Source organism: Oryza glaberrima, chromosome 1, assembly GCF_000147395.1.
Source record: "Oryza glaberrima chromosome 1, OglaRS2, whole genome shotgun sequence".
NCBI classification, from domain to species: Eukaryota; Viridiplantae; Streptophyta; class Magnoliopsida; order Poales; family Poaceae; genus Oryza; species Oryza glaberrima.
Window position 1 is genome coordinate 10,130,016 of NC_068326.1, and position 71,701 is coordinate 10,201,716.

At 41.7% G+C, this 71,701-nt stretch overlaps 4 protein-coding genes and 1 pseudogene across 4 annotated transcripts in view; 1 reads left to right on the plus strand and 4 right to left on the minus strand.

Moving 5' to 3' along the window:
- The window catches only part of LOC127770634 (uncharacterized), a 13,477-nt gene extending 2,744 nt beyond the window's left edge, over positions 1-10,733 (minus strand). The window contains exons 1-22 of the mRNA XM_052296428.1: positions 10,546-10,733; positions 10,374-10,439; positions 9,283-9,369; positions 9,051-9,107; positions 8,898-8,962; positions 8,637-8,803; positions 7,249-7,310; positions 7,079-7,162; positions 6,784-6,940; positions 5,842-5,957; positions 5,284-5,412; positions 3,292-3,363; positions 3,097-3,192; positions 2,938-3,015; positions 2,453-2,581; positions 2,145-2,321; positions 1,850-2,050; positions 1,650-1,763; positions 1,317-1,564; positions 1,155-1,197; positions 834-1,082; positions 1-61 (exon numbers count right to left, since the gene is read on the minus strand). The exon at positions 1-61 is cut by the window's left edge and continues 167 nt beyond it. Of these exons, the coding sequence (XP_052152388.1) occupies positions 1-61; positions 834-1,082; positions 1,155-1,197; positions 1,317-1,564; positions 1,650-1,763; positions 1,850-2,050; positions 2,145-2,321; positions 2,453-2,581; positions 2,938-3,015; positions 3,097-3,192; positions 3,292-3,363; positions 5,284-5,412; positions 5,842-5,957; positions 6,784-6,940; positions 7,079-7,162; positions 7,249-7,310; positions 8,637-8,803; positions 8,898-8,962; positions 9,051-9,107; positions 9,283-9,369; positions 10,374-10,439; positions 10,546-10,644 (2,557 nt within the window). The 5' untranslated portion in view covers positions 10,645-10,733. The remainder of the gene's footprint in view (positions 62-833; positions 1,083-1,154; positions 1,198-1,316; positions 1,565-1,649; positions 1,764-1,849; positions 2,051-2,144; positions 2,322-2,452; positions 2,582-2,937; positions 3,016-3,096; positions 3,193-3,291; positions 3,364-5,283; positions 5,413-5,841; positions 5,958-6,783; positions 6,941-7,078; positions 7,163-7,248; positions 7,311-8,636; positions 8,804-8,897; positions 8,963-9,050; positions 9,108-9,282; positions 9,370-10,373; positions 10,440-10,545) is intronic.
- A 20,035-nt stretch (positions 10,734-30,768) lies between these two features.
- On the plus strand, positions 30,769-35,738 carry LOC127757376 (acyl-CoA-binding domain-containing protein 4-like). Its single transcript, XM_052282879.1, has 9 exons — positions 30,769-31,470; positions 32,790-33,323; positions 33,829-33,894; positions 33,994-34,160; positions 34,238-34,385; positions 34,466-34,556; positions 34,643-34,992; positions 35,077-35,181; positions 35,283-35,738. The coding sequence occupies exons 1-9, from the start codon at positions 31,357-31,359 to the stop codon at positions 35,580-35,582; spliced, it is 1,875 nt and encodes a 624-aa protein (XP_052138839.1). The 5' UTR covers positions 30,769-31,356; the 3' UTR covers positions 35,583-35,738.
- A 1,204-nt stretch (positions 35,739-36,942) lies between these two features.
- LOC127781042 (pentatricopeptide repeat-containing protein At4g01990, mitochondrial-like) lies at positions 36,943-40,653 on the minus strand. The gene is made up of 2 exons (XM_052307959.1): positions 40,229-40,653; positions 36,943-38,526 (listed from the first exon to the last, which is right to left on the minus strand). Exons 1-2 carry the CDS (start codon positions 40,553-40,555, stop codon positions 37,285-37,287), a joined length of 1,569 nt encoding a protein of 522 aa, XP_052163919.1. The 5' UTR covers positions 40,556-40,653; the 3' UTR covers positions 36,943-37,284.
- Positions 40,654-48,270: 7,617 nt separating this feature from the next.
- Positions 48,271-52,915, minus strand: LOC127768660 (pentatricopeptide repeat-containing protein At1g02370, mitochondrial-like; annotated as a pseudogene).
- A 5,677-nt stretch (positions 52,916-58,592) lies between these two features.
- On the minus strand, positions 58,593-63,495 carry LOC127781058 (pentatricopeptide repeat-containing protein At4g01990, mitochondrial-like). The gene is made up of 3 exons (XM_052307961.1): positions 63,152-63,495; positions 59,238-60,515; positions 58,593-59,056 (listed from the first exon to the last, which is right to left on the minus strand). Exons 1-2 carry the CDS (start codon positions 63,428-63,430, stop codon positions 59,280-59,282), a joined length of 1,515 nt encoding a protein of 504 aa, XP_052163921.1. The 5' UTR covers positions 63,431-63,495; the 3' UTR covers positions 58,593-59,056; positions 59,238-59,279.
- Positions 63,496-71,701: the final 8,206 nt, after the last annotated feature.

Sequence of the window (71,701 nt, forward strand, 5' to 3'; positions counted from 1 at the left end):
TCTGACCAAGCTTCTGACAAGAAAAGGTGTACGGGCCAGTTTGCTTTAGATGATAGCCAGCCTGCAGGAAAGTTGAGAATGATATGAGTATATCGAAGAAAAATATGTTTGGTGACTGCTTCCCATATTCCAGTTATGAACAAACATGTACCTCCTATATAATATTGTCACAGGGCAGAGACAAATGAACACTATTTCAGTATTTCACATTTGTCAGAAGTTTCTCAATTCTCAGATAATCAAATGAAAATAATATAACCGAGCACAATTGTCTATTGGAAACTGAACTAAGATAAGGGCAGTTGGCAGATAACCCTTTCTTGAAAAGCAGTTTAACCAGAATATGCAATTGCTAATTATTGGAAAGGTGATAAAAACAAACAGACACACATATATACCACTTGTTTATTTGTGTCTTGTTTGAAGAATGGGTATGCAAAAATCAGTCAAAACCACAAACAAAAAACAGAAGGTGGAAACTGGAAACTGATTATATCAAAAGAAAGACGGAACTGAGAAAATGACATTATGTCAGTAACTCAGGATGTGGTCAGGGTGACAAATTCGTGCATATAAAAATGGAATAGCAGCAAAAAACCAAGGTTTCCAAATTCCTAGTTTCTATACCACCATAGCCCACCACCACCACCACCATGAGTTTCAAGCTGCAAGATAGACAGAGTTTTTGTTCTTTACAGCAAGCGGTGCTCACGCAACGATTTAGCACCATACCTAACAGCAGTATATGGCCAGCAACTCCAGATTCTTATCATCTTGTGCTTGTATAATAAAGGGATTGATTAATGTAGATGTGCTTGAAAAATAATACAGACCTTTGAAGCTTCCACCGTATATCCAATATCATCATACAGGGGACCTGCAAAGAATGATCCCTCAGAATTTGTCTTTGTCTCCATTGCTATGTCCCTTTCCTTCAGAGATGCATACTTGCTCTTCCCTGCTGCTAGGATCTTGATGTCAACATCAGAAATTGCAGGCGACACTGATCCTTCAAGGTATAGACCTGTTTTAGCAGTTATTGAAGGAACAGTGTCTTGGCATCCATTCACAGCCACCGAAAACTGCAGGTCATATCAAAAATGTATTAGAACCTGGGTATCACTTGAAGTGTTTATCAATTAAGAGTCGCTCACCTGCTGACTTGATGGATAAAAGAGGATATTTTTCCTTCCAGTGCTGTGAAGACATGGAATAAATTATTAAAGGCTAATAGATAAAAAGCTACTCAAGTGTTCGCTGAGCAAAGAAATCACAATCTGGAAGGGAACCAAAAGTACTATGCACAAACAATATACCTATCATCACGGGGAACAAAAATGAAGTCCTCCCCAAATTCAGCCCAAATGGAGTACTCAAAGGCACTAATGTCATTTTGGTAACTCTTTCCAAGAACAGGTGTAGCAGAGATTTTTTCGATGAAACTCCCATCACTCTTGAAGACATCAACACCAATATTTTTGGATAAATCAATTTCTTGAAGGGAGCCCATCTCCACATGGAGTTCACCTCTTACAAGATATTTCTTTGCACTGATATGAACAGGCTAAAAGAGAGAACATTTTAGCATTAGTGTGTGAAACTCAACGCAGCATTGAAAAACGTAAGCACAAGGTATGCAAGCAGCTCACCATTGGATTCTTTGTATCAAATACCACTGGCGAGCTCCCAAAGGAAATGCAGGAATTAATTAAATGAAGCTCATGTTGCCCAGGAGTTTCTATGCAGATCCTTTGTGATCCTTTCTGCACAATATTAAAAGTAAATTATGTTAATTAAAAAGTAATACTACTTCAAACACGTTGTGGATTCATCAGTCCCGAGGATGAACCTTTATCAGCAAATCAAGTTTAGAAGAATCTGGATGTTGAATGTATGCTTTGGTCTCATGAGTTGAGACTAGCTCTACCCAATAGCCCTTCTGTACAAACACAATGTCCGTCACATCATCAGAACCAACATTTATATCCATTGCATTTTGGTCCCAGCACCAATCATCCTGTGCAGCGGCCTCAGATGATGAATGCTTCACCTGGAATAAAACCAAATTAAGAATAGTTAAGAGATGGGAGAATGAAACAGTACAGCAAACAATTCAATTTCAGAGACCGTTAAACAAGATTTACCTCTAGACGATACTTCCCAGGAAATATTTTTTTGAATGCAAAATTAACATTATCTTGCTCCAAAGTAACTGTCTTCTTTTCCTGCTCGATTCCCCCAGCTAATCTAACAAGTGACAGCAGAATATTTTGGTTGCATTGCTCTTTGCACAGGACCTTACCATGAAGGTTGACTTGTGACTGTTCACAAAGAGAATACTCAGATACTATATCAATCTATAACCTCAATCATGCACGATGCTAGTTATATAATCTTTCTAAAACAAATAAAAAACAGAGCATACATAGGTAAAAGTAGCATTCTTGGTTACCTGAGAGAACTCTATATCAAGCAATGGACTGTTGACATTGACATCAATAAATCCTGGTGAAAACATAAGACTGGAAGAACCTTCGGTATCTACAGGTAGGGCAGATAAGCGGTATTCACCGGCAAGAACCTGCAAGCGCAAGCATATCAGCAACCTTCCTAACAAGAGGGCTACACACACAAGCAATCGCTCTTCCTAACTGGTAGAAAAAATGTTAAGTGCTACTTTGGCTTTTTTTTCATACATATACTCCCTCCATCCCAAAATATAGCTACTTTTAGCTATGAATCTGGACGAGCTATATTTTGGGACGGAAGGAGTAAATTATAGACCATATCAGAAAATTCTGAAGCATATGCATGCTTTGATTTGCAATAAATCATACAGGAATGCAATATCCATAAAGTAGTCAAATATAAATGAATCGATAGTTGTTAGCTGGAAGTATAAGATAATTTCCACGGTAAATAAAAGTAGAAACATACCTCAAAGCAAAATCTTCCATTTTCGCTCACCAGTTTCCTCTGTGGCTTTACATTTTCAGGCCCATGTGTTAAAGTCACCTACCATCCCCATCAAAATTGTAAGGTAAAGTTTTTATGGTGGTTTATCATTTGAAACATGATACCAGGTTAGTATATTACCATTGCTTTGGAATTTGGGGTTACTGTTCGAACAATACCGCATACATCATACCGAACTGATGTGATATCATCAATGCTAGCCATGTTTGGCAAAATCTAATGGAAAAAACAGAGTTTAGTAAAAAAAAAGAGAAACTAGAGCCATTTAACTGGCATTTAGCAATTTAGGATGTCCCCTCAAGAAAACACCATTACCATGAAATTCTCCAAACGGTTGAATTTGTAATGATCCTTCTCAGCCACAATAGTATACTTCTTGGAGGTAACCTATGAAAGGCAACAAAATGACTATGTGGTCGAATGGAAATAATAAATTAGATTAAAATATCATTAGACTGTGCACAAGCTATAGACTTGTTTCTTTATTATCATTAGACTGTATACAAGCTATAGACTTGTTTCAAGAACTCGTGCAATGAAGTGCTTACAAAAATGAAATTATGAAACTGCCCATATTCCAAATAATCTAAATGTTTTAGTTCCAAGTCATTTTATGACCTGAACTGAACAGGGAAACGGTGCAGTTTAAAGCTTCCGTTTTATGTGCATAACATATTCCACTAGTATACACTGCAGCGTGCAAATTAGTCTTATGCATCATTCTGCATAATTTTAAACTATAATAATCTTATGCATTCACAAACCAAGAAGAACTTTATATTACAATTTTATGAGCGACAATGGTAAAAGGTTGGATATTCAGCAAAATACTGCACCTTTGGGTGATTATATCAGCAAGCACTAACAAAATGTTATGACATGTCTAGAGAAGCAGAATAAATTGACAGGAAGTCAAGATATGTAGAGTGAATGCTGAGGGGGTGATTTGACAGTAATGGACCATGAATTACCCATGTGGAAACCCATGAGAACCTAGTTGAGGAAATTTCGAAAATACCATCGTAGAGATAAGTGAGTTGCAAAATACCATCATATTTGAGAATGACACTCATGGCCTGGACCCACATGTCACTGCCACATGCGATGGCATTTTCCAACACCATGATTTTTGGTGGTACCAAGTAAATTGGCCCATAAATACAAAAGTAAACTTTATTTGTCTCACTACATAAGTTTAGCACTGTCCATTGATTATATTCTATAAAGTACAGGGAAGTTGATCAGATTCAATACTCGCTTTAGATTATGTGAACAAAGTTCCCTAAAATATCCTTGCAAAAGAAAAAGATCCCTTAGGGATTAATTCTGCTAGATCAGATCTCTGTTGAGTAGCCCAAATAGGAAACAGAAAGGAAGAATTAAACAGTGTTGGAAAGGGCAATTGCTTTCCACTGTTTCCATAAATGCAGAGTTTATGTCAACTTTGGTGCTTTGAATTGGTGATACGCTTGCTCATTTTGTTCCAATATTTTTGTATGGGTGTAGAATTCATGCCTTCCATCAAGAGATTCAATTCTTTTACTGTGGACTTATATATATCACTAGTACAAAAAAAAAAAAAAAAAAAAAACAGGCCAACAGTTTAAGATATGCATGAGTTCAATTTTCAAAAACTTTGACCACAAATATATAAGGAAGTGAATATCATAACGGCAAGAAAATACTTACTGTGAATAATGCATTCAACAGATCACTTTTTGTAATCTTTTACTTATATATAATTATCAAAATTGGCACCCAATGGCACAGGCGCGCAGCTTCAAAACACTACCATTTCATGTTCCACAAGGCTACATTTTAATTGTAGGGTGTTCACATCATGATGATATGCAAAACTTTTGAAATGTGATAACTTTACCCAAGCTGATTATGGCTAATAACTACAAGCATGCAGTTAAGAGTGCAAAATCCAGGATTCTACACAAGATATTATAATCCTCTAACTGCAGTTCCTAAACAAAAATTGGATCAGCTAGCGATGGAAAGCATATTTACCTTCGTCTCCAAATTGGTCAACGAATTCATACTTCCCAATTTTCGATTCTTTTAGTATATTTGTTAAGAAAAATTTAAAATTTTAATAGTGCTCTAAATAAATGTTGCATTCTGCATGCTTATACCACACCGAACTTGGGTAAATAAGAAACAAATTACCCAACAAGTATTTACTTTAAGAAAAAACAAAACTGTTCTGCACATTGATATAGAATTATTCACAGCATTATGATGAAAATAGGTTGTACGAACAACATATGTGATGGCGAACAATTTGATAGGTGATAGTACCTGATCAAGTCTGTAATACCCAAGATTGTCTGTTACAGCTCTCAACTGACCATCCACGATAACATTAGCACCTTCCACACCAGCACCATACCCATCAACAACATGCCCTCCAACAGAAAACCCAGTAACCTAGTAAGACATGAATGAGGAATCACTAGTCAGCTAGTGGAGAGAAGGTCCACTGTAAGGAGTGAAAAAGACAAAATTGAATGTGTGACACTGATGAACAGATAAAAAAAAAAAGGAACATATCAAAACTAAGATGCTTAAGCAGCTGAAAGTTTGGAAATGTCAAGTCTACATCGAGCTGTCATGTAATCCACCATCTGCACCCAGTTAACCTTGAAATATATTTTTTTTCATTAAATGGGCCATACATCTCCATTTCACATATCTGTTATTCAGCAGTTATGCACTAAAGCAGGTAGTTGACTTCAAATTATGTTTTTATCGGTGACACCACATGATAGATAGCCCTCTCTTTATTGTTGCCAACTACAGATTTGATCATAACTTCATAGTCCAAAGCATGGGACATAAAGCAACTTAAAGCATTACCTGGAACTTTTGGGGGATAGTCATATGACTGTGCTCAACAGAAACAAGCAGTGAAGGGGGAGAGACATCAAAAACAGTATTTTCCCCTTTGTAGTACGGCAACAGCTCATAGCTACCTGCAAATTTTGTAGTAAACAATGAACAGTTGCATTTAAAAATCACCTCACACTCACAAGCATGCAGTACATACAAAATCATCACTTAGCAAACAAATTCCTGTACTAATCAAACATCGAACACGTTTAGTGACATACATTTTACACTCATGGCAATGGAAGAGCAAATATTAAGAACTTTTACAATTTTTTACTAATCCGATGATACCTGTTGCATTCAACATTTTGAAATAAAAACACAAGGGGGGGGGCAGATTCATCATATATGCCATTGAAAATTTACCTATTTCCTTATTTGTCACCCATTGTCCCACTGACATGAGAGCCTAGAGAGACATTAGTGGCTAATAAGGGGTCGCACGAGTTTTCAGTGGCAAATGAGGAATAAAAATTGTATACAGACACAATGGTGTGCAGTTCTCATATAGTAAGTGGCTAATAAAGATTTTACCATTAGCATTGCATGAGGACAAGTTGTGCATGATCATGATCAAAATAGCGTCAATGTGCCAAAAATCACGGGGTTGGAAAATATCATCGTATGTGTCATTGACAGGTGGATCCAAGCACCACATGTCATTCTAACGTACGATGGTATTTTGCAACTCATGTATCTTTGTGATGGTATTTTCCAAATTCTCTTCTTCTTCAGGGATGATTATTGCTACTTAAATGAGAAGCTGAGTGTAAAACTATTGCTTCCCCAAAAAGGGCATCGTAAGATGTGTCAAAAGGATGAATCAAAAACATATTAAATGAAGAGATTCTATTAACCAGTTATGATGCACTATGAATTTTAGGCAGGTTGAATACATAACCAACTTACCACAAGGTAACGAACTAAACGTGAACTTTCCATCAGCACCAGATACTGCATGGCAAAGAGCACCTTCTCTGGGTGCATCACTAATACTTTGTGGACAAGGCACCTCTGTTACGTCATTTGAATATAAATAAAGGTGAACTCCCAAGATTGGATTTCCCTAGCATGGAACATGCATGGAATAAGTCAATTTGCAAATTCCATGAACAAAGAGATAAAATAATTCAAAATGATTCTGTTCAATATTATGCATTAGTTATGATGGGCTGATGGCACAATCACTTAGTTCCTTCAATACCTGTGCAACTACAGAGCCATAAATATTATATCCAGATAGAAAGAAGACATCATCTGCAACAGCATTTCCAAATCGCAAGTCCACCTACATGTAAAAACATGTACAGTTGTAACACAATACAAATGTTGTGACAAAATCTAACAGCATATAAGCAAATATGAAATACTAACCTCTGATGAACCCCTTGTCTCAATTTCATAGTTAGGATGAGAAGCACGCAATTTATAGCGCCCTGGACAAGAGTGAGGGTAAACATAAAAAAGGTGTTAAGTATGAAAAATCTAACAACAGGACAAATTAAAAAGGTCTGAACAAGATACATGGGGATATCTTGTGTATGTGGAGGTGTACACAGAACCCAATCAATATATTTTGTCAAACAGAAAGTAAATTAGGCTGAGCTGGTGTCCCATGCTGCTAATAAGGCCAATACAGAGAGCTGAGTTGGAAAGGTGGTAATTGGATAAAGGTAACATATCCTACCACATGGTCCACATGCTTACATAAGGTTGAAGACCTAAGGGCATGTACAAAGGTATTAAATGAACCAGCCCATAGCACGTCCACATCCCTTCTTTATATAAAGCTAATGCCCACTAAACACCTAAAGCTCAATATGCAAGCATAGTATTTATTAGCACTCCTAATTCCTAAAACCTGCATGCAAGCATGCCACATCAACACATTAAGCACACAAAGCTCAACATGCAAGTATATAGTGATTATATCTACAATTTATTTCATTCTAAAATTAAACATACACATGCTAAATCATCATTCTCAAATTATTTTCAAAATATTTCAATCCAAATCATTTCATCATTTCTCCAATAACTAACATATATCCCGCACCAAAGCACGGGGCATCATCTAATAACTACTTAACTGAGATGGAGTTGAAACTTGAAAGAAGGGGGAAAGAAAGTAGCTGTCTGTTCATGAAGAGACGGTTCAGACAGTTTTCCATGAAATCTGTGTAGCTCGTATAATTGTGTTGGCTCGTAAAAGAGATCACTATTGTATTTGTTGTTTTTAGATTATTTGGAGTTTATTGGGCTTATCACTTGACTCAATTATTCTGCATGCCGTAATAGGCTAATCGCATAAACTTTACAAGAAAATATAATTGGTAGAAGAGTGTAAATCAGTAAATTACTTGTTCTAACATTTACAATGGAGTTTGAACAAAATGGAAAGATCACATCAATGGTACCAGAAACGAAATCCACGTCATTAAATACATTATAGGGTACTTCCACTAGTCATGGATACATATTATTTTGCAGTCAAAACATTGTTTTTAAATATTTAGATTTGATACATGAAAATCATATGTATTTGTCTTAAAAGTTACTCGATTATTCCCGTAGTATATTATGACTTTATAATGTTATATACATATATCATGATAGAGAATACTAGCAGTTAAAGTTGTGTTTTAGGGATGATGTCAAGATGGGGACATAGGAATTAAGCAGCATTCCTCACTAACTATGTATGCACGTATATGATAAAGTTTTCAATACATGAAGGATATTAAATAAAAAGCAAGTCAAACCTGGAATTATATTTGCAAATGAATATTCTCCTGTAGATGATGTTAAAGCAGAAGCAACTAACTCATCAGAGTTTGTCGATAGCTCAACTTTGACACCAGAAGGTCCTCCATGTTTAGAGCAGCTCTTCCCACCAACAGCTCCCACTACTTTACCAGATATCATAAACCTGCATGGTGTATTCACAGATGAAAACTTAAATGTGATAATTGTTCACAGGAAAACAATAAAGAAAACAAAACCAAATGGTCAAAGAAACAGACCCAGTGAACTGAAAATTTATATCTGCATTGCCATTACATCCATTTTGATCGATGACAACAGGAACCTAAAATGTAAAGCGAACATTTAATAGGACAATAATGGTGATGAAAGCAAAGGAATATATGGCATATTTAGTTCAGACACAAACTTACAGTTTCAGGCTTCCAAGACCACCCCTTGGGCCCCTTAACTCTGACCATGAATGAACCCTGTGGCGTGAAAACAACAAAAAGAACAGAATATTATCTTCCATATGATAATGCTGAGAATCTTGTCAGAGTAATAAGGTCATCTAGTTATGTTTTCTTTCTTAATTTTACGGAAGTTTCCAGAGCATTTATCAAGGCCAAAACCCAAAATAAATGCTAAGCACAAGATCAATACCTTGTCATAGACTGGGATAAAATAGTATCCATTAGGGGCACACTGAGTGCTTTCCTTAACCAAACCATCAATAGTACACAGCTCAACCTGATTCAGAGAGTTAAGAGGGTCAGTCTGAGCACGGCAGAAACCATATACAAAGCATAAAGAATAGTGTGGTCATGAATTAGCACTGCATCAAGACTCGATCAATATTTCTGATGTAAAGGTGACACAAATACAATAGAGGAGATGTGAGTTTCTCTGTGATGCAGGGCTATATATCTAGAGAAGCAACGGAAATTACACTTAGCCAGGTTGACATACCAACTACAGATCAAGTAGGCCTGCATCAATAAAATTCTATGTATGACACGATGAAGAAAGCTCAATAGAACACACATTGGGAAGCAAAAATATTATTACCATCACTCTTAGCACTAAAAATACCAATAATGCCTACAGGCTACAGCAACTGTTATCAGCATTTCAGAGAAGTCCAAACTTTATTGCCCACATAAAAACCTTCAAACGCTTTAAACTAATAAATCAGTCATATTTAATTTGTCCAAGGCATAATCAGATCAGATCACTCCATGTCGCACCCATCACGAGCAAAATATTGAGATGCATCATCAAAGGCAAAGCTATCAGAAAAAAGGAATTGAGATGCATACACGGTCTAGGGTCTCAGCACGAAAACATTTTCTCTTATATGAGCGTAATGCTCCAAGATACCGATTTTCCAAACGAAAAGAGAGTAAGCCTTCCACAAGTTCAACATCACGAATCATATTACTAGAATCCCATTGATAGCAGATATCAGCAAGTGCTAAAACTGCCCGAAACAGCGAGCAATTCCGAAATGCAAGACAGTTCGCTTAACTAACAGCAGCTATCCGAACCAGTGGCATCGGCCGCACAGGAATAGTCAGTTCTCCCCGAATTCTCAGTTGAGAGCAAACCACCCCCAAAGCAAACAAACAATCACAACTACTGAGCCATCCACGAACAGCTCGGCAAAGGCTCGATCAACAACACAGCTACCCACTCACGGATGCGGAACAAAATCAACCGATCGCCACACCACACACACGCGAGGGCAGGCATACCGTGATGTCGGAGTAGTCGAGCTTGGAGTCCGACGCCTTCCTCGACTTGGCTAGCCCCGAGCTCGCCTGCACACGCGCCAAACCCAAAGCTGCATCAGATTTAGACCGAAACAAATCCAATCCAAGAAAAAACCGAACTGACTAAACTGAGTGACGCGAGGGGCACACGGACCTCGACGAAGCCGCCGCAGCCGTGGATCTCGTCGGAGGCATACGCGGCGGCGGAGAAGGCGGCGAGGCAGAGGAGGGCGAGAAGGAGGCGGGGATCCATAGATCGGATCTAGTGGGCGGCGAGCATGCTAGAGGGGAGAGACGACGAGTTCGAGGCTGCGATGAAGTAATAGCACTGGGATCTGATGACTTGATTCTGCTTGCGATGAACCAGTTGGGAGACAAGAATTTCCGTGGGCTTTATGGGCTTCGGAAAGCTAGCACGGGGGGCCCGTGTTGCGATGGGCGTCTGAGTGGGCCAGGCTGATCTACTCTAGGCTGAGTTGGGCTGGAATTTGACAACTTCCGTTGGGCCTGCTTTTTTTGGGCTGCGGTTGGGACATGCTTTTCTTATGCTGCGCTTGTAATCCCTCCTCTATGGGACAAAGGGTAAATTTGATAATTTGATACTTTTTTTCGTTGCCCAATTATTTTAATTGACACTTATGAGAATGACATATGGGACCACCTGATTAAGTGAAAGTGGGTCAGGATATCAAATAATCGAAACCTATTTTAAGAAGTATTAAATTATCAAATCTCTCGGGACAAAGGCAGGAAGCCCTCCCTCAATGGTCGAGAAGACGATAGCAGATGCCACCTCCTCACAGTATTCTTCCTCGTAGCTATCTGCCTGAGAAGGCGCCAGGATAGTACGAAAGATGGGAGCGGGATGACGTGCCAATGGTCACCTCCGTCGCTCCTAATGCTCGGTCACCTCGAAGCCATACCACATCACCATGTCGATGCTTGGCATGGCGCTGCTCATGATGCTCCGCCTAGGAGCTCACACACACGCTGCTTGTATCCATCTACATTATCGTCGAGGAATGTTTTACCACGCATGACACCGTGCTTGCCAGTCATCCATTGTTGTTGGTTGGAAAGCACATCTGGTATTAGCGCACCACGCTAGTGTGGCTTTACTACATCGACCAAGAAGCACACCCAGGTACTGCTGGGCCCCACTCATTGGCCTACCCCCTATGGAGGCGAGGGCAGGTAAGGTTGTCCACTCGGTTGGTAATACGGACCGGAGCTAGGGAATGCGGGGCCAGAGTCAAGGGTGTTTCTATCCAACCCAACCCTGAACCATCCCGTTCTACCCATAGACAAGGTGGCCTTTCGCATAGGGCCCAAAAGTTGGCGGCCTAAATCATAAACCACTTATTAATATTAACTCATCTAGTATAGAGATTCATACTATTAAAATGTGTCACATCTTATAATAGATTGTAATATTTTAAAACTGATGTTATACTACCACATTCATTAGTAAGAGAAATGACCCACCTCCATCCAATATTAAGTCCATCTCGTTCCAATCCTTTTTTCTATTTTAACATTGATATTTGATTATCCCTAAGTACTGTAAAATAAGCTGTTGAAATTGTATAATTAGGTTAAAGTATGCTCCGTAGTACTTTGGTTATATTTGGTTATATGAAATTTTCAATTTATACTCATGAAAGAAAAGGCCACGATATTGGCCACCAATCCTCCCGACAAAGCACAGAGACACGGTCGTATCGTAGTCCCAGTTTTCATGGGCCTGCTAATTAGGGCCGTTTAGATCAAACCCTAAAATTTTACGCCATATCTCATCGAACGTTTAAATACCTACATGAAATATTAAATATAGGTTTAAAAAATAACTAGTTGCATATATTGCGACTAATTTATGAAACAGATTTTTAAGACTAATTGCTCCATGATTTGATAATGTAGTGCTACAGTAAACATTTGCTAATGATAGATTAATTAGGCTTAATAAATTCGTCTCGCGGTTTACTGACAGATTCTATCATTAGTTTTTTATTCGTGCCCGTGTACTATCGTGCGACATCCTATAAATACACACGATGTGACACACTAAAACTTCAGCGATCTAACCACCCTAAACAGGGCCTAAATTTAACCAACGAAAAAACATGGCCGGCGGTCGCGGTCCGTCAGTCGAATCGCCCTCACGTCATTGGCACATCAAAGGCAGGCCCCAGACCGATGATGGATGGATGTGACACCACTCCGCCACACCGTACATACTCCACCACCCACAGGCGGCATCTCACGCGGATCAGTCGGCCTCACCCTCACGATTCTCGCTTGATCAATTGTTGTCTGCCGTCGTCTGTCCGCCTGCGTGGGTGCCCGTCCCGTCCGCCCGTCCGTCCGAGTCGGCCGCACGGGGTGTCACCTCACACGTCGTCGTCCACCAATGACCGATGTTGCTTCACGCAGGCACAGGTCACAGGCGCGTACTAGTACCCCTCCAGCTTATAGGAGTAGGGTCCTACATAGATTTCAATTTTTTTTCTTTAAATTTTCAACTTTTCTGTCGTACCTAACTTTCCTTCGCATGACTTTTAACTTTTTTTTTCGTTATATACCTTTCTAATTTTTTTAAATTTCTAATTTTAATGTGTAACTAAACACAGATTCAAACTTCTAATTTTAACGTGTAACTAAACACAGCCTAGGAGCATTGGAGATAGACATCGATATCGTAGGAGTGTAATCAAACCAAGATAGACAGTCAACACAGCAGCATCAGCAGAGTATTCCATACCTGCACAGCGAGATAGTAAGAGCAGGTACAATAGCAGGCTATAAGCCAGCTGCAAATATATTTTAAGGAGATAAATCAGGAGAGAGAAGAGCAGCGGGCTACAGATTTGTAGCCAGCTGTAACACGGACTCCAAGACGCAATGTGTCTATGACAGGTCGGACTAGATATTAATAGTGTAGTACGTAACTATTGTATGAATGAGCTATTAGATTAGGTATAGATGAATTGAAGCCAGTAGTTGTCTATACTATTGAACTTGCTCTAACGGGTCAGTGTTAAGGGGTGTTTAGGCCTTATTTAGTTAAAAAAAATTTACCCATCACATTAAACATTTAGATACATGTATGTAGTATTAAATGTGGAAAAAAAACCAATTACACAGCTTGCGTGTAAATTGTGAGATAAATCTTTTAAGCTTAATTGCACCATGATTTGACAATATTGTGCTACAGTAAACATTTGCTAATGATGGATTAATTAGGATTAATAAATTCGTCTCACGGTTTCCTGGCGAAATCTATAATTTGTTTTGTTACTAGAGCACGTTTAATACTTTAAATATGTGTCCGAATATCCGATGTGACAACCAAACCCAAAAATTTTCCCCAACTAAACAAGGCCTTAGATCCAGGGGTGTAAAGTTTTAGCGTGTTATATCGGGTATTATATAGGGTGTCGCATAGGGTGTTTGGGCGCTAATAAAAAAAACTAATTATAGTATCTGTCAGTAAACCACGAGACGAATTTATTAAGCCTAATTAATTTGTCATTAGCACATGTTTAATGTAGCACCACATTATCAAATCATCGAGCAATTAGGCTTAAAAGATTCGTCTCGCAAAGTAGTCGCAATATGTGTAATTAGTTATTTTTTTAGCCTATATTTAATACTTCATGTAGGTATTTAAACGTTCGATATGACACGGTGTAAAATTTTGTGGTGGGATATAAACAAGGCCTAAAAATACTCGTAACTATTGCTGACGTTTTTCTTCAGCTAACATAGATAACGGAATGTGCCTTCCCCTCTGAAATATTTTGAGCCATGGTGTTACCAAAGTAGTATATCTTTGGATCAGCATCCAAATAACACTTTCACTTCTAGTAGTACTCCTTTCATATTAAAAATATTAATTATTGTTTAGTTAAGATTGATGTCACTCTTTGAAACTTTTATTATAAACTACTTATAAAATATACTACGTAGTTGCGTTAAAAATATAAAGACCGTATATATGGATTAATCTAAAAATGTACTTCAATAAAATCATATTTTTGATCAAAGTTATTTTTAAAGATCATATCCTTACTCAAAACGACAATTGTACTTAACCTAGAGGAAGCAACATTCGAGTTATATCCTATCATATAGCAACTTCATAAGTTTTCTTGCTTTAACCAATCATAACTACTCTATTTCTCATTTCTCATTTAATTCCTCCACCCACACTTCACCATCTCAACTAGTAAATCATAATCATTCTCCATTTAGTTTACCGTATTGCTTTATCTCTTTGGAAAAGTGCAAAAGTAGGGGTATAATACAAGGTTGAGGTAGTACTACCTCCGTCCTACCAAATTCTCTAATATTTCAGGATGGAAATAATCTCTCCGTTTCAAGTTTTAAGACGTTTTAAGTTTAGTTAAAGTTAAACTGCTTTAAATTTGACTAAGTTTATTAATAAACAAATAGTAATATTTTTGACCCAAGATAAATTTATTATCAAAATATATTTAATTATTAATTTAATAAAACTAATTTAGTAATGTAAATATTACTATATTTGTCTACATAACCTTAGTCAAACTTGAAGTAATTTGACTTTAACCAAAGTCAAAATATATTGTAACCTGAAATGGATGGAGTAGTACATTGTTATCAAGAGACCTTTTATGGTGCTTGGGAGGTCTCAAACAATTGAGTATCAACCGTCCATTGCTAAAGGGTAGATTAGTGGTAGAAATAATTTAATTTGCACTAATTGTTTTCAGTCACAAGAACCGTTAATTTTTCCTGATTGTGCTGCTAGCCCCAAACTTTCTTGTCTACCATTGGTATGCTCGTCTTATACTACACTAATTAATTACTTCGATTTGCATCTCCTGCTGCTTACGACACAATTAATAGTTATTCTTTACCTAATTCATTGCCACTTATAGCGTATCACATCTGTGTTGTCTAGCCTTTTCAAAGGCATGTTTGTTCTCTGTCCTCTCCGGCTGACCATCGCGGTGGCTCTCATTTTATAATTGATTTATCGATGAACTCTTAAAGCATTAAAAAAATTAAAATAGTACTCCGTATTAGACTACCTGTTCTGTGGACATTAACTTTCATAATATACTATATACAAAGTAGTAAATAATAACTCAGTAGTCTATCACAGATTCCATGTAATCTGTATTAGGATCTTCATACTACGAAGAGTTTTTAAAAAAGAACTGTATTGCGAGTAGTTTGATCGAGAAGAACCAGAACTTTCTTCACCGATTTTGCCTTATTTGATAGTAGATTGATATAATACCAAGGATAAAATTACCTATCTAACCTCCTACTTAATCTTCAAGTTAATACCAGCCTACTTTTTAAGTACCTTTTCAGCGGTACCTTTTGATGCAAACCATTAGATTGGGGTGGATCAATGGATGTTATGGTTTCGAAGTACCCCAAATCGCCTCGTGACGCACGGATGGCAGAACAACACCTACTTCCCACTCTGCAGGCATACTTTGGAGACGGCCCTACATCTCATGGAATACACGCAGGTACACGAAGAGATTTGGGGATTGATATCAACTTGGATCACCTGCGAGCAAATTGGAACAACCCTACGACGGTCCATGAGTAGTGGACGGATTTAGCCTCCACCCTGGGGTGCCAAAGAAAGGTTTGTGCAGCCTTATCCTCCCGGCGTCATGGGAGATTTGAAAGGATTGAAATCAATGAGTGTTTAGATACAAAGAACTAACGACAGCATGCCTAGTCGTAAAGATCAAAGAGAAGGCAAATGCCTGGGCCACCGCAAGGTTGAAAGGATTGTAACGCGATGTCTTAGAGCCCTCTCTTTTTTAAAAAACAAAAAAAAAAGAATAGGGTTACACTTGTTTTTTTTCTATATTCAATGAAATTGGTATATCCTAAGTGCTGGTTCGTTAAAAAAAACCTTTCAGCACCTAAGGATAGACACGATCCTGTCTAGGATAGGACACCGATTAGATCTTTGGAAGAAGGAAGAATATATATAGATCGATGAAGAAGAAGTGATAGTCCAAACTGTAACATAATAAAATTATTTTCCATTGCTATTTATATGTGGCGCAACGGGTAAGTTATAACGTGCCGTTAATAAAATTAATTTGCATTGCTATTTATATGTCATGCAATGGATAAGCCATAAGGGCACGTGCCCTTAAAGATGTAAATGGATCACTTCCCTTTTATTCTATGGCTAGTTGGTCGAGTTGTTGATTGTATACTCTGTAGTTGAAAAGGTTAAATTTTTGTTGTTTCAACTGTCAACTGTGCTAGTATGAGATTTGGACACATGCCAAGATGTTGTGTAATAGGGCTTCGAGCTTGGCCGGGTCAGTTCCCTGCTTGTAGAACCGGGCCCAAGTGCTTGGTTTTAAACCTACTAGTAGCTTTTGTAGGTACGTGCAAATCCCCCTGATGATTAGTGCTACAATTTCAAATTTAAACACGAAGAACAATCTCACTCTTTAGCCTTGTTCTTCTTGATTAGTGATACTCAGGCACACGAGGAGGTTAGTCGCAACGTTACCACGGTCTCACCCGTACGTACGTGCTCGTTTCACCGAGCCCACCACCTGCCCGTGTACGCACCCCACATTCTAGGTTCCAGGCCATGTCGGACGCCGGATTTGACCCGACCCGAGCACAGCACAGCGCCACAGCGCGGAAGACCGATAACGCTGTCGGTCATACGTGCGCCTCCTTGCTCCGCGGCCTGCGACGCCTGCCGCCTGACGCCATCCATCTCGATCCCTCCCTCCCCCACCAACAGCAGCACCAACCCGACGCGTGCCCGTGGCGCTCGATCTCGCGCGCCGGTGGAACTCGGCCGTCAGGTTAGCTCGCGAGTCGCGAGTCGCGAGGCGCACGGGGCAAGCCGTCCGTCCGTCTCTCGATCGGATGGGTGTGCGCGGCCCAAGGGAGGCGCACTGCTGCTGGGCCGCGTCGTCGCCCGCCTCGATGAGGCCACCTACCGTCGCGCTGGGGTTCGGGGTTTTCCCCCGTGACGACGCGTCGTCGTCGTTGTCGTACGAGTATGGAGTAGTAGTATATCGACGTTCTCCTACTACTTGTACCGGTAGTAGCACCGTAGGCTGGCCTATGGAGAGTGGTGGAGTACGCGGCGAGGGTTCGGAGTCCGAGCTTAAAATTTGCATCGAGGTGCTCTCCGCCGTAGCCATCACGTACTTCCGTCGGTGCTCCTCACGAGGTCATCTTGTCATTCCCGCTCCTCCTCCTATTACTACCACCTTGGTTTTGCGAACTGTACTTGATTTGCCTGTTACTCTACTCCCGGCTACGACTGGAGTATACTGGAGCACAGTTTGATACTCATATGGTATCTACCTTCTGTTATATACTAAAAGTCCATTAAACTTCCTATAAACACTTTCATACCGCCATGTGGCACCCTACAAACACTCTTATGCCACCACGTGGCGCTCTAATAATTCTAGAGAAATTAAAAAAATCTATCTGTCAATTTTCATTTAATCTGATGATCCATTATTTTTAACCATTAGATCTATAATAATAATAACCAATTAGATTTATCCTTAGTTAAAAGCCCGCATATACATATGCCCCACATAAGTGCGTTCATGCACGTACTTCATGTACTGGGCCCCACGTTCATCTTTTTTTTTCTTTTTCTCGCACATGAGATAAAAAACGAATTAATTATTCTATAATGTATAATGTATTATGTGTTTTATTTACTTATATTTTATTAGTGATTAAATATCAAATATATTATTTTGACACCCTATTGTTGTTGTTTATCTCCCACTTTAGACTTCGTTCGATCAAGATCAAGCTCATTGCATGAGCTTATCCAGGGCGCGCGGAATGGTGTAAGTTATTAGCACATGATTAATTATTAAATAAAAAATGAAAATAAATTTATTTTATTTTTTAAACAACTTTTATATATAAAGTATTTGCAATACACGTACCGCGCAATATATCATTTAGTAGTTCGTGAAACATGCTCGATATAAATAAGGGAGTAGCCAATCCGATAAGCACTTTACAACATAGCCTTAAATGTATTACTTAGGTACTAAAACATTAATATATAATATACAATATATTTGTATACTTTGTCAATCATAGCCTAAAATATCAAACGTATGTCCTCATTGATCGATCCCCATGTATGTAAGTTCTATATATAAGCCACTATCCACTGATCACTAAATAATATTATTTACGTGGTATTCATGCACAATGCGCCTAAAAATTAGCTAATATCCAATGAGCATGTGTGTCATCCATCACCGAAGATATATAAAGGGTGATACTAAGTGCGCAACCATCAACAAACTATAGAGTAAGTAGACAAACGCAAACAATAGTTGACTACGAGTAGATAACAACTAGCTCCTAAGATATCACATGATACTCTAATAAATTAGAGAGAATCTATGAAAAGTTATAAAAAAAAGTAAATATCTATCCATCAATTTACACTTAAATCGATGATCCATTATTTTCAACCACTAAATTAAATTAGATATATTAAAGTAATCCCTCTATCCTAAAAACCATATAATCTGTCTCTAAATATGTACACAACTCCTATATAATTATGTACACAAGAGATATAAAAAGAAAAAAAAAAGGAAGAGTGTGTGTATGTGATTCGTCCGATCTGGTAGTTCTCTTTCTTTCCAACTCTAAGATTTTCCTAAATTGAGAATATATAAACATAGCAACCACTCCTAGCGAGATGGTAAAACAAGCCATGCCGCGGCGCTGCCTCATGGCTCATGCCACCCGTGGCTTCACTCTCATCCTGTCAATTTTCTTGAAAGTATTTCTTTTACTGACAATGTAAAAGTCAATCATATGAGCTCATATAAATATGTGCAAATGCACACTATGAATACACATACGTGCACCATATCCCTATGTTAGAAAAAATTTCGTTCAGAAAAAGGAAAAAACAAACGTATGTACGAGAGACTACTATTCGCTAGAAGAAAAACATGCATATAACTACATTATATCTATTTTTATGTCATCCTCATCCAAATAGTTTTAATAAATTAGCTCAAATTCCAACACATATTAACCCCTGCGTACATGCATAGGTGAATTAGATGTACAATACAAGAAAAAAAATCAAAACTTATATAAACTTGTAAGTTAGCAAAGGATCACTGCGTGAGCAAATATTTTTTAGTGGTCCTCATCACTGAAGCTATTAGATAGTCGAATGATCAACCCTGCTATTTTTTTTTAAAAAAAATATATCTATACTACTAAAATTTAGTACTATTGATTAACACCTTAAATAAATTATGTTTACTGTATACAATAAATCAACTCAAGACACAAAAACTTTTTTTTATCACCTCCATCTTCTTTCACTCATTCCATAAAGGATGCCAAGTATGGATCTCAACTGGCTACATTGTAGTAATTTTATGGAGTATGTATTGTTCAGTTAAGGTGGTCCGAGTAAGATATTACCGTTGACAATAATGCTTAACTGGCCTGCTACTTACCGATAAAATTATGTTACCTTTCAGGAGCATGACTATATCAATGCAGGACCCAAGAATCAAGGCATTAGTGAAAAATGCTTAGCGGCTATAGTCGGCTTCACCCGACCGTCAAAGGAGCATTCATATATAAGTTTAATTGTTTTATTCTATTAATTAGTAGAAGCGGTATTTTTAAATATTTATATATAGATTTGGACCTATGAGACATGGGAACTTGGGTATGACGTGGAGATTAACTTTTTATGGTATTAATGATGTATTGGGTTTTTTGATGCAGCTGCAATTCCATCTATTAAAAAGACACTCATACTTTAAAACAATGATAATAAGTTGTGGTGATTGGTGAATTTATATATAATTGGGATAAAGTGATTTTTGGTTGGATATGATAGCTATTCTGATCATTTACTACATATCAAAATCTATGGTCTATTTTTATATGGCGAGATATGGTTTCTTTTAGTATTCTTTTTATAGGCAATAAATAAATTGCCCGCGTATCTGCGCGGGCTTACTTACTAGTTAGTACTATTAGCAGTACTACCCTAAGAGCAGGTACAATAGCAGGCTATAAGTCAGCTATAAATATATTTTAAAGAGAGAAATGAAGAGAGAGAAGAGCAGCGGGCTATAGATCTGTAGCCAACTGTAGTACGGACTCCAATACATAATATGTGTATGACAGGTGGGACTAGATATTAATAGTATAGTAAACAACTATTGTATGAATTAGCTATTACATTGGCTATAGATGATTTGGAGCTAGTAGTAGACTATACTATTAAACTTGCTCTAAGCATTGGATAACTAAAGCCCCTCAAACACTAGTAATACTATTGGATATTGCTAGTACGCGTGTATGTAAAATTCCATCATATAAATACTTTCATGCAAAGGAAAAAAAAAAGGATGAGCGAGGCAAAAGGCAGACAAGAACCGGCCCACATTACACCTGGGCTCACCGTCAGCGTCACCCTTTCTTAACAGATCGACCCCCCAATAAAAACACCCACAAAAGCCACTGATTTGATCCAACCGCAGATCTTTGATCTTTTTTTTTTCTTTTCAGGCGCTCAAGCTGTACACTTCTTCCCGGTTGACACCACCAGGAGGAATCATTTGAAGCCTGACGGAACACGGCCTGATTATTTTGTTGGCAACAACCTTTGTTTGGACCCCTCCTCTCCTCCCAGGTCAATCAATCAACCAATTCAAGCCGATGCGGATGCTGATGCCGATCCATCCAAAAAGTCTACCGCTACTCCAACACAAGTACGAGAATTTGATAAAAGATGAAGTACAATAGCAAGCTATAAATCAGTTATAATTAATTACATATCGAGAAGAAAAGAGAAGGAAGAGAAAAAAACAGGTACAGATTTGTAGTCAGCTGTAACATAGACTCCAAAACATTGTGTGTATGAGAGGTGAGACCGAGTATCACTGGTGTAGTATATTTTTATAGGTAACTATTATATGAATGGGCTATTAGATTAGTTATAAATGATTTAGATCTAATATTTGACTATATGGAGTACTATTAAACTTGCTCTAGCACCAACCCGGCGCTCACTGCTCAGCTAGCTTCTCCCCGAGGCAAAAGAAACGCAAAGCAAAGCAAAGGCACAGCGATGCAAGCGAGCAAATGCTTCCCAAAACACAAGGCCTGGACCTTTCCTGTGCTCAATCCCATTGAATACGCAGGTTGAGGACTCGAGTAGTGTGTTGTGTGCCTTTGGTTTTTGGGTGCTTGCAAATTCCGAGGCCTTTTCTCTTGAGAACACAAACCTCCTCTGGAGTCTGAATCCATGTGCATAAACAAAACGGAGAAAACCCAGTGCTGCTTGCTTGCTCACTGACCTAGATGGATGTGAGGAGGTTGGAGGGCTGGGACCTTCCTGCTCTCAATCCCAAATCCCGAGGACCAGGGAGCAAAAATTAAAAATTAAAATATAAAATATAAACTATGGGACGCGCACCCACCAGAAATGAGACAAAAGTGGCAAAATTGTCTTTTGTTCTGTCGCTTTGTGACATCACCCTGGGACCTTGTGACGCCATAATTAGTTTTTTTAAACAAACATAATTATATGTAAGAAAAAGTAATGTTTTGGCCCCTTTGATTTAAAGGAAATTCATTGAAATTTTAGAGAATTTTATTCATATAAGAACTTTTCCTATATAACTCTTTGAATCAATGAAATGAATCCTAAGAAATTCCTATGAAATGTCTCTTCCTATGCAAGTTTTGGAAGAAATTTAACATGAGGTAGAACCTTATGGAAAAAATTCTTTGATTCTTTATCTCTTCTCAAATTTCTGTGTTTTTCTATGGCCCAATCAAACGGTTATTCTTATGTTTTTTATGTGTTTTGCGATCCTCTATTTTATACTTTAGAATCCTATATTTTTTTTTCAGTTCCTCCGTTTTTTTTATTTCTATGATTCAAAGGGACGCATAATTGTTAGCCATGAAAATATTACTACTAGCTAGTAGGAGTATCATTTATCTAGTGATTATAGTTCGATCGAATTGGACTTGTCTTGTTTGTCTCCTCAAATGGAGATTGCATTCTAGACGCACCAACCTAAAAATCATTCCTATTCATCGATAGCTCCACTCCATCAAATTAGTCTTTCAATCAAAAGGGACGTGACCCATTAGAGAAAAGGACCATCGAAATTTGATAGTAGCACAAATGATAATCAAGCAAATGGGTACACACCAGTAAGTGAGTTGCCCCTTTCATGATAGGTACACTGCCCTAGCTATTTCCCTTTCGAAGCGAGCGTGGTGAAAAGGATGGCACCAACCAATCAAGTGTCATGAACGGCAAGGAAGGACATATCAAAGAAAAGAAAAACCCGCAAATAAGGACAACTAGCTATGGATGTACGGACGAATTCCAATTTACCATTGTCTGTTTAATGCAGATTACTCCTAGAAATAGATAAACTATTTTTATTGAGACTGTAATTTTCCTATCTTCATGTTACAATGTCTGTAATTCGAACAATATTTTTGTTGGGACACAATCGCGCCATTGTTCGTGGGCCACGAACGCTCACCTAGTAGCCTACACTATAGCATCTAGCTGAAACTAACTGAATTATACTCGCACTTAACGAGCTTATGTTTACTCTTTTAATATGTAACATTAGGTTTCTTATATAGTTATAATTACCTATAGTATATAATCAATTGAATTAGTAGGTCGCAATGATCTGGACCAATCGCGATCAATTGCCTAAATATTTTTTCTATATTGTACAATCGAACATGTCAATGTGTAATGCTCAATAGTTCTTGAGACATCATGTCGATTTGTGGTGTCCTTATTAATTATATCATGGTTCATCATAAAAATATAACAAGGATTTTTTTGAGGAAAAAATAGATGGTATATTATATACTTGGATCCATAATATATAGGAGTATGTTCCATGTCACATGTCCACATACTAAGGCCCTCTTTAGAATAAAGGGAAAACAAAGGAATTTTAGAGGATTTAAGATCATACGTGAAAAAATCCTATAGAAACCACTTAAGACAAATGATTGATCAGACAAATATAATTCCTATGGATCGTATGGGCTATATATCCAGAGTAATTTTGAAAGAAAATAGTCCAACATTTTCCCTATAGTGTGTCATCCGAAAGACATATTTGAAACTTAACTAAGTTTTTCTCAAGAATTTAATGGGCATACCACTATATTTCCGTTTTTCCTGTTTATATCATTATATGTTTTCACAAATGTATGTTACAAAGGACTTCAGGGGGAACACAATTAATAAAATCATATACAATGTGAAAGCGGCGCTTTTAAAACACTAATCTTTGATATTTGAGAAATGAGAGAATATCTAATGCTCTAGTTCCAAATCTTTGAAAAGGGTATATATGGTCATAAAATGGACCACAGAAGTTAGGTATTCCGTATAGTATCGTACAATACAAAATTTCACATGAAAATATGGTTAATACACAAGAGAGAGAACAAAGCCCCTATGTTTTGTCATTTGACTAGTATAAATAATTTGTTAGATGTTTGACGTACTAACATACCGGATACTACCTCCGTCCAAAAAAAACTCTAGTCCGTCCCAAAAAAACTCAACTTCTAGAGTTTGAATTTTGTCCCACAAAAAAACTTCTACCATTCTATCTACTCTCAGCATGTAAAACGAGAAGTTTTATTCCTTCGATACCCTTTACCTACCTATCACACCTACTACTTTTTCCAATGATTAAGGGTATTTTTGTCATTATCCATCTACACTATTTTTGTCTTGGGATGCTAGGATTGGTTTCTCTCTGGGACGGAGGGAGTATTACCAAACCATTTAAATATTTTTTTTCACAACTTTTTACAATTATGTCCAAGAGTTTGGAGCGTGATGGCGGGCATAGGAGTTGTTACTGAAGATCATATCCGAAAGAACCTTTTGACTCGCCCAATATCATTGGACTGATGAAGTCCTTGTCAATAATTTCAGTCATAAATTCATACATATGAGTATATAACACGTTCTTCATTAGTCATCTGACGGTTCTTAGCTCCACTGTAAACCCCAGTGAACATCTTTAATTCTGGCCGGCTCTTTTCAAATGAAGGTGACAGAGACTAGGCACCCCTCCGTCAACCGCTACTACTGCTACTCACGCTCAAAGGAAAGGAGAGACCGGTTGCTTTCGATGTTCGAGTGTTTTTACATCGCAAGACTGGACCTTTCGTTTGGAAGCGACGCCGGAACGCGATTCTCCATCCGCTGGCTACTTGGCGTTGGCGCACCAAGTGTAGGAAAAGAAATCCGAATTACCTTCTCAATTATTACTGTCTAAATTAAATTACCTTCCTAAACTATAAAACGAAACATTTTTTTTCCGTTTAACTCTTTATAAACTAGACAGGTAAGACCCTATTTAGAAGGGACTAAAACTCTTTTAAGTCTCTATCACATCGGATGTTTGGACATTAATTATAAATATTAAACCTAGACTATTAATAAAACCGATCCATAATCTTGGACTAATTCGCGAGACAAATCTAATGAGTCTAATTAATCCATGATTAGCCTATGTGATGCTACAGTAAACATTATCTAATTATGGATTAATTAGGTTTTAAAAAAATTATCTCTCAAATTAGCTTTCATTTATGTAATTAGTTTTATAAGTAGTCTATATTTAATACTCTAAATTAGTGTCTAAATATAAAGACTAAAGTTAAGTCCCTGGATCCAAACACACCTATCCCAAAACAAGGTAGTTTTGATGTGACATGACATCCTAAAGAAATCTATTGAACCGTGCTAGTTTTCTTCTCCCAATTTTCATTTCTTTACCTCTTCATCTCTCTCACGGACATAGAGTTGATACTCGGCCATGGCGCCTGCAATAGCAGAAGCGGTGGCGGAGGTGATAGACTGACGTCGTCTCTCCATCTTCCCGTTCGTATCATAGCAACGTCGGTGTCTACTAGCGACCCCCTCAGCACCAGCCTGCGCAGCACCTCCTCGCCTCCTTTTCCTTTCCTCCTCTCACAAGTCCACCTTCACCTTCTTCTCTGGTAGCCGTGGCGGCGCCACTACCCTCTATCAGAGTCCTCTACAGGCTCGTACTTGCCGGTCTCCATGGAAAATGAGGGACAATACGATCCACCCTCTACGAGCTCACTTCTCCCACCGCCCTATATGGATCTACTTGTTGTTGGTGTGGAGAGAGCGTAGGAGGGGTTCCGATGACAGCAGCCACTACGCCGCCATCGCCTTCCTCTGCCGGCCATGGAGGGCGCTCGCCGGCTCGCCACCTCTTCAATGGTCTAGCCTATTGGGATTGGAGATGGAGACTGAGAGATGGAAGAGGATGGGGCGAGAAAGAGGGTGACATGTGGGGTTACCCATTATTTTATTAAATAATGCTAACTACATTGTTGGTTGTACTTTTTTAAAACAAGTTTGACACGTTTGAATGCCACGTCAACTAGCCTAGTCCAAAACCGCGGCCAAACAATGCTCAGGGGAGTTAATTTTTCGGTGTAAAAAGTTGAGAATGTTGAATGTCTGATTTTATACTTTATGGGTGAATGTCTGATTTTACACTTTATGGAGTAATTCATACACCACAATAGTTTAAGAGGTAATTCATACTTTATCCTTGCTAAAATTATTGGCTAGTGTGGTACTATAGGCAAGCAATAGCATACTTCTATTCTGGTTGGTGATCGAATAACTAGTTATGGTCAGAACGGTTCTAAATTTAAATTTAAAATATATACATACTTATATTCTCTCAACGTTCTTGATCTATCAGAAACATTTATTTAGGGTTTATTCAAAATGTTAAAACCATGCTACTCTAACATGGAAGTCATTTATCCCCTCCTCGCAGTGTGCAAAATGCACAATGTACCACGGCCTCCTTTGAAAAACACGAAACAAACACCAAGTGATTGGTCAACTAAAAAAACCGATCAGATATCTACACCTCTAATCCATCTCTAGATATATGAGTCGATCTATTGCAATATACTTACAACCACAAGTTTATACAAATCTTAAGAACTAATCCACAAAAAAGTTCTCTGCAATTCCTTCATTCCAAAAGGAGGGTTTATGGTGAGTTTGCAACGTGGGTGGGGAGACTGGGGGCCTCTCTCTCCCCGAGCTGATGTGATGCTAACTTATCACGAGCCGCTGTTGTTTCGCATTGACTTGGGCCAAGCATGGCTGCTACTCCAGCTAGGGAGCAAAGCAAATCTATCACCCTCAACCACCTCAGCCTCAGCAGCATTGCCCGGGCAGCACAGGCGCTACTAGCCATGTGTGCGTGAGCCTTTATTTTCTCTTGTCGCCATCAGCGTCCTAACGCTCTCGCCGGGCTTTGATCTAAATTACCTGTACCAAGATGAGGAGAATTCAATCCTTCGGTTTGTGGTGGTGGTGGTGGTGGTACTACTACTGATCGATGAGCTGATGATGAGAGGTGTGGTGACTTTGGAGGCAAGCTAAGGAACAAATGCGATGGGAATCGGGTGTTGTGATTGTGCATGACAGGATGCTCCCTGGAAGTGCTTTGCATAGTTCTAATGAACAGGACCAAATTTAAACGGAGACAGTCCCAGCGTTATTTGCTATACCTATCAGTACTTAGTATTTATGTTAACCAGTGTTATGTGTACTACTTGTACCTCGTTAGTTGTTACTAGCACTTCGTATAAGAGTTAGGACTTTTATGGTGATCTCGATAGTAAATAAAAATAGTCGTTCAAAAGACAGTAAATAAAAATGAGATTAATGGCTTCTTTAGAACGTAGAAACATTAGTTCATTCTCATAAAATTCTTTCAATTATTTTTGATACAAATTTCTAACAAAACCTAATGCCTTGCTCAGCTTAGCTAGCTGCGGCAACACAATCGTAACCATCACCATTCATTTATTGCTATTGGTATTTTATAGCTCAACGTTTCACTTATACTTATGTTTATAATATAAGTTAAACTTTAGAATTTAAATCTAAATTGTAGAGTTGATTTTATGGTTTTTTTTTTACTTTATTTTACAATACTAGCTTGCTTTTAATCGCTAAGGACAATATATAAATTTTTATCATAATTTATTTTGCTAATAAGTAGTATAAGTATAAGCGAAACGATAAGCGGTTAGTTCCCAGCTTCCCGCTACATTATAGCCGCAACAAGCACAACTGAACAGAGCTTAATCCTTCAATTGATATGACCCCTCCCAACTTTAAGTAATAGGAAAATTACATGAATTGGATATGTCGTGACATATGCAATCATACACAAATTGAAAAATAGAGCAGCTAGTCGAATTGACCGTTGAGTGCTTCGCAGGAAACTCAAAGGAATTTAAGAGATTTTTTTTATTAGGATAGAGTTGAGTGGATAGATAAAGAGATATGGTGTATTGGATATCTCTTAAATCAAAACCATGACGAGCTTCTGTTTGAATTCTCGATAAATTGAAGAAAACAACTGACCCCAAATCCTTCAAACTAAGAGGCTCTGACGTAATTTGAATCCAAATAGCCCTAACCAAATCCCTTGTTCCAAAGGAGCCTCTAAAGGAGGTTTTCTAGAGGGGTTTTGGAATATTTTAATACTACTACATAAAATTTTCATACGCGTCCTTTGGAACAAAGAAACAACCTTCCAAAATTCTACGGAATTCCTCTGTTTAAATTCCTTTACCCTTTTCATTTAAACCATCCAAACAACATATTTAAAGCATTCCCGTGTTTTTTTATGAATCACACAAATTTGACAAGTAGTGACATTTCAATTCTTCATTTTTCTCGTTCTTGTATCTTTGCACTGTTCTTCTTCAAATAAATACACTACACATACTTCCCAAGTACCTGTATCTTTCGTGCTTGGGAAGATAATTATCACAAATTTATCATCTATTCACTCCATCCCATTTTAAGTGTAGCCATAGTTTTCCGCGCCTAACATTGACCGTCCGTCTTATTTATAATTTTTTAAAAAAGTTTGAAAACATAAGTCACGAGGAAAGTAATATTCATATTTTATCATCTCATAAAAAATACTAATTATAAAAAAATTTCAAATAAGACGGAGGATTAAAGTTGGACAAAAAACTTACTTATGATTGCAGTTTAAATGGGGCGGAGGGAGTAACACAAAATTACAAAGAGAGAGTGGGAGGCATAAAATGTTGGAGAAATAGACATATAGCACTAAATTACGAATAGAGAAAAAAAATACCAATATAAATTTCAACCACCTGTATCTTTCGTGCTCTCCATTTTACGGCGTGCTCCAAAACCTCATCACGATCGAGCTGACAATTGACACAAGTTGGTTTACCACGAGATGAGTGAGATTGAGAAGCACCGGAAGCAAAGCAAAGCGAAGCACATGTGAGAGAGCGAGAGAAGGAAGGAGCAGGTCCAGCACCGATCAGCCAGCCAGCAATCCCATCCACCTTGAGAATCTGCACCACACCACCTCCGAACCCCATGACACGCCTCCCCATCACATCCCACACACCCCAATGACAGACGCCCCCACACACCTCCCCATCATTTTCAGTTAGGGTGGGTTTAGTTGGGGAAAAGAAAATTTTTGGGTGTCACATCGAACGTTTGATCAGATGTTGGAAGGGGTTTTTGGACACGAATAAAAAAACTAATTTCAGAACTCGCCTGTAAACCGCGAGACGAATCTTTTGAGACTAATTAAGCCGTCATTAGCACATGTGGGTTACTGTAGCACTTATGGCTAATCACGGACTAATTAGGCTTAAAAGATTCGTCTCGCGATTTCTCCCATAACTGTGCAATTAGTTTTTCTGTTTATCTATATTTAATGTTTCATGTATGTGTCCAAAGATTTGATGTGATGTTTTTGGAAAAAAAATTTGGGGAACTAAACGGGCCCTTAGACAAATCACAAATCCCCTATTCTTCTTAAAAAAAAATCCAACTTAGCCGTAGGGGCTGTTTGGGATAGGAGTGATTAAAATTTTTGTGAGAGGGACTAAAATAACTCCCTCCCATCCAAACACCACCCTATTAATATTTTCAGCTGGTATTGGCTACTGGAGTAATCCCTTCATCAAAAAAACCTAATCTAGGACTTCGATGGGACATAATCTAGTGCAATGAATCTGGATAGGTCTATCCAGATTCGTTGTACTGGATTATGTCCCCTCGAAGTCTTAGGTTGTGTTGTTTTGGGACAGAGAGAGTATCACTGAATTATGGTGGTTTTATTTTTCAAACGGCTAAATAATACTAGTACCCTCTCCATCCGATAATACGAGATAGTATGTCTTTTTTTTTCTTACCAAAATTAAGAAAGTGACAGAAAGGCAAGGCATAGTTCAAAATGTGATGGTAGGAAAATAAAATAGTTCAAAAGCTAATAGTTGGGGGGGGGGGGGGGGGGGATAAACTAGCTAGTATAGAAAAAGGGAAAGGTAGAGAATAAACCAGTACAGAAGATGGCAAGATGACTGATGAGAAATACTAAAACAAAATCTCTTACTCCTATATTGTAGGATAAATTTGAAAGATGTAATATCTTAAATTTTGTAATAGAGGAATTACGATTTTTGACAAAACTTCGTATATAAGAAGTTTATTTAAAAAATCATAGTATAAATTTGTTTTCAAGTTTATAATACTTAATTAATCAAACATGTACTAATTTAGTATCATCTACGATAAATCAAGCGGCTACTCGCTTGGTTGCCTTAGTTTGATTGAGATTTTTCTTTTTTGAACATTGAGATGGCTAAATAGTTGAATGATTGTATAAAAGCTATTCGAGAATACTACACGCAAACAAATTAACTCCTGTAAAATTATAAAAATAAATTAAAATAGTTTTATTAAGGAATCATATATATATAAATCTCTGCGAAAATCGTATCATTTAGAAACCTGAGAAGGTGCTGCTGAAAGGAATTGTTTCATTCCTTAGAAAAGAACACACTACTGTGATTTTATCTAAGGGAGATGAAGATTTTTAGAAGGTTTTGATGAATATTTAGCTAGTGATAATACGGAGAAGCCATGTTAATCCGATCTTTTGACTAGTAGACTAGTAGTACAAGTTTATTTTCAAACCTATGTAGTAGTCATTTTCCAAACGAACAGAACCATTATTGCTAAATTTTCTTCGAAGTGAAAAAACCAGACGACTGTTCCGTGAATCCGGATATTGTAACCGCAGAACGTCTGTGTATGTGTACATGTACATGTGTGCACTCACCAGATACTCCCCCTTTCTCTCCTCCTATGCCACCACCTCCTCACACATTCCCACGCACACATTTCCCCATGCACATCTCCCTCAATCTCTCTCTCTCTCTACATAGATGCTGCTACTCCTACTTGCTAGCCCTACTACTCCCTACCACACGGCCACACACACAGCAAGCAGAGCAGACGGCTTCGCTTTGCATGGCCACTGGAGTTGTTGCTGTTCTTCTTCCCTTTGAGCAGCAGCAGCAGTGAGCCGTCCTGTGGTGTGTTGGTTGTCACAGTACTGTGTGGTGGTGGTGGAAGTGGAGGAGCAAACCTTGGACATGAATTGAGAGGCCCCAATCTTTTCCTGTCCATCTCTCAGTAGCAGTGAGCTGAGTGAGTGAGTGACAGTGAGTGATGGATTGATGTGTGATGCCTCACTAGCTGAGCCCCCCCCCCCCCCCCTCCTCCTCCTTCCTTTGTGGCAAATCTCATCAGCAACAGGGACCTCTTGGTGTGACTACTTTGTTTACACGGTGGTTCTCTCCTTTTCTTCTTCTCAGCGTCGCCGTCGTCTTCTTTCTCCTTCATTCATTCAGACTTCATCAGAGTAGTAGTAGTAGGAAGGAGATAGTGTAGACAAGAAGTGTGTGTGTGTGTGAGAGAGAGAGAGAGAGAGAGAGAGGTAGAGAGATGGAGAGGAGGAGGAAGGCAATGTGGCTGTATCCAAAGGTGGTGGGCTTCAACCCTCCGGAGAGATGGGGGCACTCCGCTTGCTTCTTCGAGGGCGTCGTCTACGTCTTTGGGGTATGTGCTTATTATCCATGAATCCCAATCCCTCCCAACTCTCCTCTTCATAAAAAAAAATGGCTCCTGCAAGATTCTGCTTCTGCACATTCCTCTGCTTCTTCGCTTGATCACATCTTCTTCTTCTTCTTCCTCAGTTTGCATGTTGTATCATCCATGAACCTCGTTAGATAGTTGTGCTCCCTCTCTCTCTCTCTCTCTCTGCAATTGGAAGCATATGTCGATGGTTTTCTTAGTTTTTTTTAGATTAGGCTGAACTTGATGAGGAGGCTGTGAATTCTTTTTTAGGAGAAGAAAAGGAGGCGTCTTTTTGGGGGTGTTAATCTTGTGGAGTTTGGGTTTTGTCCTGTTGTAGCGAGGTCCCCTGTGATGAATGATGTAGCAAAATGTTTAGCAGCTTTCAACTAAAGTTGAAGACCGTGAGAAGTCAGTCCTTGCTGTAATATTCCTCCTGGATGAAAAAGTTGTAGTAGTAGCAAAAGAAAGTAGCTTTTCCTTTTGATCGATAGATTACTGTCAGTTTGTCATCACCTGCAAATATATGTTACTTGTCTTTTTTATCACCTCAGATAATCTTCTATAGAAGTAGTAGGATGAAAACCTGTTTTTTTTTCCATGAACATTACAAACACTGAAACAATTGTTTTGGAACAGTTGTTCTTCAGAAATTTCATTTGCAGTGATTCCACTGAACTCATTCAATAGGCCGGTGGAAGTTAGTGGCAAATGTACTAAGAAAAAAACAAACGAAAAAGAAGCAAGAGGACCTTTTCGTTGCTGTTCTTTCTCTTTCCCCCTGGCTTTTGGACCACTCCCTTTCTTTGCCTCTTGATATGCTGTGATTCACCGACCGAAAGATCGCTCTTTTAATGCTCTTAATTAGCACCTGTTTAGTAGCAGTTACAGTTTAACCTGAAATTACGCTGAAAAAACCAATCTTCTGTTTTGCCATGTTCTTTGCTGTGACGAAATGCAACTGACTTTTAAGTCTATGGTCAGTTTGGTAGGAGCAGCGCAGCTTAACCTGCAATTATGCTGAGAAACCAGTTTTTTTTTTACAATGTTTTTTGCTGTGAGAAAATGCAACTGATTTTCAATCAACAGTGAAGTTTAGTAGGACTGCAGAACAGCTTAACCTGCAATTATGCTGAAAAAAAAAACAGTTTCCGTGCAATGTTCTTTGCTGCGATGAAATGCAACTGATTTTCTGTCGATTGTCTAGTTTAGTGGGAGCATACAGCTTAATCTACAATTATGCAATGTTTTTTTTTTCTTTGTGATGAAGTTGCAAATTAAACTGATGGATGTGGATGGAGCAGGGGTGCTGCGGCGGGCTGCATTTCAGCGACGTGCTGACGCTGAACCTGGAGACGATGGCGTGGAGCTCGCTGGCGACGACAGGGGCGCGGCCGGGGACGCGTGACAGCCACGGCGCGGCGCTGGTCGGCCACCGGATGATGGTGTTCGGCGGCACCAACGGGTCCAAGAAGGTGAACGACCTCCACGTGCTCGACCTCCGGACCAAGGAGTGGACCAAGCCGCCGTGCAAGGGCACGCCGCCGTCGCCGCGCGAGAGCCACACGGTGACTGCGTGCGGCGGCGGCGACCGGCTGGTGGTGTTCGGCGGCAGCGGCGAGGGGGAGGGGAACTACCTCAACGACGTGCACGTCCTGGACGTGGCCACCATGACGTGGTCGTCGCCGGAGGTGAAGGGCGACGTCGTGCCCGCGCCGAGGGACAGCCACGGCGCCGTCGCTGTGGGCAGCCGGCTGGTCGTCTACGGCGGCGACTGCGGCGACCGGTACCACGGCGAGGTGGACGTGCTCGACATGGACGCCATGGCGTGGTCAAGGGTAAGGGGTCCCGTCCCTGTCACGCATGTTGGGGGGGGGGGGGGGGGGGGCAGATGCTGATGTTTCCGGTGCAGATCGCCACCGTTGCTTTCGGCCTCCACACCGTCCTGCCTCTGCCTGCACTGCTGCTGCTAGGATTAGATGCCACTATGCAAAATTTCAGGAGCTTATTGATTTCTGATGCTGACTTCTTTTGCCTCTGCGTGTATTAGTAATAGTGTAGTACGACTGTGACATAATTTTTCAGTGTGTACGTTTTGTCGGTAATTTGGTTGGTCTACCTCTCACAGTGCCACAGCTCATAGGAGTACTAATGATTTGTATAACTAACACTTCTAACTAACCTGTCAGTGCTGAATAAACACTTTCCTAACCGTTGATGACTAGACTGAAACTACTGCAATTTGCTTTTATACCAGCTTGAAAACTATAGTCCATTGTGTTACATTAGAAATGCTCAGTGAATTTTTGCTCGTCTCTGATAATGTTGTTGCTGATTTTACAGTTTGCAGTAAAAGGGGCCTCACCTGGTGTTCGAGCTGGCCACGCTGCTGTAGGTGTTGGATCTAAGGTGAGCACCAATTATTGGAACAATGGAGTTATAAAATTTTGTGAGGGAAAAAAGAAAAATCTTTTGTGCCACTTTCTAAGCAATGCGCACATCGTGTAGGTCTATGTTATTGGAGGAGTTGGTGATAAGCAATACTACAGTGATGCCTGGATTCTTGATGTTGCAAATCGGTCGTGGACACAGCTTGAGATATGTGGGCAGCAACCGCAAGGACGGTTTTCTCATAGCGCGGTTGTCCTGAATACCGATATCGCAATTTACGGAGGGTAAGTTTGCATGAAAAATTTAGCACGGTACTACTATATATCTGGGGAGCAATTTGACATACCTGGCAAATTCACAGGTGTGGTGAAGATGAACGGCCCCTGAATGAGCTGCTCATTCTTCAGTTGGGCTCTGAGCATCCAAATGGCCGTTACAACATCTCAATGTGCAAAGTTCTAAGCAACCACTGGAGCCAGGAGAGGCGAAAATTCTTGAGAACAGAAAATGTGAGTACCTAACTTTCTTATGAGTAGGCTTGATGTTAATTTCTTCCGCAAAACTTAATATCATGAATGGGATATTACAGCAAAGAGATCCAAACATGAGTAATGGAGAACTTGGTCCAAGATCTCGGGAAGCAGAAATCGAACAAAGAAACCCGTTCTTGCGTGGTCTCGGTAAGAAAATATCTTACAAAACTAAAATGTACAGTTGTCATCGTTATGTTTACATCCAATGGCTACATCGTTTACGTTCTTTTCAGAGAATGGCCATGTGAAAAGGAGGAGAACTGGCGATGTTCGACTGAAAGAGACCGAGTCGGAGCAGGAGGAGCACTCACTGTCACTTTCTCAGCACTCTTCACCATCCCAATCTGATCAGGAGCAGAATGGAGCTCAGAAGCTTTCGGCATCTCCTAACGGATCAATCTCAGCCCTGCAACCGTTTGTTCGCCTCAACACCAATGGCACTCTGAGGGCTGCTGGAGGTGTGTCACCGAGGACCCTGAAGACGGATCAGTTCCTCCGCACCATTGCTCCGCAGCAGCGGCATGAAGTGCAGTTCCTAGCAGCTGAACCCAAGCCGCACCACCGCCCGCCTACTCCACCCCTTGTATGGCACTCTTTTCACAGCACTCTTCTTCCACCTCTGGCGTGCCATATTGTTCATGTCTCTTGATGAATTGCTTGTCTACAGATCGGCGCAGAGGTTCATGGGACTATCGATGGAGCTTTCGATTCAGGGTACCTCATGACCGCTGTCGTGAATGGACAGCTCTTCAGAGGCGTCCTTTTCGCTCCTGTAAGCAATTCGCATCCGAAAAAGCTAATTGCAGATGATGATACACATTGTTCATCCTCGCATTCTCATGACATTTCCCGCCATTCCTACTTCCATATCAGGGTCCGGGAGTAACGGCTCCGAGACCGACGTTGCACCATCCGATTCTGATGAGCTCGGCCATTCCCCCGCAGCAGCAGCAGCAGCGCCCGGTGCTCGCCCACGCCATCCCGGTTCATGCCCGGCCCGTGCCACAGGCGACGGGCTTCGTGCTGCCGGACTGCAGCCACCATGCCCGGCAAGCATTCCCGGCGTCTGCAGCGGCGGCAGCGGCGAAGATCATCAAGTCTGAACCGGAGAGGGGCGGCAGTGACCTGCACGATGTTGTGCTCACGCTGGGAGGGCCTGGAGCTGGCAAGTGACACCTCTTTTCTTGTTTTAACACTTGTGATCTTGGCCTCTGATGTTGATCTGTTAATCTGCTCTTGTAAAATAGTCATCCTGGTTGACAAAAATAAGACCAGTAACCTTGTGTAATTGTTCCTGATAATGCCCAATTTTCTTCTTCCTGCGTGTTAGATATATTGATATAGTGCTAGTTTGATGCGACTAGTTTTTTTTTTTGGGTGCTTTAAGCAGTTATTGTCATTATATGGAGTCAATTGCCTTCATGGAAAAGGTTTTGTGAGTAGGGCTGTGTTTAGATCCAAAGTTTGTATCACTTTTTCATCACATCAACTTGTCATAAACACACAACTTTTCAGTCATATCATCTTTAATTTCAACCAAAAATATAAACTTTGCGCTGAACTAAACACAGCCTAGGATGAGTTATCATGGACTCTCAAGCATGTTCTTTTCTGATTTAGTACAAGTACTGAACGATTTTGCTTCATTTTCCATCGTGTCTGTTTCACGCTGAACGACAGTTGAGCAGAGCCTGCAATCAGTACTAGCTGTAGCCTGTAAGGATTGATCAGTCCAATCCATGTCTGACAGTAAAAATGGCACAAGGGAGTAAACGAGTGGACGAAGAGAGAATTCAAAAGCAAAATTGGGTATAGATGACCAATTGATTGAGTTGTTGTAGTAGTACTACTTTTGTCGCAGTCACGGCCAGAGATTAGGATTCATATCGCCCACATCAGGCAATGTACGGATAATAGATATACTCTCTAGTTTTACATTGATGGGTTAATGATGTTGGTATTTTAGTTGTTATTACGAACTTGACAATTGGATAAAAACCGATATTGCATGGTTGAACATTCAAATTTTAAACCAATGTCATCAACAGTGAAATCCCGAAAAAAAAAATAGGTTATGCCAATCTTGATTCTCCGACCTATGGTATATTGGCACCCATGATAACTTTAACAAATTATTGATTCATCGAAGCAACTATTATCTTAGAGAAAATATCTTACCACACAGCCTCCATCTCATATTACAGCTACCTCTAGCAATCAAATTTGAATTAAAAAGGTTCCACTCACACATCTCGCCCCTATATGAATTAAAAAGGTTCAACTCGGGACCATTTTTTTTTGACCAAATAAATTACCTCAAATTTGATTTAACATATTCGATCCCTTTGCACGGGATGACAAGACAGAAGCCTATGCAAGGTGTTCAAGGCCTTGTCTCTCGTTCTGCACGCAATTACTTCCTGTCCGAATGGCTTCTCCTGTTCACAAAGACTTATCCACAACACACTTGGGACTAGCATGCACATATCATTGTCAGGGCATCAAACTGATAGCACACTGACTACAAGAGATGGAAACAGCAACGATTCTGTAGTAGGATTCTTGCTTCAGTACTGTATGTCTGGAGAAGCCATTTCGTTCAGAAAGTAAGCAAAAAAGAAGTGTTGGAGAAAAGCCTCCTCAGACAAGACTACACGTTGCACTTGAAGAAAAAACCCTTTACCCTAGCATGCCTCTGCTTCTTGAAAAAAAAAGCAAGAAAAGGCTGGAACAGCATCCTAGCCATGAGGTATATCATCCTCTACATGGAGCAGTAGGAAGAAGGGAGAACAGTTCACTCAAACGAATCTGCTTTGTGCCGCTCGCCGAAGAATCACGTGTCACCGACAAAGTAAAATTACCGAGGATAAACATTTCAGCGTCCCTTGTCGCCAATCCTCTTGAGTAATTTCCCGATGCCATAGCATATCTCAATCTTATCTTCCTTGATCCTTTGGCGGATCGAACGGCTTGTCTTGCCAGCCGCCAAGTAGGTCCGCAGGAGGGACTCATATGCCTTGCCATCAATGCATCCTGACGTTCTCAAGCAGTTGAGAAACCTTTCGGCACCTTCCACATCCTTGTGCTCTTCGAAATACTTCAAGAAACAGCTGATCTTCTCCTGATCTAGCTTCGATTTCTTCCTGGGAAGTTTGGTCATATTTTCAACCCAGTTCAAAGCGGAGGTCATGTCCCCTTTCCCCATGTAATGCTCTAGAAACAACTCACATGTTTTGGAATCAAATTCTGCACCTTTTTCCTTGACCTTCTCCCATAGTAATTCAGCTTCCTTGGTCAAGCCATTTCTTAGATGTGCTCGGGTCATCATATTTGTCAGCCTCGCATCATAATTTTCATAATTAGATTCCCAATCCTCATAAATCTGCTTCATGCGATCATCGTCATTGAGTTTATAAAGAGCTTGAAGCATGCCGAGGTAGCTGGTGTTAGTCACCTTCTGAAAATTAGCCTTTATCAGGTTCCACACTCTGTTGACCTCACTCAGATTGCCTACTGATGCATATAGGCTCATAAGGAAATCAAAAGGCTGCCTGCCAGCTTGAACATCGATGAGACTCTCGAGTTTCTTCAAAGCAGATTCCGCTTCTTCAACCATATTAGCATTCACATAGAGGGAAGCGAGTGTGCTATATGCAGACCACCCTAGAGCCACTTTTTTTCCTTCCATTTCTTTTAGAACCTCTCCAACAGTATCTATCTTGTTCAATGCTGCATAGCTACTCATCAGCAGGCAGCATGTGAGGTTATCCGGTTTAACATTCTTCACTTTCATCTCCTCAAACAGGCTTGTAACCTTCCTATGCTGGCCTATCTTCACGTAAAGAGACATCAGGTTGTTGATAGGAAGAGTACTGGATGAGATTCCTAGTTCGTCCATCTTGCGATAGATGTCTGTTGCTTTGTCTTCCATTTTAGCAGAGCAATAACAGTTCAAAAGTGCACCATAAGTTCTATGGTTCTTGCCTGGATCAGGGAGGCCAGCAAAGTATTGTTCTGCTGCTTCAATGCCACGCACTTTATAAATGAGATCCAAACGTATGGCATGGTTAGTGTATGACATGTTCATACCCTTAGTGTTAACCATCCATTCCATCAACTGCCAAAGAAATCAAGAAAAAAAAATGTTGCATAAGCATAATAAACAAAAACCAATAACAGAAGTACATACAGACTGGTATGAAACAAGATATGTTGAGAAGTTCAGTACTACTAATCTTTTCAGACCTTGAGGATAACTGAGAATATAGTTGTAACAACATGCTATTATTTTTATTGCAATATAGGCAGAAAATATGTCCATTTATCTGCTTAACATGCTGAACAACATCTACCATGTCAAAAGCAGGCAGGTTTTCTTGCAAAAGAGTATGCTACATCATCTAAATGGAGTCAGTCAGTGAATTGGCAGGGAGAAAACACCGAGCCCACCATCCTGACCTTAAATGGCTTAAAAATCCCTAGACCCCAAAATATCTGGATAGTGCATTCCACCCCCTCTAACCTCCAATGCTGGTCTTCCCTGCGTCGCTACTAAACACAAGATGCAACCGCTTTCTCTCTACCGCAGGCACCTCTCTGCACCAAATATTCCTCTCATGTTGCCAACCTCCCTGCACCATTCCCTCCCTCGAGTTCCTTTTATCCCCTCACATCTATGCACCATTCCATCCCCTTCCTTCCCCGCATCATTGCCATATCGGCACCACCTCCACCTTCTCACCACTCTTCGCTGCTTCTCTCCTCAGAGCTTCATCCATCCTCAGCCATTTGAAAGACAACAAGTGAAGGTTTGTTTTACAACTGGCATTGAAATCCCTCTGTAGGATCTACAGAGGTTATCAGTTTCATCTCCATGGTCATGCTATTCGATTAATTGTCATCTGGAACTGTTATGGTAATAATTTTGAAACAAGTTTTACAATATTTTGTTCTATGCTTGGACCTCTGGAAAATTCCATTCTACAGAACCAAAAGTCACATGGATGTAGGCTTATGAAACATATATGAATAAAATTTATGTCCATTCAGGGTCAATGACATATTTACGCTAGAAACACAGACATTGTAAAACAAAACCAGCATCCTGAGGTAACCACGCCATCGCACAGACAACTTGAGACAAATTACATGTCAGGGGCGTAGGTAACCATATTTGGCAGCTGCAACTTGAAACTTGAAACAAAGAAAGCAAAAGAAGATAAGGCAAAATTTCCTCAAAAAATAAGGATACAAAGTGAATTGGGCCTAGCACACAAAATCCAGAAGTAAACTACAGCCTTCTAAAGTTAAGAGCACTAGAATAATTTGCTTCATTTTCTAAAAAGACTAGAATAATTTGCATATTTTGGATAACAAGTCCCCAATACAATGAACCCAATCAATCTAGCAGGTGTAATTACCAAGGTTAAAACTAAGATAATTAAAGTCCCCAATACAATGGAAGCAATCAATCTAGCAGGTGGAACTAAATCCATATTAAAATAAACGAACCTAGACTAAAAAACTGAACTAACCAGAGGAAAAAAATCCATTGGAACCCCTGAACTACTCAAAAGGTCTGGTTCTCAAGACGATCCTTGAACTCTAACAACCCTGAACTATCAAAACAGTTCAATTTGCTGAGTCCCCGTTCTCGTTGCTGCCAAACGTAAGTGTATTCGCATACAAATCAGGCCATTGCCAACTCCTATCCCCCCAACTGGTGCAAAATTGGGTAACACCTCATTTTCGATCGCCAATCGCTCCTGCAAAATGGCATCTCTCCTAGCAAAAGTGATATGATGCACAATCGCACATACCTCGAGGGCGTGGGCGTGGCGCTTGTACTTGCGAAGCTCCTTGACGTACTTGGCGAGATCCGCCGCGCGCGCCTCCCGCCCCTCGCGCACCCACTTGTTCATCACCCGCGACACGCTCCCTTCCCCCGCGCCCCCGAGCGCCGAGAGCCGCCGGTACAGCGACCGCGCGTCCTTCTCCTCCCCCGCCGCCGCCGCCGTCTTGGCGCCCTTCGCCGCGGCCTTCTCGACGGCGGGAGCCACGGCCGCCGCCTCCGCCTCGGCGACCGCCGTGGAGAGGAGGCGGCGGAGGACGAGGCGAGCGGCGGCAGTGGGGACGGGCGGCGCCATGGGGGGTTTAGGGTTTTGGGAGGGTTTCGACTTTGGAGTGCGGGAGAGAAGAAGAAGATGGGGGAAAATCGGCGGCGATGAGTGGGCTGTAATTTGCAAGCATCGGGGAGCATTTTCCCCTATTCACAATCCGGTTCAAGCCTTCAACTCAATGTAAAAAAAAAAGAAAAAAAGAAAGAGGGAGTAAATTTTATTAAACCTTACCTCCTTTGATTCAAATTGTATAGAGCCATATGGATTTTAGCACGTTACAAATAACACCAAGTACTATGATCCTAGAGTTTCACAGAATCACGTCGTTAACCACTTTGACATACTCCTATATCAAAATTTAACAAAGTGGATGTAAGATTTGTATCACAGATAACAAAACTTATAAATTTGGGGTTTTGGACTATTTGCCATTCTCCCGTATGGCGTGTTCTCAAATGCCACTCTCCCGGATGACTTCGCTATTTTGCCATCGGAGAGAGAAGATTTTCTGCCCGTGTGATATTTTTGAGCCCGCAAAGCGCCACGTCACCTGGTCCGAGGGCAAAATGATTGCCTTGCCCTTCTTCTTCATCTAGCTCGGGTCCCTCTTCTCCAACCTTCCTCCCTACGTGTGAGCCGGTGACACCACCACCGACGAACCGACGTCCTGGCGCTGGGTGGAGAACGACAAGATAGGGGAAGCCCTGAGGGTGGACCTGGCGCAGGCGCCGACATCGGGGGAGAGTGCAGAAGAGCTGAGAGGAGGAAAGCGAAGTCGGCGGTGATGGGGTGAGGCACCGGCGATGCCACAAAAGAAAAGACAGGGGCCGGTCGCAGCGAAATGGAGCAGGGGCCGAGGAGGTAAGGAGCAGAGCGAAGGAGGGAGGAGTGTGAGGCGGGGATCTCACCGGAGCCCAATAACCTCGCCGGAGCGAAGGAAGCAGATGAAAGAGACAGGAGGAGAAATGAAGAAGGGTAAGACGATCATTTTGTCCTCAGATCGAGTGACGTGGCGCCTTGCGGGCTCAAAAATGGCACACGGGCAAGAAATCTTCTCTCTCCGGTGGCAAAATAGCGAAGTCATCTAGGAGAGTGATATTTGAGAACACGCTATCTGGGAGAGTGGCAAATAGTCTAAAACCCCTATAAATTTGAGATGTGATTGAAGAACTCAAAAGTGTAATATAAAATAATCAAGAGTGTGGTTTCGTAAAACTCTAGGACCATAATAGTTAGGGTTATATGTCACGTGCCAAAGTCTATATATCATAGTGCAATTCTTTTGGATCATAATAGGTGGAGTTTTATAAATTTTACTTAAAAAAAGAAGAAACTCTATCAGGATGCCCACCTAAACCCGTAAAATAGGGAGTCCCTAAATCTCTTTCATGCACACATCTCTACAAGTTTTTCATGTCATCACTAAATTTATATCGGTTAGTTTTCTGGTGGTATTCAACCAAACTTTTTTCGGCTCAGGTTATGCTCTACCAAGTTGGACTTTTTTAAGTTATGTTTTCTTCCATGTGTACTACAAGGGGTCGGTCTATCATGCTGATGCGGTCGACCGCTCACGCATCCCTCCTCGCGATCACGCAAGCGCAAATAGCGAGAGGACCACGTGTGGAGAAGCAAAATCCGATCCAACCCAATTTCCCACCATCTTCTACTGTGGCCCACGTGCAAACTAGGGGAAAAGGCCACACGTTTGTTTATATTTACGTTGCTAAAAAATATTATACATTAAAACTCTATACATAGAAAGTTTATACATACAAACTTTCTACGTGGAAACATTAGATATATAACTTTATTTATAAAATATTTGGTACATAACTTTATACATATAAATATTTGGTATATAAACTTTATACTATAATTTAAACATGTAAAGTTTATGTGTATATAAATTTATATGTATAGATTTTTATTTTAAACATGGCATTATTATATGTTTGCTAGTCATCATAAAAATAAATAAGCAATAAATTGTAGAATTAAAAAGTAAAGAAAAAAAATCAAATTGGGCCGACCCTCAATGGCCCAACCTATAAGGCAAAATTTGCTACAGGACACCGAAAGATTACGGCCTTTACTGTGAGACATCCGAAGATCGTGTATTTGCTCGTGGACACTAAAAAAAGTAGTAATTAGCTGCTGGACACTCCTCCCATTATTTTATTATTTCCGGTCAAAATAGAGAAAGAGCTGTGTAAGTACCAAAATGCCCCCTAGACACGTATTGTTCTTCCTCTCTCTCCTTTTCTTTTCCCCATTCTTCCTCACGACGGCGGCTGTCCCGAGCCGGGATGGCTCGGCCACGACGGGACGGCGACGGCGACGCATCGCCGGGGTTCACCGCCGACAGCCACCTCCGTCTGCCAGCTCACCCCGTCCCCACCTCTCCTCCCTGCCGTCCTCACTTCCTGCAACGGCCGGCGCGGGCCGCTGGGGCGCAGACGGAGGTGTCGTGCTCCTGCTGTGGCTGCGATCCTGCCAGTGCTTCCCGACGACGCGGAGGAGTGTGCCGGCGCAGATCATCATCAAACACGGTGATGAATTGTTTGCAGATTTTAGTCCCAAGCAGTTATTCCACATCTTTTTTTGGGGAATTATCCTAGACGAACTCTAGATGAACATCAACTTACAAGGCAACACTGAACAAAGGTTGCATTTTTGGTCATTTTGAGTAGACCACACCACCAGCAGCAGCCGGGGAGGACGCAAAGCAACACCATGGCGCAAAGACGCAATGCTTTTGCTCCATTCTTTAGTTTTTACCCATCAAGGATGGAGCTTCGCCATGGCAGCCTAGTGAGGCTGGTTGATGACACGGGGCGCGCCGCCGCTCCTTGGGCTGCCGGCGTACTTGGTGGGCTTCTCGGAGTGTCGGGGCTTCTCCCGGAGCCCCCTTGGGCCGCGGCGCGTCGCCGCCCTTGGGAGAGACCAGGCTCAGTGCCTTGAGCACCGCATCTGCACACACACATGGAAACATGGCGATGAATTCATCGCACTCCACGACGGCGGCGTGTCTGCCCCGCGCTCACGCCGCCAACGTCGCAGCTAGAAGCGAACGGGACGAGGACAGCGTGCGCCGGCGGGGAGGGCAGCGAGGAGGCTGGAGAGGGAGTGCTCGCGGAACGGCGACGACGCACGACGGCTCGGCCATGGCGGAGCTCGTCGGCAGCGCAATGAGAAAAAGATGAACAGAGAGAGGAAGAAGAAGAACAGAGAGAGATTAACAAGTGGGACCATAGGCAAACTTATCTTTAACCAAAGCTTCTCTCTCCATTTTGACCGGAAATAATAAAATAATGGAAAGAGTATCCAGCAGCTAATTACCACTTTTTTACAGTGTCCACGAGCAAATACACGATCTTCGAGTGTCTCACAGCAAAGGCCGTAATTTTTCGGTGTCCTGTAGCAAATTTTGCCAACCTATAAATATCGCACACAACAGGAAAGCGTGAGGAAAAGGAGAAAAAACCCGTTGCTGAAACTGGAAAAAGAAATCAGAACGGTTGTCCAAAATGGAAATTACGGTCTAATCGTGATCGATGTGATGCCGTACGTGACCGCTCGCTAAATATCCTTTTCGCACTATGGGTGTGTTTAGATTCAAACTTTAGATCCAAACTTTTAACTTTTTTCATCACATCAACCTATCATACACATAAATTTTCAATCACATCGTATCAATTTTAACTCAAACTTTCAACTTTGGAAGTAACTGAACACAACCTACAAGTAGCTCCCTTATAATGATTCACAACTGATCGATTACACACTATCAGCATGTGATCGTGACATCGTATTAACTGATAGAAGATTCGACGAGATTTTTTTTTTCGAACGAAATGTTTCGATGAGATTTGACGATTTGCCAGTTTTTATGTAGGGGTTTTGATGATTTGTCATTCTAATCCACACGTCACTGTCATAGGGTGGCATGTGACAATATAAAAGAGTGGCAAGAAATGGTCATGTATCTTCCTGCCCTTTGTTTTTCGGTGTAGACTTAAAATGGTTATTTATCTTCTCGCACTTCGATTTTCGGTGTAGAAACAGATCGAAAACAGGAACACACGAGAATGTGCTATGTAGCTGCACAAAACCAATTAGGAGACATACAAGAGGTACCTATTTGTAACTAAATAGGCATATGCTTTCTTTCTATAAAGTTAAGATCCAAAACTGAAACCACAGCGTTCCACGTCATCAGTAATTGTCAGCCGTTCGATTGGTGGATGAGATCGCATCTGAACCGTTGGATAAGAAGGTCATCGGGTGAAACCCAACGCCCCAGCCCATCACGGCCCGTGTCCTCTCTCTCCAAGGTTTCTTCACTCTCAACCGCACTGCAAACATCCGCCCGCCGCCACACGCGCTCACTTCTCCTCCCCCATCCGCACGCGCCGTGCTCGCTTCTCCCCCCTTCCCCCCCGCATTCCCCGTGCGCGCCAGCCGTGAGCCCACGAGGCCATTCGCACCAAGCCATGAAGCGCCGCTCATCCGTTTGGGAGACAGATCGGTCGTGGGAGGGCAAGCGGGTGCGATGGCGATCCGTGCAGCTCGATGGTGGTGGGGGCCGGAGTCGCGTCACGCCCCTGCGCCATCCGCCCCGCCGTGGCGGCGAAGGCGGAGGAGGCGAAACCCTAGCGTGGGGAGATGAGGTAGACTTCGATGCCTCTCTATTTTGATTCTTGCGTCTCGTGATTGGAGGACTCATTCGTGGAGAGGGGAGAAGGAATTGAGGGGAATCGGGGGGGGGGGGGGGGGGTTTGGGTGGGGGTGGTGGGATTTCGAAACCCTTGGTGTGAGTTCTTGACATTTTTCGCTAGCTGTGTGGTTCAATGAATTCCGAAACCCTAGGTGTTAAGGGGTCCTGTTTTTGCAAGATCTTGAATCCCCACTTGTGTAAGACTGTAATTAGGTTTCGTGTAAGCAATTTTAGGAGATGTATGATGCATTTTGTGGGTGACGACTATCCCTGGGGATAGGGCTTCATCAGCCTGCAAACATAATATAAATGAATAATCGATTTGAATTCTCTTTCTGTTTATCCAGGTGACCACCCTTGATTGGTATGTCTGGACCAATACGCACATAGACATTGGAATTGATCTAAAGTGATTTATGCCGTACCAGGACGTTAAAAGTGATTTATGACAGTAAAACTTGAACCATAAGTACTCAATGATCTGACAGCATGTAATCATGTCAATCTGGATTAGAAAAAATAGAGAAAGTAAAAATCAACAAAAGTAAGCTTACCTATTGTAATGTAGATAAGAATAGGTAGAATATCATCAGCCCCTGATAGTGGTCGTTCATTTGACATTGACACATCTAGCAGCAAGTTATTGATGACTTGGCAACAGCTCATAATGCAATTAAGCTTCTCTGCCATAAACATCCTACTGAAGGTCAGAGTTAACTTGGCCATTGATGTCTTGGTGACTGACAGGTCATAGTATATTTTTCATGTCGAGAAGATGTAAAATTAAAGCAGCGATGAACCAATCATTGGAATAATCCAGGGAAAGAATTATCGTGTAAATGTTGACCCCATGCATTTTTATCATATATAATGTACATTGTGAACAAAATGCAAGCTAATCCTGGTTTTATATAAGAGATAATTCAAAGTAACCTTACATATTAATTTGCATTTTACCTTATGCCGTGATCGATATACAAAGCTTTCAGAGTACCTTATGCATTTAGTACTGTTTTAGTTTCTTAAAAAAAATTCTACCTGCAACTTATACTTCTTTCACCTATCCCTTTAATAGATACAAGAACATTTGTTTGGCAACTTGAGGAGAAGCTCGACAATTGAAGCAGATAACCTTGCTCGGTATGTCTACTGTTCAACTCAACATATATTTTTCATATCTTCTGTACATCTCTTCTCTAATTTATCTTTGCAATATCATTTCATATTCCAGTTACAACTTATGATTCATATTCCAGTTACAACTTATGGATATACTCCTACATTTAGCAAATATGATAGTTACTTCCGATATTTGTAAATATATAATCAGAATTAGTTAATTCTGAATTGAATTGGTTCTTTGCCCTGAGTGCTGATTTTAGTTCCTCAAAAAAAGTATCTGAATTTATTCTATTTGGTAAGCCTAAATTTGCCATGAATTTTGCCCACATTCTATTTGAGCATACATTATAATTTGAACCAAGTAGGAGCACTGTTAAAGTTTTGTGAATTGGTTTCTCTAAACCTAAGAAAGAATCCCTACCCTATGCACTGTTGTTGTTTCAGTTTCTTAAGAAAGGATTTCTAATACTTGCAGTGGATACTTATATGTCCTATAACTCTAATTAATTTGAGCAGTTGGAGAGCAACCAGAGGATTGGTATATAGATGTCCTGACATAGCGAGACTAATGTTGTGATTATGACTATAAATTTGAAACTTCTTGCAATCCAAATGAGTATTCTGTGTTCAGTGCTTTTAGCAATTGATGCAAATATCACATTTAATTGCTCAAGTAGCAGAACTATTCACTTATATCTCGATTCTTCCATCTATATTTTTTTATACATTTTAATATTATGTGTGCATATAGCTAAATCTAAAGGAGTTTTTGTTGTTTCTGATATTTGCAGGTTTTTGAAATTGTATACTACACTATATTCCTGTTTGATTTTTTATGTCTTTCAAGCAATAAAACAGAGCTCCACATTATTGGTTTATGAGCTTGATGCAGTTTCAAGTATTTCTTACTTGAGTACATATTTTGCCAATCAATTTTTTTTTCATGTTCAAACAATACAATCTGATTTTCATACTTCAATGCACATTTCATGTTTTCTAATGTGCCCGCGGCAACGCGCGGGGCTTCATCTAGTATCAATTAGAATAATAATACCACACTCCAGAGCATGCTAATCTGACAATTTGTTTTGAACGACAGCAAAAGCTTTGCCATTTATATTAACAGAGAAGGAGAAAAAGGAAACACATATATAGTGGTACTAAAATTCCACCCCTGCAAAAGAACAGCGAGTTAGGTGATCTCTCCCAAAACATGTAATTCTCCAACGTCGCAGCACCCGCTTTGACCCAAGTCCTAGCTTCCTCTTTTTATCTTAGCCACAATCGTGGTAGGAGTTGATGCTTGGTGACAGAAGATCTGTTAATGCGACAATGGGAACTATGGGGATTACCGATTACAGGAATGAGAATGCTGAAACATCAATAGTATCATATTTTGTAACCTCAATCCATGCATAATGTATATAATCATAGTCAAGATATGCATTAGCATTGGAAAAATTCACAAAATGCATCAGCGTGAAAATTCTCAGTGCTTTACTCCCTTTTTAAGGGACGGACACGACTAACAAAAATCAAGCAGGCCATTGGAAAAATATGTAATTTTTAAGTAGGTAAAGATATACTCCCTCCGTTTCATAATATAAGTCATTCTAGCATTGCTCACATTCAAATAGATGTTAATGAATCTAGACATATGCATATGTATATATTCACTAACATCTACATGAATGTGGGCAATGCTAAAATGACTTACATTATAAAACGAAGGAAGTAAGTTACATTATTTGGGTACTTTCCAAAACAAAGTATCGTTATCAGATGCGTGGATCGGTTAATTTTGCAATTTTCAGATATGTGAAAAAAAAACTTCTATGGACTACCAAACACTTCAATTGAATCTTCTTTGATCCGTTGAAGCAGCAAACGGCTTGTCTTGTCAGTCGGGGAGTAGGTCTGCAGGAGCCAGGAGGGGCTCACATGTCTTGCTGTCCGCATCCCTTAAGCAGTTGCTGCAGTTGTAGGTACTTTTGGCACCTTCCACAACCTTGTCTTCTTCGAACCACTTCAAGAACTTGCAGGTCTCCTGATCTTGCTTCCCTTGTTTCTTGGGAAGTTTGGTCATCTTTTCAGCCCATTTCAAAGCGGAGGTCATGTCCCCTTTCCCCAAGTAATGCTCCCGAAACAGCTCACACGTTTCGAAATCGAAATCACCACCTCTTTCCTTGACCTTCTCCCACAACAATTCAGCTTCATTGGTCATGCCATTCCTTAGATGAGCTCGGGTCAACATATTTGTCAGCCTCGGGTCATAGTTTTCATAACGATATTCCCACTCCTTATAAATCTCCTTCATCTGATCGGTGTCACCAAGTTTATAGAGACATTGAAGCATGAGGAGGTAGCTGAAGTTAGTCCTATTATAAGAAAAAGTCATTTTTATGTCTTTCCACACTCTGTTGACCCCTCTCAAACTGCCTATTGATGCAAATTGCCTCATAAGGAAATAAAAAGGGTGCCTGCCACGATCAAAACCGAGAAATTCCTGAGCTCTCATAAAAGCCAATTCTGCCTCTTCAACCATACCAGCATTCATATAGATGGAACCGAGTGTTCTAAATGTAGACCATCGTTCAGGCACATCTAATAGTGACATGTTGTAAAAAGTCTCTTTGACAGCATCTATCTTGTTGAGTGCTGCATGACTACGCATCAGAATGCAGCATGTGAGCTCATCCGGTTGAACATTCCTCTCTTTCATCTCATCAAACAGGTTAGCCACCTTGCTATGTTGGCCTAGCTCCAGGTAAAGGCCCATCAGGTTATTCATGAGCTTAGTACTGGATGGGATGCCAAGTTCGTCCATACTGCGATAGATATTTGTAGCTTTCTCTTCCATTTTAGCAGAGCAATAACAGTTCAAAAGTGCACCATAAGTTTGATGGTTCTGGTCTCGAGTAAAAGAAGGGATGCCAGAAAAGTATTCCTCTGCAGCCTCAATGCCATACACACTGTAAAGGAGTTCCAAATGCAATGCATATCGAGCATATGTCATGCTCATACCCTTTGTATTAACCATTCAATCCATCAACTGCCAAAGAAACCAAGAAAAAATATTACATAAGCACAATAATCATAATCTAAACCCCAATTGCTGTACATACGGATTGCTCTGAAACAAGATATGTTGAGAAGTTCAGTACTAGTACTAATCTTTTGTGATCTTGAGGATAACTGAGCATATAGTTGCAACAACATGCTATTATATTGGAAAAATTCCATTTTACGCACCTGAACTTCCATATGGGAAAAATTCCATTTTACGCACTTGAACTTCCACAGAAGTCTAAATCGCCTCTGAACTTCTAAACCGGAGATTATTCATCCCTCAACTTTCCAAGTCGTTTGCTTTACACCCCTCAATCTAATCCATGAAGGTTTTTAGCTTGCGTGGTAGTCTAGTTAGCGAATTATTTTGGTGGGCTTCACAAGTTAACCTCTGTCTTCACGAACTGGCCATCGTATGCCTCACCGGTTGCCACACTCGTCCTAACAAGCTATCCCCTCCTGGCATGTTGCTTGCCTCGCTCATCGGTCACACCCTCTCCTCTCCTGGCCCGTCGTGCACCTAATTCACCCTCATCCCCAAGTTCGCCGGCCAATGCCTTCATCCCCGAGCTCTCTGACCACATTTTCTTGTCCCTGCTCTGCCTCACTTGCTGGCAGTAGGTCAGGAAAGTGGTCTCCTTTGCTGACCTACCGCCCATCTGGCTTGAGCATTGCTTGGGACAGGTGTCTTATTTCAATCTAATCATCCAATTCGCAATACACACTCATGGATTGAATTACGTTGCGTGGTTGATTCATGGATGCATTCTCGTCAACCAACTAACTTTTGGTACATATCATTCCGGAAGAAACATGCTGTATTAATATTATCTCTGCTGTCTCAAGGTGCATTTTACTTCTTGTCGTTTGCGCTAACTGTTTGGAGTGAGCAAGCGCATATGTTCCTGCCGTACAGCGGCGGGCATGGAAAGGTTGCAAGGACATGTAGCAGGAGAAGAAGTGAGTGAGGAAGAGGTAATGTGTTTTGGCCATTTCAAATTCAGCATTTCGGTAATACTTCCTCCGTCCTAAATTATAAGGACTATATTTTTTTTACACGTTCACCAATGACATACTTTTACCATTAATTTATCACATGTTATGTTTCCAACAGATAATAAATTAGCATCACATAAAAGAAATATAGTGATATAACATACATAATACTTAACATATACTACTATTACTATATGGTTAGTATGATTATTAGTCAAAAGCTATCAAGTTTGATTTTTCTTTAAAAAAAATGGCGCCCTATAATTTGGGACGGAGGGGAGCTTTGTGGCTTGGAATAGACCCCGCGTCGCTCTCGCGCGGGCGGCTCGGGGGGCGAAAACCCTAGCCGCCCGCGCCTACTCCCTCTCTCCCCCGCCTCGCCGCCGCCGGAGCTCGCCGGCGGCAAAGCTGGCAGCGAGCAGGGAAGGCGGCGGCGAGGTCCTTCTTCCTCTTGGCGGCTCCCTCCCGGCGCGACGTGGACGGGGCGACGCCGATGAGGTACCCCACCGCTGGGAGAAGTGGAGGCGGCGGGGCGGTGTGGGGTGGCGGCGGATTCGGCACCCCCATGGCCGGATCTGGCGCGACGGCCCGGCGGTGGTGCGCGGCTGGGGGCAGTGGTGGCGGCGCGGCTTTGCCGGCTGGGAGTAGCCGGCAGCGCGGCAGGCCCGTTGCGGCTCGGCTGCCTGGGTGCGGCCCGGCAGCTGGGAGCAGCACCTGGCAAGGCGGCGGCGGCTCCGGCGGCGCCCCGCCCGGATCCGGCGTCCCCGTGGCCAGATCCGACTCTCCCGGATGGCCAAGGTCGTTATGGCCGGCGTCGCCGGCGACGGGAGGACGGCGCCTGCACAACGGGACGACGCCGACGTCGAGGTCGATGCGTGCGGCGCCGTGTAGCGGGCCGACGCGGCAGTGGCTGGCGCCGACGATGCTTGCTGCCGCCTCGTGGATGACCGCCGGTGGGGGCTGCTACCAGAAGGATGGCTGCGTTGTGGGGGACCCGACTGGGACGCCGGCTTGCATGGCGGCGGCGGGGTCGTTGCGCGTCACCCGTGTGGCGACGTTGCAGGTGTTGGCCGGTGGAGTTGTCGCCGGATCTGGGGTCGAGCTCGGATTCAGCCACACAGCATTGCCATCACGACCGGCGATGACGAGGGGACGCCATGTGGGTGCCTTCTCATCTCCTTGGAGCTCCTCCCCTTCTTGACCGCTTGGTTGTGGGGAGCTCCTTTGCGAGATGATGAAGGCGGCGGCAAGGTTGCCCCAGGTTGTTATCGATAGTGATGGGTGGTGGCGGGCACTCTCTTTGGAGGTGACGGCATGGGAGGAAGGCTAGCTGGTCGCCGAAGTGCAGCGGTGGTTTGGTCGTGCTCGTTCCAACGTGTAGCTGTGGGGGTCGCGCTGGCAGTAGGTCAGGTCGCTTGGAGTCCAGCCGACGGAGGGGCGTCGTTGCTGTAGAGGCCACGTGTTGACATTGCTTGGGAGTCGGTGAGGTAGCGGCAAGAGGGGCATTGGCAGGTGCTAGACGAAAGCCGGCCTAATTCTTGGGCGGCAACGGCGACGTCTTTGGGCGTTGCAACCCTCTTGAGGGCGTTGTTGAGGTGCCTCCCTCCCCCTCTTCAAGGATCCTCGAGGTGAAAACCTCATCCTTTCGGAATGGGCGATGGCGGCGTTTTGAATGTCGTGACCTTCTTGAAGGCATCGTTTTGGAGGTGGCCGTGTGTTCCTCTCGGTGTGGTGGTGTGTAGGCACGTGGTGGGGTTTGTTTTCTCCGGTTCCCTGTCCCGTGCTGCTTTTGCCTTTGGTTGTAAATAACTTTTTTACTCCTCTTAATGAAAAATACGCTTCTAGCGTATTCTCGAAAAATTTGGGACGGAGGGAGTAAAAAGAAGTAGCGAAATACATTGTTAGGGACACATTTTGACTATTTTCATGAAAACATGGGCAAATACAATACTCAGCGAATACGCGGACAAATCCTAAACATTTGAAGGGTTCAGGTCAATTTTCTGTTGATCGATTCGATTCGATTTGATTTGCACTAATAATTCCCTGTGCAGATAGAGGCGCAAACAACAACAGTAAGCCAAGCAAAAGCAGAAGGTGCACACAGCCAGCCTGAGCCAAAGCCGTACGTACGTGTTTCGATGGCAAAGGAGGCGATGCACGCGTATTCCGTTCATACCTCGAGGGCGTGGGCGTCGCGCTTGACCTTGTGGAGATCCCTGGCGCACTTGGCGAGATCCGCCGCGGCGATCGCCTCCTCCCGCCCTTCGCGCACCCACTCGTCCAGCACCCGCGACACGCTCCCTTCCCGCCGCGTCCCCGAGCTCCAGCAGCCGCCGACCCAGCGGCCGCCTGTCCTTCTTCCCCTTCGCCCTCGCGGCGTGGGGAGCCACCGCCTCCGCGGCCTCCGCGCCGGTGGTGAGGAAGCGGCGGATGACGAGGCGAGCGGCGGCCGAGAGGCCGGGCGTGGGCGGTGCCATGGGTTTAGGGGGTTTCTGTTTGGGGGATTTACTATACGGTGGCCAGTTGTTATATTTATAGGTTTCCACACAGATTGCGCGACTAACATCGCTATATTTTCTCTCGTACAATATCATATATGTTTTCTTAATATATTAGTTATTAATTATTTTTAATATCAAATTTTAGTTATTTGTAAATTATATACCTATATGGACTCTAGACTCGTCTTTCAATATTTCATTTTTTAAATTCCGAATTTTCGACACATTCATTCATATTATATTTTATATGCGTGTTAGTTATTAATTATTTTTAATATCAAATTTTAATTATTTGTAAATTATATTCCTATATGGACTCCAGACTCATCTTTCAATATTTCTTTTTTTTAATTCCGAATTTTCGTTATTTGTAAATTGTATTTCTATATAGACTCTAGGCTCTTCTTTTACAATATTATTTATTTTTAATTCTGAATTTTTATTATTTCTAATTGTATTTCTATGTGGACTCTAAACTCGTCTTTCAATATTCTTTAATTTTTAGTTTTGAATTTCAGTTACTTCTAAATTGTATTACTATATTGACTTTAGACTATTCTTCCCATGTTTTTTTTTAATTTCGAATTTTAGTTATTTGTAAATTGTATTTTTATACGGCTCTAAACTCTACTTTTTAATTTTATTATGTTTATTCCAAATTTTAGTTAGTTTTAAATTCCTATATAGACTCTATACTCTACTTCTAATATTCCTTATTTTTAATTCTGAATTTCTATTTTTTCTTAATTGTATTTCTATATGGACTCTATACTCTACTTCTAATATTCCTTATTTTTAATTCCGAATTTCAATTATTTCCTAATTGTATTTCTATATGGACTCTATACTCTTCTTCTAATATTCTTTATTTTTAATTCCGAATTTCAGTTATTTATAAATTATATTTCTATATGAACTCTAGTCTCCTGTTCTAATATTCCTTATTTTTTTAATTCCGAATTTCAAATATTTCTAAATTGTATTTTTATATGGACTTTGTTTTTCTTTTTCTCCGATTAATATGAGAATTTCTAGGGCGTGAGAGTGAACGTGGAGGCTTTTTTTTATATTCCTTTAAGAAGTTAATAGATTGGATCTATGCCATTAAAAATATGCTGGTTTTGTAACGATGCCACTATTATTTAGGCTCCTTTTTAGATCCCACCCTAAATTTTTTTACCCTATCACATCGAATGTTTAAACATCCACATGAAGTATTAAATATAGCTAAAAAATAACTAATTACATAAATTATGGTTAATTTACGAGACGAATATTTTAAGCCTAATTGATCCATGATTAGACAATGTGGTGCTAAAGTAAACATTCGCTAATGACGGATTAATTCGGCTTAATAAATTCGTCTCGCGGTTTACTGACGGATTCTGTAATTTATTTTTTATTAGACTACCTTTAATACTTCAAATATGTATTCGTATATCCGATATGACACAGCAAAAATTTTCACCCCTAATCTAGAACACAGCGTTATTTGCTATACGGTGGCCGACTGTTTTATTGGGATATGTCAGCCAAATTTCTGTCCATTCGTTTCTCTTCAAGATTTGTGCGATCACCTGGGCTGCTGGGGAAACAACGGCGGCTCATTACCGTTTGTGCCCCTAAAGCCCGACCCAAAATATGGGGGTTCCTACCTGGCGCAGCGCTCCCACCTAATTATTTATCATATTAGTTAACACTACTTAATTAGGAAAGATTTTAAAGATTTTTTTGGAGATTTTTTAAGTAACATATTGAAAATTTTTTAAGTTAGATTTAGAAACTTTCGATTTAAGATTTAAATTTTAAAGACATTCAACTCAGATTTGAAAACTTTCAAGTTCAGGTTTGAAAATTTCGAAAACTTTCAACTTGAGATTTGAAAACTTTCAACTCAGATTCGAAAACTTTCAACTTGAGATTCGAAAACTTTCAAGTCCATATTTGAAAATTTTGAAAACTTTCAACTTGAGATTTGAAAATTTTCAACTCGAGATTTGAAAATTTTCAACTCGAGATTTAAAAACTTTCAACTCGATTTGAAAATTTTCATATCCAAATTTTAAAATTTTAAAGTTAAGATTTAAAAATTACTAGTAAACTAACCACTAGTAAAAATAGGAAACTAATCTAAACTAATTATCCTATCTGTGCGGCAGGAACAACAAACAGCGAAAAAAGAAAAAAAAAAGAAGAAAACAACGGCCTCAAAAAAAAAAAGGAGAGAAGCGCAAGCGCGCGTGCATGGGCCTTGCGGGCTGGAAATACGCGCCGGCAACGCACGCGCGCAAATTAGGATTCTCGCAAAATATGCACCCCAGCAGCCGCGTTGACGGCATGTCACTTCTTGCACTCACGCGCAACTAGGAATAAGTTCACTTTAGGTCCCTCAAAAATGTTGCCTGAGTTTGAAATTCATCCATGAACCGCACAACCGGATATAACACATCCCCTAACTTACAAAACCGTGCAAGTGAGATCCCTCAACAGTATTATTGGCCGATTCCGCCGCCGCTGTATCCGTTTCTCCTGCAATATCTAGATCCAACTCCACCACTATGCGCTTCCGTGATCACTTCCTGGACCGGGACAACCACCTCCGTGGCTTCGCAGAGCGCCCAGAGCAAGAAGAACACGACCGCCGCCTCGCTGCGGCTCTCGTCGCCATCACTGCCGCCAGCCGCCGGGTGCTGGTGCTATTTTTTAATATTTTGTCACATTGCTGTTGTCCATGAGTCCCACCATTTTTTATTATTTTCCTGTGTAACTAACATGTGGGCCCCACAATTTATTATTTTTTCGGATTAAATTGCCATGTAAGCGCCATGTCAATGACATATAAGACGAAGACTTAGTCAAAGGAGCCACATAGGTGCCACGCCACCCTAAATCAAGGATAATACTGCCAAGGGATCTCGTTTGCATTGGTTCTTTAAGTTGAGAGATGTGTGGTCCAGGGATGAATTTCGAACTCGATGACAAATTGGGACCTCAAGTGAACTTAATCCGCGCAGCTACTGTTTGAAACAGTAATCCCTATTTTACCAACTTCGTCTCCTACACTCATGCGAGAGAAGAGAGAGAAGCTGTGGTCACCGGCGGCGACACGCAGTGCTGCCGCGACGCACTCGGCAACTTCTACGGTGAGCGGATCCCCTATGCTTGGCACAGCCGCTGCGCTCGGCGGAGCCTGTGACGAAGAAGTTTCACCGTGTTTTGTTGGCAACACAGGATGGTATTTCCCGAATTCGGGGAGGTAATTGTTAGGGTTTCCACCGTCGTCCGCGATGATTCCATGGGTGACATGGAGGGCTTGGAGGCTATGATGATTCACAAGGTGAAGTATTTTTGTTTTATGTACTGCTCTCTCCATATTTTAATGTTTGAACCGTTAACTTTTCGATCAATATTTAACCATTCGTTTTATTCAATTTTTTTTTGCAAATATAAAAATATTTATATCATGCTTAAAGAACATTTGATGATGAATCAAGTCACAATAAAATAAATGATAATTACATAAATTTTTTGAATAAGACGAATGGTTAAACGTTGGACAAAAAGTCAACGACGTCATACATTAAAATATGGAGGTAGTATTATGATAGCATCACAGTTCTGCTTGTTTTTGTTTTGAGCAAGGATGATTCAAATGGTTCTGCTCAGATATATATATTTTTTGCCTAGACACCGTGGCTCAGATATGAGCAAGGATGATTTGAACGAACAAAGTGACTTGTCCATTTTTTGTTTAGCGTCCAGGGGATGTTGTCTTGGCAACAATGTCCTGGAGAGAGTTTGACATCTGATGCATCTGGATTTGTTATTTTAACTCTATATTATTTGCTTGATCCGGTTCGATCTATGTGAGTTGGGAACATCATGTAATTTACAGCCTTTTTGGTTATGCAAGATATATAGGGCCATGCGATTATTCCATTATTTTGTATCCATTTCCACTATGTACATAGCTAGCCCAACTTCTTGGGTCCATGATCCTCCATTGTAGATTGGATCTGCCATACATTATTCATTGCTCCATTGTTTATTTTTTGGATGGGATAAGGGAAGTAAGACTTTGTGCTTTGTCAGGTCTTGTCATCTGGTGTGGCATAAATCTTCTCTGGGGTGGGCATATACATTCAGCTAGAGATTAGCATGTTAGGAACTCTAACGATTTCTCCCTCAAATTAACTGGATAACAGAGTACACATACAAAAGCCCTGTTTGTTTCAGCTTAAGATTATTGTAATCTAGATTATTAAGTCAGATTGCTCTAAACTGAATTATAATAAGCCGACATAGAATAAGTTGTTAGCTGTTTGTTTCTTTGGATTATTAGTTGTTTGTTAGTTGTTAGCTGCCCAATAATCTAAAAAAGCACCTTTAGAGTGGATTACCGGATTATAGTAATCTGGCTTATAGATTGTAATAATCTATCATAATGAGCTATCTATTTGTTTCAGCTTACTCCTAATAATCCAGATTATAATAATCCTAAGCTGAATCAAATAGGGTCTTAATCCATCATGATCAAGCTGCCACCGCCTACGCCAGCGCGCATCCAGTTAATCATCGCCTTCTTCCTACTCTGTTCTTTTTATATTAGAGAAGGTACAATAGCAGGCTTAAGTCAGCTATAAACATATTTTAAGGATATAATAGAGGAGAGAGAAGAGCAACGGGCTACAGATTTATAGCCAGCTGTAGCACGGACTCCAAGACGCAATGTGTGTATTACAGGTGGGACCAAATATTAATAGTGTAGTACGTAACTATTGTATGAATTGGCTATTAAGTTGACTATAGGTGATTTGGAGCTAGTAGTTGGCTATACTATTAAACTTGCTCTTACAAGTAAGAGTTTGGAGCATCTCTCTCTCTCCAGCTGGATTGCCAGCTGTTACAAGTTAATGGGCTTCACTTGGCCCATTGGTCTCCGACATAGCGTGGGTTGGGCCGTCTCGCTCTTGGATGCCTGGGTTGTTCTTCCTGTAGCTTGTCCGGCACGATCTCTGCGCTTCTCCAGCTTGTTCTGCATCTTCAGAGTTTCTCCGCTTGATCTTGATGTCTTGTTCTGTATCTCCTTCCTTGTCTTCCTCACGAACGTCAGGCTTCTCGATCACCTTGTCTTCCTGTAGTTGCAGAGAAGGCTTGACAAGCCCCCATTCTTGGAAACCGGCTTGCCCCCCGGTGCTTGAGGAAATCTGAACTGAAGGTCCTGCATATCTTCCCATGTAGCTTCTTCAACTGCACCCTCTGTCCAGTGGGTTAGTAACTGAATAACAGAAGAATTATGTTTCTTGGACACTCTATAATCAAGAAACTGTTTAGGAACTTGAAAATGGCTGAGATCTAGGGGTAGTTCAGCTTGAACTGGCCGAGAGAAACCCCTAGAGCCCTTCAGTTGTGAAACATGAAACACTGGATGTATCTGGCTAGATTCTGCCAACTTCAGCTTATAATCAACAGCTCTAACTATTGCTATCACCTAGAATGGGATGAGTGCGGGAGGGAGGAAGGGACGAACGAAGCGTTATATATTTTTTTAATTATGTATAGATATACAAACCAATAAATTTATGGAGCTAGATATATCCAACTTTTAAAAAAATGGATCTTAAGCTGTGCCAAATAGAACTAAACGTGTGCATGTACAAAACACGTTGATATATATTGCACGGAGTAAATCGAAGAAAATTCAATCTGGCAAGGGAAACATTTTGAAGCTAATTCGAGAGTAAGGTAGGAGCTACCAGTTAATCTAAACATGACTAATCGTCCACCTCAACTGTCAGGCCCTGCATGCAACTGAATCCATCACATCCACCAAGTTCTGAATGGATGTAATTCCACCTGGCTTGTTAGTGATTGCGTGGGTAAAGCACCGAGCTCCCACCCTTTGCAGCATATTCATGCTAGCATCAAGCTCCTTCATATCCCAGTGTCCCGTCTTCCAACGATTTTGCAACCTAACACCATCATCCTTCAGTTCATTTTCAGCCATGATTATAACTTGTTAGTGCTTAAAGTGCTGCTGGGTGGGCTGCTTGACATCAATTTCATCTCCAGCCATTTCAAGGACCTCCAACTGAAAGGGTTTTCCTGAGAACCACCCTGCGTCAACACCAAACAAATTGTCCGTGACACTCGCTATGACTTATGAGATGATACCATAGCGAAGGATCTTAAAAAAATAATAAAATCAAGGGTATGACTGCTCCCCGAATTACGAAATGTGACCATATAATTGTAATGGTTAGAGTAGGTTTGGTATTTGCCTATTTTGTTGCCTTACCAAAATGTAGTAGATGGCAAAAATCCAGACATGCCCCTAGTCTCAACTCTCAACTCCTTCAGTGGAGATAGCTTTGAGCGATTCAAACATTTCAGGCCGAATATCAACCCTGTCAACTTCCATGCGCTGAGGGATGGATGGATTTGTTCTACCTACAGATATATAGGTCCGGATCAAGGCTTCATAGGCTTCAGCATCAAGGCGACCGAGATTCTTCAGGCATTCACAGAACGTCTCCATCCCATCCACATCCTTTGAATCCTCAAAGTGCTTCAGATATCTGTTCACAAGCTTTTCTGGCACCCAATCCTGCCCCTTCACCATTTTCTTTGCATCTCTCCAGATCTGCAGTGCCTCATTCATTTTAGATTTCTCCAAATAGAATTCTACGAATATGCAAAATGTTCTGTAGTTGGAATGATCCTGAGCCATGGTTGTCTGACGCATAGCCTCAGCTTTGTCTACCATGCCCTTATCAAGGTAAGCTTGGATGATAATATTTGGTATTTTCATGTCATAGTGCTCATGGCTTGATTCCCATTCCTGAAAGATTTGCTGCAGGGTGTCAAAATCATCCAACTTTTTCAGAGCTTTAAGCATCACTAGATAGCTTCTATTTGTGCATTTCTTGAATGCAGACTTTAAAGACTCCCAGATTCTCTTGACCTCGGACAAGTTGCCGGAATTGGCATAGTGGGAGAGAAGACAATGCCAAGAGAAAACGTCATGCTTGTCCAGAACTTCCTCAGCTTTCTTAAGGGTGAATTCTGCCTTGTCAAACTGCTGCAGCTTATTATAACCGTTAGCAAGTGTAGCATACAAGGACCAAGGAACTGAATTTACCTCCTGCAATTCTTTCAGGACCTTCTCAGCGGACTCTATGTCATTCATCATAATGTAGCTTTCTGTTAGCACAAAGTATGAAAACTTGTTTGGTTGTATACCACTTTCTTGCATTTTTACAACTGTAGTGGGGATTTTCTCTGGTTGATCTGTCTTCAGGTATAAGCACATCAAATTGTTGTACACCAATATATCTGAAACAATGTTCATCGCTTTCATATTTTCATAGAGTTCTAGGCCTTTCTCTGCCATCCGGTGCTCAGCATAGCAGTTAAGCAGAGTGGAATAAGTTTGCTTTGACCTGAAAATATCTGGAAGGCTCCCGAAGTACTCTTCTGCAGCATGTATACCATTCAGTTTGCTAACAAGGTCAAGCCGCAAAGCATGATGCTTGAGCTCCAAGTTCACTCCACGAGCTTCCATCCAGTCCATCAACTGTAAACATGAAAACATGGTCAGTCATCACATGGCCAACGAAAAATACCTTGCCCAGCTGCCCCCAAAAGGGAGAAAACCCAACTCGAATGTTCAATGTTTCTTATGATACAGAACCCTGAAGGAAAGAGAACAGTTCTGTAAAACAGAGTATTTGTCTTTTCTGATGATTGCAATGGTGCAAAAGACTCGAAATTACAAAAAGTAAATCACACAAATTGACATCAGTTTATATCGGACATACAATTACAAATATATAACCAAAGTGACAGGAACATCTTTATGTGGTTACCACACAAAGTTGAAATGTAATAAGCACAAAGGAGCCCACAAAGCTTTTGATAGAAAAGAACTGAGACCAAATACAGCATGCCATTCCAATTTAGGTCAACCGCTCAGTGTAGCGAATAGATATTGCCACCCACCCAACATTGCTTCACCAGTGGCAGTGTAAGCAATACCATTACTATTTGTTTGACAGTGTTACTGTACCAAATTTCTGTGATGAAAAACAATCAATTGATTGCAGGCTCTGTTTTATGGAAGACGATTATTGCTAAACTATGTAAAAGCTATTCCCTCCCTCCCAAAAATATAGCTACCTTTAGGACTTCTCAAGGAGATTATGAAAGTATATAGAATTAAATGGATGAAGGTTGTGATTGGTTGAGATAGGTGGTAGATAGAGAAATTAAATGAAATATGGTTGAGACGAAGAAGTATGTAGAGAAATTAAATGAGAGATGATTGTGATTGGTTGAAAGAAGAAAGTAGATGAAGAAATTAAATGAGAGATGGTTGTGATTGGTTGAGATGAGAAAGTGATGAAGTAGCAGCTATATTTTGGAATAAAATTTTAATGCTAAAGGTAGCTATACATTGTGACAAACAGAGCAAAATATAACAGCTTGTTATGACAGTTGTGTGCATTAAACAAGATGCGAGAGACTGCATATATTCATTAGTACAAAAGCTAGTAGAGATAAGGATGATAATGGCAAGTTTTCTTCTATTTGTAAGGAAGGTCTTATTAAAGAGCAAGAGTGATGACATGTCATATGATAAATTGAACTAGGAATCAAACATATCATTGAATTTAGTAAAATGAAGGATAATGGTAGCAACCTAAAACTAATTCAGTAACTCAAGTTAAGACTACTTTAAACTTAAGGAATGCAATGTTGCTTCAGAATTCTGAATCACATAAATGCATCCAAGGAAAGATTAAAGGGCAAAGCAAATATTATTCACATGAACTATGAGGACAGAGGATTAAGAAAATAAGCATTTAAAGCCGGATCCATTTCTACCATGGATGTAGTATGTTTTTGCTAATATGGCATATAATCCCCAGCACATACACTGAATCAGTAAACGGAAAAGGTATTATGCCCCTTCCCTGTCACATAGCTCCAATGTGGAAAAATGACCTACTAAACAATGGTGGTATCAGTCAAGGAGGGTTACGTGTGCTAGGTTTAGAAGGAAACTGCTGCATTGCTAAGGTAGTCCATTTCAGGATATAGGCATGATAACATGTCAGATTTATGAGGAAAACAACTAGTAGTACAGAGCTAATGTAACCTGATGGGGTGATACATAGAGATCAAGGACACACAGCTCCTAGGAAAACACAGGTACATGACTAACACGACTACCCCTGGTTTATCTTGCATCGTTAAACTGGATCGAACTAGCTCATTTGGGCTTAGCCAAGAGAAGCAGGGCTCCCCATTTGGTTGCACTACAGAAACAAAGGAAGCAGGCATGTGCGAGTTGGACATTCTTCATCTGCTTGCCCACTTGGGAGAGCCAGTTCAGCTCTTCTCCATCGGCAATATTTCCTCTGCCGTTAGCCCATTACTGGGTGTATTGCTGAGTAAAGGTAGTTTCTTTCCTGTACTGTCCTCACTGCACATCAAAACACACTTGAACTGCTTCAATATGGATATGGATATGGATTTTTTTTTTTTGAAAAAAGGAATTATACAAGCAAGCAAAGTTCCACATAAAAATGGAAACCTGATGGTTAACATCTTGGTCTTGGTATACATCAACCATTCTGTATTATCCATCAAATTATACAGAGGCAGTTTAGGTAGTCTGAAGATCATGAAGAAAAATCCACAGTAAAATATATTTTGATCCATATGACCAACAAAAAACAGACTAACTTTAAACAAGACAAGGACCTTCTGAGTTCTCCCCTCTTCTACAATACATTAATCAAGCGTAGGATTAAGCTTAATCCAGTATGACAGTTCTTGGAATACCAGAAGCAAATATTCAGTTCAGTCACAATCGTTAAAGAATCAACAAATATAGGTTCTCAGTTCTGGCCTGCGTTTCCCTTAACAAATTCTCGAAATAACGGGGAAAACACATTATGCTGCTAGATTACTACTAGTACATTATAGTTCCCTAAGATATTGGCAAATGCTATAATATTACAAACGGAGTTGTTAACACAAAATTACCCTAAAATACAGTGTAGATAGGACGAAACAATTGGAGTTTCAACCGGATCCAATCGACTGAAACCTTACCATTACATCCCCAATCCAAATTAAGCCAGAGTTTTCGCGGGAGGGGACTGGGGTCTGGGGGTGGGTGTGTGTGGGGGTGAGGGGGCTCACCTGGAGGGCGTGCTTGTTCTGCTTGAACTTGCGGAACCTGCGGACGCAGAAGAGGACCTGCTCCTCCGAGAGCGGGCGCCTCTCGCGGAGCCACCGGCCGAGCTCCTCCACCATTCCACCCGACGGCAGGTGCGCCGACAGCCTCGCGTAGAGCGCCCACCTCGCACCATCCAGCGGTCGCCGCTCCGGGCTCGCGTACTGGAGACCGCGCGCTTGTCTCCTCGGGGCCTGTGACTGTGAGAGGCGCCGGAGCGCCGCCGTGGCCGCCGCGCGCAGCATCGCTAGGCGCTAGGCAGTTCTTTTGGTTTTGGAGGATCTGGGATTTTTTTTTTCTCTTTTTGAGAGGGTTTGGGGTTTTAGGAGAGGAATAAGTATTCTCTCCACCCCTAAACTTATATAAAACTGTACAATTTGGGTCTCATAACATTATAGATATTTCACTGACGTGACATCTTATTAGTCAACAAAAAGTAAAAAAAAAATATGTGGAACTCACATGTAAGTGAGAAAAAATTGTAGGCTCTACATTTTTTTTTGTACGTAACTACACAGCTAGTAGTAGCTGGTTTGCTTAAACCAACTACCACTCCATCTATAAGAGGCACCATCCATCTATACTTCAAATACAATTTTCTCTTAAACTACTCATCCGATCTACGATCCGATTGCACCGTTGTGTTCGTAACAATTAAATCTTTACAACAAAATCTCACATGATTATATTTTGATGAAAAATCACAAATTACTTTTATGATATGTCTAAATTACTTTTAGATTTCACTAAGTTACTTCTTAGATATATAAAAGTAAATTCAGTAAAACCTAAGTTACATATATTATAGAAGTAACTTAGAACAAAACGAAAGTAACTTTGGCATGTCATTTGAAGTAAATTCGTTATAGAGATAAAAACATGACTCTATCTAGAAATTAAATTAATTAGCACAATATATATATATATAATTTGTTTAATGAAAAAAGGCATTAATTAAAGTTACTTTCTTTTTGTTATAAGTAAATTACTTTTAGGCTTTACTGAATTTACTTTATATGTATAAGAAGTAACTTAGTGAAATCTAAAAGTAATTTAGACATATCATAAAAGTAATTTGTGATTTTTCATCAAAATATAATCATGTGAGATCTTGTTGTAAAGATTTAATTATTACGAACACAATGGTGTAATCAGATTGTAAATCGGATGAGTAATTTAAGAGAAAAATTTATTTGAAGCATAGATGATAGGAATATTTTCCCTGCTTGCTCAATGGATTAAGTACTAGCACATGGGTGTCTCTGGTTAAGACTAATTGGAGAGGCCTCTCCAATTAGATTTACCGTTTTTTTCCTTCTCTTTTCTCTTTCTTTTATTCTCTTCTCTTCTCTTCTCTTCTTCAGCTGCTGCTGGGGCGATTCGTCCACGGCGACGACGTGCACCGAGGAGGCGGCGACCGCCTTTTTCCCCCTCTCCCGTCAGCCTCATCTCCCCCACTTCGGCCCGCCTCCTCTCCCCCCTCTCCCGCCGGCGCGGTCAGTATCCTTTCCCCCCTCTCCCGCCGGTGCGGCTGCATCTTCTCCCCCCTCTGGCCGGCATCCTACGATGTGTCCAAGCTCGCTCCCAGCAGGTGTACGGCTGTATCTTCCACCTTGTCACGTTCGCGTCCATGCCCGTCGCGTTCACGCCACCGCCGCCGGATACGGAGGCGAGGCGAGGTGCCACCAAGAACACCTCCGACGTGCGGCCGAGGATGCGGATGACGCCTTCCATCTTGCACACGTCGGGTTTATTGTCTCTCGCCATGCCATTCTCTCCGCCAAGGGCCGCCACTTCATTGTCGTCGCCAGTGCATGGGAGCTCACGCTCGCGCTCGCCGCTGCAGCGTCATGGCGCCCCTTCGCATCCCTCCACCTCACTAGAGGCGGCGCCATCGGTGGCTGCCTGCTTCTCTCCGACTTCAGGTGGAGCCTCCCGGAGGCGGAGCCCTACCTGGCCAACCTCTTCATGGCCGACTCGAGCATGTCCTGTGGCGTGCAGGCGACGGCCAAGAAACTTGACCTCGAGGCGCCAGTAGCAGCAACAGCAGCCACCAGCGACAAGAATGGCCACAGCGAGCTCCAACTCTGCTCCCAAGTGCGGTGCGGCCGGAGGGAGACCCGTCGGCACGAGTTCCGACGGTGCTCTGTGTGCGGCGCGGCCAACTACTGCTCTCGCGTGAGCCAAGTGCTGGACTGGAATGCACAAGGCGCAGTGCATGCCCATGGACTTGTGGCTCCTCGTCGACGGCGAGGCCTAGTGACTCTCGCCGCCGCCGCACCAACTACGTCTCCCCCTCCCTCCTAGCTCATCGGCTGCCTCTCCCCCTATCTCTCTCATTATGGGGAAGAAAAGAGAAGAAAGAAGAGGCTGACATGTGGACCCCACATTTTCTTTTTGCTGTCTAGGATGGCACATCAGCGAAACCAATCATCTATACTGCAGCTACTGCTATGGGACCTCAATCGCACGGTTTTGTATAGTTTAGAAGTGAAGATTTCTGGTATTAGGGTTTAGGGATGTTAGACAAACACAACGTAAAGTTGAGGGACGGCAAGTGAACTTATTCCTTTAGGAGACAGTGATGCTACCGTGCACATGTAGGCCCACGCGGCTCACGGCCCGCTGCTTCCTTCCTAACAGTAACAACGCATCCTACACGCGCTACCCAAGCACTAAGCATCCTGCTCGAGTCTTTTCAACATGATGATTTTTACATGGCTAAAACTTTCGTCCCGGATTGAAAAAACTTTCGATTCAACTCTAAAATTTTCAATTAAAATTAATTATATTAAAAAATAGATTCTAAGCCTAAAACTTCCTACTTATGGATTAAAACTTTCAATTTGACTCATAAAACTTTCAATCTAAAATCCCACACTTTCTACTAGTAAATTAAAACTTTCAACTCGAATCACAAAAATTTCGACTAAAATATAAAAAATTGATCTAAAATCGCAACAACTTGATACCAGATCATCACATGTGTGAGACTCCATGTTTCTCCCACCTCCTGAGCAACACGGATGTGACATAGTGACTTTGCCACCACCACCTTCTTCCCTCCCTCCTCTCCTTTGCATCGTCACTGCCCACGTGGCCCGCCAGCAAGCTGGATGGGCCTGCGACGACCGTGGTAGGGCTCTCCCTTTCTCCCTCTCTCCAAAACACCTTTGCTTGGGCTACGAAGGGAACCGGAGAGGCTTCGCCTAAATCTGGCCACTCGGCTGTCGTTCTTAGTAAGAACGACAACAGATGGAGGGGTGGAGAAATCCAAGCCAGCGCAGTGAACTGGCTGGCAGCGATGGAAGGTGGTGGTGCTGGGGTAGAGGGCGTCGAGGAGACGGCTTGGTCAGCCAGGGGTTGGGAGGTGGACGGTGGCCGGATCCACGACCATCGAGGTTGGACCCACCCAAATTTGCTTAGTGGGAACTCGACAGTGATGACGACTACCGCAAGGAGGTGTGACGACAGGGTCAATGGATGACTGCAGCACCCGATTTGGCAGTGCCGAGGCTAGATTCACATCCTCAGAGTTAGCGCGTGTGGAGTGCCGCGCCTGATAACGATGGTGGTTGTGGGCAAAGGTGAGGCCACCCTCATCGAGGTAAGGGGAAGGGTGGAGTTGCTGCTCCCTCCCCTCCCGTGGACACTGATGGGATGCAGCGGGCACGAACAACTATTGTGGCGATGGGAGGGAGCGACTATGGCAACTGTTGGGTGTGTCCCTGGTGATGGCTGCTCCCCTCCACTTGTCAACGGGCCCTCATTGAGGTAAGGGGAAGGGTGGAGTTGTTGCTCCCTCCCCTCCCGTGGACACTGATGGGATGCGGCGGGCACGAACAACTGTTGTGGTGATGGGAGGGAGCGACTATGGCAACTGTTGGGTGTGTCCCTGGTGGTGGCTGCTCCCCTCCACTTGTCAACGGGCCCTCATTGAGGTAAGGGAAAGGGTAGTGAGTTGTTGCTCCCTCCCCTCCCGTGGACACTGATGGGATGCGGCGGGCACGAACAGCTGTTGTGGCGATGGGAGGGAGCGACTATGGCAACTGTTGGGTGTGTCCCTGGTGGTGGCTGCTCCCCTCCACTCGTCAACGGGATGATGGTGACATTGCTGGCTGTTGTGCAGATGAGAGGAAACGGTTTCAACGATGACAGGGTATGGCGGCTATTGTGGCTATGGGAGGGAGTGACTGTGACACTGTAGTTTGTGCCAATGATGGTGGCTGCTCCCCTCCTCTCTTTGATAGGAGGATGGCGACATTGCTTGCTGCTGTGCGGATGGGAGGAAACAACTTCGACAATGACCAGGTATGGCCACGTTGACATATGTCCCTGTCCTATCGTGCTGCTTGCTAGTGTCTTCCCAAGGTAGCGGCAAGGGGTGAGCACCGCTAGGCAGCAGCGATGGTGGGACTTGTGCAGGGAAGTGCGGAGGCGGCCCTCTTGCACGGCAACCTCTTGCTTGTGTTTGTCGAGCATTGGTGGGGTGGTGGTGAGATGGTTGTGTGCTGAAGGTGCTCGGAGAGTGGAGGTTGCTGGTAATGACGGAGACGCTATCACATGCGAGGGTTGGGAGACTCCGGGTGAAAGGCCTAGTCCTTTCCGGGCCACTAGTGACGACACTCTTGGGCACTGTAACCCTGTTAGGGGCATTGTCGTGGTGTCTCTCCTCTCTATGGTTGAATCCTCAGGTGAAAGCCACGCCCTGGTTCCTAGGACGGGCGACGGGGCGCCATTGGCATTGCAACCTCTAGAGAAGCTTCGTTTGGAGGTCCATTTCCGACAAAACTCTTTTGCAGACATTGTCCTCTTGTGGTGGCATCCTAGTCATCCCATGTTGGCGGGCCTTGTGGGCGATAGCAGATCTACTCTTCTCTCTCGCCCTCTCCCCCTCCAACCCAAAGATGTGGATGGAGTCAAGTATGTTTGGATACCGTGCTCCTGTCCGTTCCCAACCAGCTGTAGTGGGTGTTTGTGTCGTAAGCGCTTGGCATGGCTGTTTTTTTTTTTCTGTTTTCTTGATTATAGCCTTCCAGGGCTATTGTCTTGTAATTTTTTACTGCTATATCAACATAACACCTCTCACTCTATTGTATGGTTCGTTAAAAAAACTTCGTACCCAAATCCCTAATCTTTCATATCACGGTTTTTAAAAGCTTCCAACTCAAAAATTCAAAACTTTTAACTCAAATATGTGCATCGTTTTCTCGATATTGTTGTCGGCTTGTCAATGAGAAAGAGGCAAAGCTGATGTCTCGTCAGGAGGAACAACCTCAGCATAGAAGAGGAAGAACGATAAGCTGATGTCGTCCCGAGCTCGCTAACGTCTCACCAGAACGAAGGAAGGAATAAGGTGATCCCCAACCTCCTGGCCTCGTCGATGGAGAAAGAGGATGGGTGTAGCCATGTAGGAGGAGCGGTGGCCAGCGATTGCGTCGAGGATGGGTGTAGGTACAGGGGAGCGGCTAGTGCTACATGCGTTGAATGCGGAGGCTACGGAGTGGAGTGAAGAAGTGTGAGGTGGGAAATCATGGATGGAAGGGATGCAGGTCGTCTGCAGTACTGCACTGGGATCTCAATTGGGATGAAAGAGGTAAGGGTGTCATCGCGAGCAAACAACTTAGCAGGAAAAATAGGAAAGGATGCGAGATGGGTCTAATGTATGATGGGCTATCACTCGAGAATGACAATAGTCAATTAATGGTGTCTTCTCACGTCTCCAGCATGATCACAGGAAAGGCTAATTTTTAATAACCGTTAAGAAAACTACGGATGATCTCATCCACCAAAGAAATAGGAACAACGGTTCTTAAACTAACTGGCAGAGAAGGGGAGATCGCTCCTCTCTCTCTTTCTCTCTCCCTCGGCGGCCCTCTCGACAACTGATGCGATGGTTGGAGCGATGGTTCCCAACCATCGTGTCCTGCGGTTGCCACCGCTTCACATTGTATAAATTGTACACTTTGATCAACGAGAATCCATCCCTCTCTCTCAATTATCTCGCTCTCACTCTCGCATTCTCAATTCCCTTCACTGGTGGAGAAACCGTTTGTAGTCCCGGTTGGTAACCCCCCTTTAGTCCCGGTTGTCCAACCGGGATTACGAATCCGGGACTAAAGATAGCTATCTTTAGTCCTGGGTGAAATAACCGGGACCAAAGATCGATCTTTAGTCCCGGTTTGTGTTACCAACCGGGACTAAAGATCGGTGCACCATTTTTTTTTTATTTGCATGGCCCTGTTTGCTGCATGGTTGATTATATATATATATATATATATATATATATATATATATATATATATATATATACATATGTATATATATATATATATATATATATATATCTGTGTGTGTGTGTATGTATAAATCATATATTACACACACATATGTATAATTTAAAGCACTTAACATTTTATGTGCATATATATATGTTACCAAAATATATATTAACACAAAAGTAAATGTGTACATATATAAATATATATATATACATGCATATATAGTACAATTCATTTGCTCGGTAGCTATAGCTATGACTTCGACGCTGGCGTTATGTCAGAAGAGGAAGGACCGACGTTATGAATTGTCGATCCGTCATAGTAGAATTCACCGTCGGGATTAAGGACTTCTTCGTTGATGAATCCCATCAGTTGTTCTTGAACAGCCGTGATAAAATCCTTGTGTGGGAGATTATCCCTCATGTGAATACGCTATCGTTCGAAAAATAATGACGTATCAATATATGAAATTAATAAACAACTTAACAAATCGAGCAATGAAATTTTGAATGGTTTATGTATACGTACATCGAGCTCTCGTGTTGTGCATATTTGGTTTGATAGGCAGTGGGCATACTCGCATACGTAGTAGCCGCATAAGTTAGTTCCCTGGTCCTGCTTTGCACACTACATGAGAAACGATGAGAGATTTAATATACTATTTATATTAATTGTAATTAGAGATTCAATTCAATATAATTTTGGATCATACATGTACTCACTGGAAAATGAAACCTCCGTCCAAGTTTTTCTTTCCAAGTCCCGCGGACTAATTGACGGAACCAATTCCAAGCCCTACATATGCAGTTGCAAGCTATGATTAATTAATTATTACCTGAGATCAACATAATAGCAATAGATTCCCCGCGACTTTGGAATAGATGGCATTATATTACCTGTCTATCAGTTTGAAGAGCTTGTCAAAAATCTTCTCCTCTTTATTCATTGAGTCGTACACAGTGACTCTGCATGCGTCCAAGTCGAAGAATAACAGGACCCAGTGGAATCTGGAATATGCGTGAGATGAGATATATATGATCGAAAATATACATGCTATATGTATAGGAACGAAATTTGTTCGAACGACAATAAAAACTCACTCTATGTTGTACGGCAGTAGTATGTACGTCTTGAAATGCTGCTGCGTTAGGAGATGGACGAGATTGTCCTCTATGTCTTTCTCGTACTTGTCGATCATTTCGGTGTTGATTTTCCGAGGGTCGATGAACCCAGTATCGTAGACCCTCCGCCGTCGGGCCCTTTGAATCTCCATTCTACAACGATGAAAGGAAAGTATTATTGCTTACATATATGCCAGGAGCTAAGTATTGAACGAAACAAATCGAACTCGAAGATACTCACAAAATCCATGCGCTCAGAAGAAAGACGTCGAGGGCGTCCAACTGGTACAGATCGAAGAGATCCTTGAAATGGATCCAGAGAACATCTTCTCCTTGCAAGAAGTCGGGGTTTCTGATCCTCGCTCCGAACATCTCTCTACCCTTGGCGCTCATTTCCATGTACCGTTCATGGAATTTGTACATCTGTGTCGGTAGGGACTGCAGCTGTTCAGGTTTGACAAGCGGTTTACCGAGTTCAAACTTGTATGCCACTTCCGCCTTCGGGATTGGTGCGCCTCCAACCAACTGATCCACAGTTAGACCGGTGTCTGAAATGAATTCCGATATTCCAAAATCTTCGCCGGTCACCAACGGCTCGACCTCTTGATTTGGTTGTTCTCCAAGTTGAGGGATTGGTTTGGACTTCTTGTGATAGGCTCTCTGAAGTGTTCGGTCATAGTCCGATATCTGTAACGCCTCCTTGTTTGTTGTGGACATTCCCTTGAAGAAGTTCTTCACGCTCGGGTCAATAGGTATCTTCTTTTCAGGTTTCCGAGGCTTGAGTTGCCTCTTCACCTCTTCTGCCACATAAGCATCAAGCTCCTCTTGACTGCAATCGTACGGTGGCTCCTTGTTTTTGGTGGCGTCAACTTTCGCCTTCTTCGTTGCCCTTGTGCGGGCAGGCGGCGGAGCTTGGCGAGACCTTGTCTTGGGAGGTGCTGGCAGACACGGTGGAGGCGGAGGAGGCGGAGGAGCCGGAGGAGATAGTGCAGCAGGAGGTGGCGGAGGAGCCGGAAGAGATGGTGCAGGAGGACATGGTGGAGGAACCGGAGGAGATGATGCAGGAGGAGATGGCAGAGCCGGAGGAGATGGTGCACGAGACGCCGCTTGTCGC

What these genes read in the sequence shown, in the direction of transcription:
- LOC127757376 (XM_052282879.1), top strand. Translation starts at nt 31,357, where the DNA reads ATGGAGAGGAGGAGGAAGGCAATGTGGCTGTATCCAAAGGTGGTGGGC. An exon ending in AATTCTTGAGAACAGAAAAT is followed by an intron (nt 34,386 to 34,465) that starts GTGAGTACCTAA and finishes GGGATATTACAG; the next exon opens with CAAAGAGATCCAAACATGAG. An exon ending in GAGGCGTCCTTTTCGCTCCT is followed by an intron (nt 35,182 to 35,282) that starts GTAAGCAATTCG and finishes CTTCCATATCAG; the next exon opens with GGTCCGGGAGTAACGGCTCC.
- LOC127781042 (XM_052307959.1), bottom strand. Translation starts at nt 40,555, where the DNA reads ATGGCGCCGCCCGTCCCCACTGCCGCCGCTCGCCTCGTCCTCCGCCGC. An exon ending in GCCACGCCCACGCCCTCGAG is followed by an intron (nt 38,527 to 40,228) that starts GTATGTGCGATT and finishes TTTCTTTGGCAG; the next exon opens with TTGATGGAATGGATGGTTAA.
- LOC127781058 (XM_052307961.1), bottom strand. Translation starts at nt 63,430, where the DNA reads ATGCTGCGCGCGGCGGCCACGGCGGCGCTCCGGCGCCTCTCACAGTCA. An exon ending in AGAACAAGCACGCCCTCCAG is followed by an intron (nt 60,516 to 63,151) that starts GTGAGCCCCCTC and finishes TCATGTTTACAG; the next exon opens with TTGATGGACTGGATGGAAGC.